General features: G+C 41.8%; 3 protein-coding genes across 3 annotated transcripts; 1 reads left to right on the forward strand and 2 right to left on the reverse strand.

The window, feature by feature from the left end:
• The first annotated feature begins 2,497 nt into the window (after nt 1–2,497).
• zswim2 (zinc finger, SWIM-type containing 2) lies at nt 2,498–8,927 on the forward strand. The gene is made up of 10 exons (XM_061226958.1): nt 2,498–2,509; nt 2,966–3,126; nt 3,662–3,738; nt 3,834–3,874; nt 4,773–4,995; nt 5,103–5,354; nt 6,184–6,268; nt 6,735–6,832; nt 7,630–7,792; nt 8,172–8,927. The coding sequence occupies exons 2-10, from the start codon at nt 2,977–2,979 to the stop codon at nt 8,925–8,927; spliced, it is 1,845 nt and encodes a 614-aa protein (XP_061082942.1). The 5' UTR covers nt 2,498–2,509; nt 2,966–2,976.
• A 2,370-nt stretch (nt 8,928–11,297) lies between these two features.
• fam171b (family with sequence similarity 171 member B) lies at nt 11,298–32,399 on the reverse strand. Its single transcript, XM_061226706.1, has 8 exons — nt 32,052–32,399; nt 18,721–18,954; nt 17,683–17,775; nt 17,323–17,472; nt 16,577–16,747; nt 15,860–15,976; nt 15,568–15,691; nt 11,298–15,230 (listed from the first exon to the last, which is right to left on the reverse strand). The coding sequence occupies exons 1-8, from the start codon at nt 32,344–32,346 to the stop codon at nt 13,982–13,984; spliced, it is 2,433 nt and encodes an 810-aa protein (XP_061082690.1). The 5' UTR covers nt 32,347–32,399; the 3' UTR covers nt 11,298–13,981.
• Nucleotides 32,400–59,540: 27,141 nt separating this feature from the next.
• lrrc3 (leucine rich repeat containing 3) lies at nt 59,541–60,296 on the reverse strand. The gene has a single exon (XM_061226960.1). The coding sequence runs from the start codon at nt 60,294–60,296 to the stop codon at nt 59,541–59,543; it is 756 nt and encodes a 251-aa protein (XP_061082944.1).
• Nucleotides 60,297–71,881: the final 11,585 nt, after the last annotated feature.

Raw genomic sequence — 71,881 nt, forward strand, 5'->3', positions numbered from 1 at the left:
ACACACACATAAGGAGATTATTTGGTGTTATCTTTCCCACCAGAATAAACCCTGAAATGTAGGCATGGTGCATCAAGAATATTTATTTAAATATGCATGGTATTCAATTTAAGACCGGTATTAGACTATTTAAATACGTGATAAGATGCAGGATATTCAATTTAAGACCAGATTATTTACTTTGTTGCTGGACTGTACTACTAGCATTGCCCTCTGGCGTGCTGCTAAAAAAGAAAACATTTTTTGTACCCCTCTTTATTAAATGTTCATAAAAGAGAATATTTTAAATAAAAATGAATCACATGAAAGAAGCTCTGAGGCAAAAGTAGTTTTGCTGCTGTTATGTATCCTCTTCAGTCCAGTTCTGTGATATGGACGGCATTTTGGAATTCTTCAGGAAGATACAGCCTTTTGTTCCAGTCCTTGTGTTAGGGAACAAGATACATGAAGCAGGTCAGATACAGCTTTTGTTCCAGTCCATGTATTAGGGAACAGGATAGCTGAAGCAGGACAGATATAGCATTTTGTTCTGGTACTTTTGTTAGGGAACAGAATATCTGAAGCAGGACAGATACAGCATTTTGTTCCAATCCTTGTGTGAGGGAACAGGATAGCTGAAGCAGGACAGATACAGTCATTGAATTAGGATAGGAAGTATAAATTGTGACGCCTGGGGTCTGTAGCCTGTGATCTGTAGAATGGATACACATGGTGAAAAAGTGATTATGAAACACATTTCAAGTTTCACATTTTATTTTTCATTTTTTTCATGGCTGGCTCATATCCTGTGTGACTGCTAAATAAAAAAAATTAAAAAAAAGAAGTCCCAGGTGCAGACTTGGGCCAGGTCCACATTTGTTGGCTCTCCATCCTGGTTGTGGAGTTGGTGTAGCAGTACTACCTTCCCTGTGTCCTGTGCATTGTCCCTGGGGGAGAAAGCCTGACCTCGCTGTGTACACCTCAATCTCACCATGTTCATGACCTCCAGCAGCACCAGCTCAACAGGAAACAGAAGAGAACTCAGTCTTCACCGGCGCATGTGAATTTAATTTCCCAAATCTGCACCTCATTCATTACTACATATCCAGGGTTGAAAGTAAGCCCAGTGCAGTCTCTTTCAGGGAAAAAAGATTGCGTCACCTGTTGAATGACTGAACTGCCTTTCTGTAATATCACGTAAACACCATTGCGGAACATCTTGATATTCAAAGTTCACTGGAGACTAAATGCTAAATTATTCTGCCACGTTCTAAGAGTCTGAAGCATCAATGTAACTTAGCCTACTTCACCACCTCATGCAAGACCTCCAAGCCATCAAGAATCAATAATAACAAACAACAATAATAATAATGATAATAATAATAATAGATACAGGAAAACTTTTCCTTTAATCATCATCATTTCAGGAAGAAACGCTGTATAAGTTCAATATTTATTAGCACCTACTACCCTTCCCATTAATGACATCTGGTCATTTATGGACGCTGCTCATAAAAGCCAAAAGGATATTCTGGGTCAGTAGGCTTCCTACGCGAGATATGTTCAGTGGTTGGAATAGTAATGACGTGTTACCAGGTCCAAACTTGACAACCAATATACATTGAATGCATGACACAAACCGCACTTATCACTTGTTTTTTTTCGGTCCAGTCAGTCACTATCCACATCTCGTATTTTTAAACAAGTGCGAAAACGCTACAGCTAGCTGCCACACACGCACTTTGTAACCTGCATGGATAAAACAGGTCCCCTTGAGAGTAAGTTTTTATGCTGTAGTAGCCAATGTTGCGCAAACGTAGCATGTAAAGGCGTGAGATGTAATATAGAGGCACCGCAATGAGTAGGCTACTGCCGGAGCGATGTGTGAGGTTTTTGACCACATTGACGGAGAGCAGTTCAATAATAATCAATAATTTTTCACATCCGTAATAACCGTGAAGTAAGGCAAATTGAATGTAAAATGAATTATTCCAATCGATTAATAAATTCTGCTGGCTTTGCATTGGAGCTAGGACATCTCATACATGATTCATCGCATTAAATACACTTGGTCGCTTAAAAGGTGCAATTGAAGTGTCACTTTCGTAACAACAGCGTCCTCTTGTGGTGGTCTCCTTTGGTTTAAACTAGTCTCTTGTAAATATGTTACCAGTCCAATTGAATCCTTTCAGAAATGTGTTTGCAGCAACACCTAACGCTCTATGTTCGGCGAAATGAAATTGCCTTAGCTATTGCAGAATAAACTGGTAAATTTAGCGCTGAGCTACACGTTCAAATTATTCCAAATGTCTTTTAAAGAGCTTATATTATTATATGTTTATTTTCAATAACATGGAGTTTTAAAAAGTGAGCAATAACTGCAACAAAAGCTATCATACTGTTGACCCTAACGTTAGCTAAGTAGAGTTGAGCTAGTTGGAACGACAGGCTATCCGATCAAAAAGTACGACTTCAGAACCGTTACTATGGATACCGTAAACAAACAGTGTACGGCAGCAAGGCTGCACTTGTAAGTAGACTACACCACAAACCTCCCATCATAATGTTTTATTGTTAAAAATGATAACGTGATTTTATAGCTCGGTTTAAATGTGATGTTTAATGTTTTGTAAACGTGTGTGCGTTATTACATATTGTTTTGAGTTAGAAGTCAGAACGTTAATGCTGTGTAGTATTTGAGACCTTGCAATGAAATATACGATCATGAAATGAAATATGCGGCAGTAGGGTCAGTAACCTAGCTACCTAGCTAGCTAATGGTCAGCAGGCTCTTTCCGTAAACCAAGCACCCCAAGTGATCCGATAGTTTTTCTTTTGAAACTGGAAAACCCTCTTTTTTAACAGACTTGAATATCAAAAACAGTAACTAACGTCACATACAACTCTTTGTAGTGTATAAATATTTATTTTGTGTCACACTAGACTTGCTCACAGGTAAGCCTGCTGTGTCTCATCCCTATCATAGATGCCTTGGTCATGTTCCGGAAAACACTGTGGAGGCACACCGTGAGCGATGTAGTTCACCTGCATCAAGACCGGGCTCTGAACACGACCATATTCATCTTGAAGGAGTATGGGCCAACTGGGTTTCTCTTAAAGGAGGAGGGAGAATCCAAGAAGTTCAAAGTAAAACCGTTTTATTCCTCTTTCTGGCATCACTTTCATGAAGCAGTGTTTCCTAAGATGTCATGTTTTAAACACTTTTTAAATTGTATTATTATTATTATTATTATTATTATTATTATTATTATTATTATTATTATTACTACTACTACTACTACTACTACTATTACTACTATTATTATTATTATTATTATTATTATTATTATTATTATTATTACTGTTGTTATTAATGCACTGTAATGGATTGGCGGCCTGTCCAGGGCGTATTCCTGCCTCTTGCCCAATGCATGCTGGGATAGACTCCAGCACCCCCTGTGACCCTGTCCAGGAATAAGCGCATATAGATACTTGATGTATGGATGGGTTATTACCCAGTTATCCTTATGTGCAAATCACTAGACTTGTGGGTGCATTTAGGTGATCTGATAGCCACCTAAGGCCTTTGTTTGTCAGGTCCTGTGTGATTTATGTGGTGTGTGATCCTGCTTTCAGATGCAGTAATGTGCAGCTAGGCTCTTAACTATCATTCATTTCTAAGGTATGCCTAGGAAACCCCCATACCTGCACCTGTCTGACATATGTGAAAGAGAGAGACCTCTGCAAGCATATCTGCTGGTCAGTGTACTCACGTCTGTATAGATCTGTGCATCATCACTTATTCATGCTCAACAAACGATCTGAACCCTTTCTCAAGTTCTGTTTCTCTCCAGGGTTTTGATGAGGAAATTCAGACTGCCCAGAGACCATGAGTGTAAGTTACAAATTAATCATGAGTTCACTTCTGTGGCTTACGGTAACTTAAAGGCCCACTTAGTAATTTTGGTTGCTAATAAAATACCAATTGTTTCCAAACACAAATACTAATATATGGCACAATATTATATAAGTATTGTACTAATTATAATAACAGTAAAGATCCCGATACTTCAAAAGGAAAAATAAGTGTCGGACCGACACTATTTCCTTGTTCGTCTTCCACATTTCATTCTTGGAGTTTTGGAGTCCTTGCTCATTTCATCATCAGGGAAACAAACTCGTCACTCACTGCTCAGGTAAGATATCCAAAAGAATAATGAACTACCTCAAATGTACTAGATCAGAGGTGTCAAACTGAATTCCCAAGGGGCCTGCTGGTTTTTGTGGTTTCCTTTTAATCAGCCGTCAATTAAGGCCTCGAGAACAAGGTGTGTCGATTCTTTAGCCTTAAATGACTTAAATGAACCGCAGGTTCTGAGAACAACCTGAAGACCAGCAGACACCGCGGCCCTCCAGAAGTGGAGTTTGACACCTGTGTACTAGATATTGCCCCAATAGCCTTTTGCAAACTGCAACAATGACAAAGGCTCAGTATCATTGAGTTCAGTGGACTAAGTTGTTGCCCAGGTTACTGAGATGCCAGTGCAAGACGTTAAAAACTATGAACATCATGGTCCACCAAGGTACTTCGTTGCCATCCACGTCATTTTCAACGAAAAGCAACCAAAAGTTATGTGGAAATTAGTGAGTGGGCCTTTAATGTGGACATGTCATTTCAAAAGCCAATGAGTTACTTTCTTTTTCACGGTTATTGAATCTGCAGTTGAATGGGTTCATTTTCTTTTCTGGAACATTCTGTGTAAATTCATGACCTCCCCTCTCCACCATGGCAGACTGTCTCCAGCTGGGCCTGGTGGACAGGCAGATTAGCGAAATGGTGCAGGACTTGCACTCAGCCCAGACCCCCTGCACCGAGGACCCCCTCACCCCCATCCTCACCCCCATCCTCACGGAGGAGGACGGCTATGTGAAGCAGAAGGAGGTGGAGGCTGAAGACGTGTGTCCTATCTGCCAGGAGGACCTGATGGGGAAGAGGCTCCCTGTGTCCTACTGCAGGTGGAGATACACCTTATTACCCTTCTGCAGCTGGAGATACACCTTATTATCCTACTGCAAATTCCTGAATATGAAAGTAAGAAGGGAATACTCCTCTTTCGCCCCAGGTATGGGTGCGGTAACAACGTCCACATCTCCTGTATGAAAGTGTGGGCGGACCACCAGGCGCGAACGGACCCGGACATCATGGTGAAGTGTCCGCTCTGCCGGGAGGCCTTCCAGCCCATGAGGACCCTGCTGGACCAGCTGAAGAACTCCGCCAACCTTCTCACCACCGCCGAGAGAGAGCGCCAGGACAGGCACCTGGGCATCATCTGCAACGGCTGCAAGGCCAACCCCGTCACCGGCAAGTGCTTCAAGTAGGTCCCACCCCCGCCGCTCTCTCTTACCTACTCTCTCACCTGCGCTCTCTCACACGCGCTCTCTCTCACCCACTCTCTCACCTGGGCTCTCTCACCTGTGCTCTCTCTCTTACCTACTCTCTCACCTGCGCTCTCTCACACGCGCTCTCTCTCTTACCTACTCTCTCACCTGTGCTCTCTCACACGCGCTCTCTCTTACCTACTCTCTCACCTGCGCTCTCTCACACGCGCTCTCTCTCTTACCTACTCTCTCACCTACTCTCTCACCTGTGCTCTCTCTCTTACCTACTCTCTCACCTGCGCTCTCTCACACGTGCTCTCTCTCTCACCCACTCTCTCACCTGCGCTCTCTCACACGCGCTCTCTCTCTTACCTACTCTCTCACCTGTGCTCTCTCTCTTACCTACTCTCTCACCTGCGCTCTCTCACCTGCGCTCTCTCTCACACTCGCTCTCACACCTTTGGTTTCTGTTAGATTTTTACGAATAATCAAGGATTAACAGAATGAAACATGAACTGGAGCTTGGAAAAGAAAATGAGGGCCTGTTTAAAATCGTTCCACAAAATTACTGAATACTGAATATACTGTTGGTTGTTTACCCATCCAGGTATTTCTGATATTTCAGTGCCTTGTAAAAATGAGTGACTGAAGTGTATGGGTGACTAATACTAATGCTGGAAACTCCACTGACAATTGTTTTAATACAGCATTTACTTGTTGAAATAAGATGTTCTGGTATGTAGGCCAGTGTTGCATGCATTGATCGTAGTTTTTAGGTAGGTTGTAGGTTTTATGATTTATTCCCTCTTTCCTTTGCCTGGTCAGATGTGTTGTCTGCAGTTACTATCATCTGTGTGAGACCTGTTTCACCGGCCACTGCCATCCCCAGCATCCTTTCGCCTTCCGTGCGGTGAGTGACCTCACTGCCACCTCTAGAGCACCCTGACTGAGACTGAGCAAGTCTTTATTAATAATTTAATTTATATAAACAATTGCCTTTATATAGCGCTTTTCTCACCAGCCGACAACTGAAAGCGCTGTACAGTCATGAGGGGGAAACTTGCCTCACCTAGTAACCCTAGTAGTAAATAATCACTCCATATTGAATCTGTGCACGCTGACATTGAATAATCACTCCGTACTGTAGCTGATTGAACCTGTGCACACTGACATTGAATAATCACTCCGTACTGAAGCTGATTGAAGCTGTGCACACTGACATTGAATAATCACTCCGTACTGAAGCTGATTGAAGCTGTGCACACTGACATTGAATAATCACTCCGTACTGAAGCTGATTGAAGCTGTGCACACTGACATTGTATAATCACTCCATATTGAAGCTGATTAAAGCTCTGCATGCTGACATTGTACAGAAAAGATCCCAGCGCTGGGTTTCCCTGAGATATTCTGCCAGACAGAAATCAGACGAAGCGCAGGACTGGAACCCCGAAACTACAGAAGACCAAGACAGGCAAGCTCAGCTCACTTCCAACCTGAGTTATTTCTTTATTCATCTAAGAGAGACTATGCACACTAATCACCATATCAGCAGTGGCAGCAGTGGCGGTCAGCAAATCAGAGTGACCTTGGAGTGACCATTCATCAGTACGGAGCGTTTTGTGACACCACAATGGGCAGTTACATATAGTGTTGTCAAATCATACAGGATTAGGAGCACTTTAAGCATTTTTCAGAAAAGTCTAATTTGGGGAAGATCTAGCCTAATGAGTGTAGCTTATACAACCTCATGGGAACCTGTTTGACATGAGGAGATACAGAATCTCATGACTGTAGCTGAAGCGGGCCGTGACAAATACCTGTTTGAAATGGAGCCACATTTAAGCATTTTCACTTGGCTAACTTGTTTATCATGAGGAGATGCAAACATTCAAACATCTAGCTCAAAAGGGTAGCATTTTCAGTTCAAATCTAAACGGTGGAAAATAGCTTATAGAGACAAATGTTAAACGGTTTCAATGTCAATCAATTGCTATAGCGCCCCTGGCCAATCAGAGTAAAATTCATGTCATGGCCTTTTGGTAGTACCCTCTACCATTAAGTTTCATAAAAAGCGACCAGGTGCAGGTGCTGCCATAGGCTCCCATTGTGGAATAAAATAATAATAATAATAATAAAACAATAACATTCTGTGCTTGGCTCAATAATAATAATAATAATAACAGTAATAATATGCCTTCAATCGCTTCTTCTATCCAAGCTTCTGTAAGTTTAAAAGTGGTGTGCTTGTTTTTAAATTCCCCCTGGCAGCGTGGTCCAGAGCGAAACAGTACCAGAGCACATTGTGAGGAGCCTGCTGCCGGTGGAGGTGAGGCAGGGCTCCAAGCTGCTGAAGCCAGGCCAGCAGTGCAGGCTCTGCCTGAGGAGCTTCCTCCTGGGCCAGCACGTCAAGCACCTGCCCTGCCAACACAAGGTAAAGCCTTCTACTGCCCCTAGCTCTTACCCCTGCCCTGCCAATTCAAGGTAAAGCTTCTACTGCCCCTAGCTCTTACACCTGCCCTGCCAACACAAGCTAAAGTCTTCTACTGCCCCTAGCTCTTACCCCTGCCCTGCCAACACAAGGTAAAGCTTCTACTGCCCCTAGCTCTTACACCTGCCCTGCCAACACAAGCTAAAGTCTTCTACTGCCCCTAGCTCTTACCCCTGCCCTGCCAACACAAGGTAAAGCCTTCTACTGCCCCTAGCTCTAATGCCCCTCCCATACATGCACTGCCACCATATTGCTAAACGTTTGTATTGCCCCTAGCTCAGAACATGCAGTCCCTGCCCCTGGCCTAACCACTGTGCTGTAGTTCCATGCAGGCTGCGTGGATGCATGGCTCCTGGAGTCGAACTCCTGCCCACTGGACAGATACGTCGTCTACAACCCCCTGACCTGGCAACGATCGGGAAAACCACCCGCATCCAAACCCGGCCCAAACCCGACGCGCGGTCCGCAGAAAGCCACGGACCAGCTGTTCATCCCAGGAACGGGGCTGCATCCAGGCCCCTGCGGGAACACCGCCTCCCCCGCCGCTCTCCAGAAGGACCCGGCTGCGAACGGGACGCACGCTGAAACCGAAGGCGGGGATGGCTCCGACTGCACCCCCCATCCGCAGGAGCTGGCCGTTAACGCGACCCCGAAAGACGCCAACCTGGCCCCGCAGAGAGAGCCCAGGCAGGCCCTGCAGAGGGAGCCCAGGCAGGCCCCGCAGAAAGAGCGGCGGGCGAGCGAGCCCTGGAGCAGGGAGCCGTGGAAGGAGATGGCCGGCGCGGGAGCAGGGTGCTTCGCCCGGACCCAGAGAGTGAGGAAGGGCGTGAAGAGCGCGGTGAGGCCCAGCGTGTGTGCGGACCGGACGGACCGGACCGAACTGGGCCTGTCTGTCAGGCTGAACGGGCTGGAGATGCAGGTGCACTCCAGAGACACCAGCCTGGGGAGGACCCAGCCCCAGAAGAGACCCCTGGCCCCCCGGCCAGCCCCAGGACCCCCCGGGGAGACAGACCTCGTCATCCAGCCAGCAGGGGTCCTGTCAGGTACTCCTCCACACGAGGAGGTGGTCCAGGAATAGACTGCCCTTTCAAACTTCCATATCCTTGCTAGCATTATTGCTACCATATCTTTGCTGTGGCCTTACGAATATATACTCCTCTTTACTGGCTGTCTGATTCAGAATGAATGTGAATGAATCAGAAAAATGATTGTCCATGCATGTTTAAATGTATATGTTCTTGTGACGCCCTCGGTACTGGTTGGCTGTCATGTTTTTAAAAAGGTTCATGGATTATGTTCAACATAACCCACAAAAAAACAGCCTCAGTCCAGTGTGACCTATGAAAATATATAGGTCATGTGCTTTCATGGAATTAAAAATAAAGTGTATCCTTGCAACAGTACTTTAGGTTGAGTGTTTTATTGGTAATCGTCTGCCAAGATAAAAATAAAATACAGGTTGGCAAGCTTGATGCATGTTGGCAATGAGGTAATTCAGTATTGCACTACATTTGGTACAACACAGAAAATACAGTCAATACTTTAAAAGTTAAAAGACTGGTCAAGCAAACAGATATAGCAAGTAGCAATAAGCAATTGCAACTTATGTAAATCAAACATATTATCACACTTGGTGATAATATGGTGGTGTATCAAAGTTTCCCACTGGTCACTACTGACCAACACTTCATCAATTCACACTAACACCATCCTTTGCTTTTAACAGCTTTTAATATTGTTACCTATGCTAAATTATGTTTTAATAACTATTATACCAGTGTTAGTTTTGTGTGTGCTCAATTAGCCCATAAGCCCTCGTTAAGGTCAAACATTCATTCATTCATTCATTATCCTAACCCGCTTATCCTGAACGGGAGAACATGCCAACTCCGCACAGAGAGATCCCGGCTGACGGGGATTCAAATCCAGGACCTCCTTGCTGGGAGGCGGCAGTGCTACCCACTGCACCATCCGTGCTGCCCGTAAGGTCACACAGTGAGGTTTTATTTTTCCAAGCAGTAAGCTTGTAGTAGCCGTAGGTTTGTAATGTGCATTAATCACCCATCATCATATATAATATGGATGGTCCAGTCACTATTGAAGGATTCACTGGCTCTAAAATGGCCACTTGGTTTCAGTGAATGCTCACTGTGGCTTGGCATAATATAGCCAAACAATCAAACAACCAAAGCTGTAGCACCAGCAAAAGGGTTTTTAAGTACCGATAAGGAAGGGATGGGCTGTTCTATTCCTGGAGTACTGGGTGTACGCATATTTCCATCAAATACTCTAGCTCAGTTAGCCAATTACCTGTATACATCGGTACGTGTTCATGTTTAAATTAGGTCACAGAAAAACATCTAGTGTAGGAACACAGGAATAGTCTTCAGCTCTCATACATTAACTAGTATAGGTATTGTTGTATTCTAGCTGCCAACTGGTGGTATGCTAATTTTAAAGTTGATTGTACTCTTCAAGGGTTCTGAATTTCTGTATGTTTACACTAGGACTCGGAACAGTACTGTCCTCTCAGGTCCACTTTTGCACTTGTTCTTGTGTTTGATTTGCACTTCGTTGTACGTCGCTCTGGATAAGAGCATCTGCTAAATGCCACGTAATGTAGTAAAGGCATTTTGTTAAACTCAGAAATGGATATAAGATTGGTATAAAATGAACCATCAGCTGGATATGGTTAGCCTCACCTTTCCCAGTGAATTACATGGCCACAGGACATGCCCCATGAATTTTTATTAATTTGTTTTGTGAATTACACAACTTTTCAAATATAGTAGTCCAGGGATATTTTAATTCACTGACGTGTAGTGTATTCCTTTTAACAGTAAACAATCAGCAACTACTATTAATCAGGTGGGGGTGTAATTATTGTTGCGACTATTGTTCATGAATTTCTCACTGGATATTAAAGAATTAAATAATCACTGATATGATCGTCTGCTTTGTATATTGTTTGTTACCATGTAATTTTAATGTCAGCCATTTAGGTGCAGAATCAACCTTTTGTTTGTCTCAGTTACCATTGGTTTCCCTTTTGTGTGGAAGGTTCATTTCACAGGTGATTTTGTGAAACCATATATCAATGACTATAAATTGGAGCCCATGGAAACCCTTGAGGTTTGAACACTGAAGCTGTGCCCCCAAAAAAACCCACACCCCTGGATACCAAACTGTCAACACCCTTCAGAAAGGGGAACTTCTTCACTAGAGAGCCAGCAACGATATCATGCAGTGCTCTAGTTCTGTTTGTAAAAAAAGGCCAAATTACAAAGGCCAAAGTTCCGTTTGAACTTTCTTGTAGCAGTTAAAACGCTAAAACCCTTTTAACATTAAGCACCAAAGTTTTTGCTCTCACACACTAACACGCTCTGACAAACAAACGCACACACAAAATGGCATTCACGTTCAGTTAAACCGCAGCAAGTCAAGAAACTTTCTGGCAAGAAACTTTATTCATAATAAATTTGAGAACGGTACAGAAAAGGCAGACCATGAACTTTTTGGCATTGGACACATAACAGGAGACTCCCCTCCATATAACGGGAGGTCTGAGAGTCGGTACATATGGCGGACAGACGACAGGCATGCGACCATGCACCCACAGCCTCTACGGCTCGGGAATCTTCACACGAACACGGTTTCTTCACTGAAGGTGTCAGACGCCCCCCTTTTACAATACAAATCAACGGGGTCCTTGCTTATGTTTATAATTGGTACGTAATCAGTATATATACATGGCGTCGGGAGCTCACGTGGTTACGATGGCGTTTCAGTCCGTCACATCGTCGGCTCTGTAAGCTCTCACTCTTGTGCAGTCACTTTAGTATTGCCTCGGCTTTTATTCAGCCGACAGTCGTTGGAAATCGATCAATCTGCATGACATGCATCACTTCACTGTGCTAATCAAGGGTCATTAACCGGATCATGTCAAATGACGACGCATTGAAGGTATATATTGACATTATAGATTTGATTATGTAATAAGGTCATGTTAAACAGGGATATCTGTCTACTCAATTTACAGAAATTAATTCAGGATTAGACCAATTTAATACTGTGCAAGGCAGGAAAGCCGTTGCTTTTTCTTATTTGTCTTAGTCAATTCTATTTACATCATTATGACCATACATTTATCATTTACAAAAATCTAAATGAGGTAACTAACACTAACTAACACATAAAAGACAGGGAAGCACAAAGGTTGGATGGCCTTAATTAAACTAAAATGTCTACAGTGAATATAAATTGAAGTGCTTAAGGGACACATTTTATCGACAATTTAATGTTTGACATTTTATTTGTTTCATCGTTGGCGAATTTTAAAAAAAGTTGCCGCACCGTTTTGCCAACAGTACAGTATTACTCTTATTGTTGTGCAATGCTGCAACTTTTTAAACAGCTGACCTTTTGTATTTACATTTTTTTTTTATACAAAGACGAATAGGAGCATTTAAATAACTGTTGTTGTTTCCTGCCAAAATTGTGTCCTCCCCCGAGAGGGAAATGCGGCAGTTCAGGGATTTTTGTTGTTGTTTGCCGCATGGAGAGAGAGTGCCCTCACCTACACAAAATAACAAAAAGTATTCGCCCTTCCCCCTCATGGGTTCCAGGCAAAAACAACAAACTTACACAATAAATTCAAATAAAAAAGGCAAAATAATGCAAAACCAAGCGATATCTCAGCTGGCCAGCTGCTCTCCAACAGGTCGAACATTGCAACAGGTTTTACAGACTATCTGTGATGGACGGCATGCCCTGAAGTCTCGTAGACTGACTGATATTTCCAGCAATGCAAATTCAACCATCGTACGTGTATTATACGTGCGTTAGTAGAGTATACTGTGCCATACTCCTCATTAAACATCTAAAGGCCCAAAACAAATCCCTGGACCCAGCATACCTACAGCTATAAACCAACACCGATCTTCTGTGACAATTTACAGGACTATTATAGGTCTCAGTACAATTAACAATAAGTGAACATGGAACGACACAAGCTAGACATTCAGCTAAATAAAGCACTGAGAGGATGTAATGCTACATATGGGAACATGTTTGATACAAACACGGGCCACTTTTTTCTTTACAATAATGCAGGAAATAGTGAAGGAACCTGGTCATTTATTTGAGCAAAAAGTGATCTTTGTTACAAACAGATTAACTGCTCACATTATAACCCAGAAAATTATTAAATGGACACTTGCCCCTTTTCTAGGTGTATTGGAGCAGTTTTTACAGGTCAGAAATAGAGATTTGCTCATACCGTTCTGTTCCATATTCAAACTCACACTCCATAGTATCACAAATCCGTTTCACAGAAGCTTAGACTGATAAGAAAAGTGGTGTGCTTTAGGAACATACGATATAATTATTTAAAAATGTTAGCTTTTATACCCCACTACCAGCAGGTGTGACAAACAGCACCAAGATGAATTATGTTTTATGTATCTCTGCATACGCAGTGCTTTTGCACGATGGCTAATCACTCGGTGCTAAAGATGAATGCAAAAAGGCTGTACCCTCAGGCACAAGTGAAAGGACAGGGAGGGTATTAAAACCACACTTTGTGTAACTCGAAACTTTCACCATGTGCTCTTTCAAGCTTATACAAGGATGCAACAGCGACACAGATCACCCAAAGCGCACAAATGAGCATACATATATTAAGCCTCAGTGCGACATACGTCGGTGCTTCTTTTGAAAAATTAATCTCATCACTGAATTGTTTGTCTCCGCTAGGCTGAAGCAAATCCACTACCTGAATATTTCTAAACCAAGAAATATGTCAATCTGCTTAGGATCACTTTCTGCTTGTACTCAGCCAAAACTCGTGATGAACTCCCCTCGCTCAGACTCCTCTCCACCAGGGGGCGCTAATTTTGTGCTAGTATTCTCGTTTTAGGGGGGTGCTGGTGAGGTTAGGGGTCATTAGTGCTCTTTGTAGTTTGGGCTAATCAATTGGAACTAGCTAATCTTCTGTAGGTGGGCTTTTACCCCTTTCCCTTATAGGAAATTTGAGCTTTTCATCGTTCCTCTAAGTGAATTATAGAGGTAACGCACAGGCTTCTGGGACAGGATGGAGAGGCTTCTGGGACAGGAAGGGGGCAGTCCGCAGGCCTAGTTCAGCTTCATCAGAGGCCTGTCCTCACGCAGGTGCCAGGTGGTCTTCTGCTTGTCGCTGCGGCTCTTGTCGCGGACCTTGCGGAGGCGGCGGGGGGGAGGGGTGGAGCGTGACTCGCTGTCCTCCTGGGCGCTGGAGGTGTCGGCCCCGTCCCGCTCCTCTGGGATGGCCCCGCTGCTGCCGCCCAGGGCGCTGCGCAGGGAGGGGTCCTCCGGGGAGCAGGCGGCCGTGGTCCCACTCTCGCTGCTGCTCAGGTCCGGGTCGTCCGCGTACAGCGCCCGGCTGTGGACGGCGCTCCGCACGAAGGTCTTCTCCCGCTCCGACCTCCGGCCCGGCTGCAGCTCGTTCATGTCCACGCCCGAGTCCAGGCTGGTGTCGTTGCTGTCGGGGGGGCGGATCCTCTTCTGGAGGTCGATGATGGAGTGCCGCACCTGGGCCACAGGCTTGCCCTCCAGCGAGACGAACCAGGCCCTGGGGTGCGGTGAGGGCTTGCCCTTGGAGAGCTCCAGCAGGGTCTGCTCTGAGATGCCCTGCAGCTCGCTGCGGAAGGGGCCCATGCCCACGGCCTCGTTCAGCGTCCCCGGGACGGACACCGACTCCAGCAGGCTGCTGTAGCGGCCCCAGGGCCCGGGGTTGGAGGCCATGCCCTGGGGCCCCTGGAGGACCTGCTGGTCCTCGTCGTCCTGCTGCAGCTGGGACAGCAGGGGGTTCTTGGGTAAGGTCTGGGTGAAGCTGTCCTTGCTCCCGGGCTCCGCCAGCGGGTCGTAAGCCTGGGGGCCCTTCCTGGGCAGGGTGGCCGACTTGCTGCCCGACAGCTGCTCGGCTGAGTGGAAGAGCTCGGGCGCCTGGAGGATGGCCACCGGCTGGCTGTAAATGTGGACCAGTCTTTCGGGAAAGAAGACGTTCTCGCCGAGTCCCATCTGCAGCCTCTTCTGCTCGGCCGTGTCCGCAGGGCGGGCGACCTCACTGCTGTTCATGTATAGGGGCGGCTGGGCGGGGCGGCTCTCCGCCCCCAGGACCCCCACGTTCTCATACAGCTTGGTGCTGGGCCGCCCCACGTCCTCCACGTAGATGTTGAAGTTGCTCTTGTGTCTGGAGGCGAGGTCATCTCTCTGAGGTCGAGACCTGTCCTCGTAACGGAACAAGCCTTCGCCGTTGTTGTTGGTGGAGGTGGTCTGGTCCCTCTTGAAGACCTTCATCTTAGTGCTGCTTCTTTTCTTCTTCGCTGGCTTACAGATGCACCCTCTGGAGATGAAGAACACACGTAGTTTAGGCTTCTTCGTGACATGAGCTCAAGGGGACCTCTGATGTTCTGTGAACCATCTGTTCTGCCTACGGTTGAGAACTGAAGACCATTCCAACACATCAAACTTCAACGAAGGAAAACATCTTCACAAACATAATTGAAAGTAAACTGGCAAAAGCTTGACAAAATGCCAAACATTAAGATCTGGAAACATTTTGTCCGAAAAGCAGTTTAAATTTCATTTGTCAAACATCAACATTTATGCTTCTATGAAAAGCAACATACTTTGAGGTCAGAAAACAATATTGATGTTTAGTACAATGAAATATGTCTTACCTACAGTAACATAACAGCACAGCTAAAAATCCAATAACAATGACTAGCGTCGCTCCGAGGATGGCCATGAGAAGGTAAGTATGGTATGAGATGAACTCCACAGCAGAACCATGTCCCATATAACCTAGATTTGCACAAACAGAAATCTGGTTACTGGAATTCACAGCTTTTGCATAAAATGAAAACAAACAAACAGACACAAATCATAGCCAAGTTATGGCATGTCATGAAAGGGACTTTAAGCACCAGCTGAAGTCTGGAGTTTTGGTGGAATAAAGCGGGGAGGACATACCTCTGGGGGAGGGCAGAGGGGCTGCGATCCAGTACCCCAGATGAGGAGCCTCATAGGTCCAGACCAAGCCACCCTCATCCAGTTTGACCAATCCTAACCCTTGCTTCACCCAGGCACCTGGGAGGAGAAATAGAACCACATGGTCTTCCCTCTGGTCAAATTATCCCCAGTGCCTCAGTGCAGTGACGGGGACACTGTGCTGTAGAAGATGCCTTTTGGATGAGATGTTAAACTGAGGTTCTGAGTCACTGTGGCCATTAAAAGATCCCATGACACTCTTCACAAAGTAGGGGGTTCCCCGGTGTCCTGGCTAAATTCATAACCCTGGCTCTTTCAACCTGCCACCTAATCATCCCCTGATTCAATTGGCAAAAAACATTGTTCTCTCCCTCTCCACCTTAGCTGGTGTGTGGTAAGCGTTCTGGTGCAAAATGGCAGCCATCCACCCATCTATCTATCTATCTCCTGCTCAGCTGCATATCCAGTGTCCTCCTCTAACTCATGTCTGTGTGAGCCCAAACTATCTGCTGCAATGTGCCAAGAAGTTCAGGCTGACCTATACAGTTTTACACATGGTTCACAAAGGGTTCATATAACGTTTACATGCTTCTCAGTACTATCCTCAATCAAGACTGGACATTTCAAACTGGAGAGGGAATTAAGCGGTCTCTGCTTCTGTAACACAGAGATATGGCCATTTGCCAGTGCTGTACCCACCAGTGTTCATGTCGAAGGTCCAGGCTGGCACGGCGTTAGAGGGCTGCAGGCGGGTGTGGCCGGGCAGGGGCAGTGTGATCTGGATTGGCCCGGTCACCTGAATCTCCTCCCCCTCTGAGTAGAGCTGAGCACTGACTGCTGCCACCGGCCTCAGCTCCAATGTCCCATAGCCTGAGAACACAGCACAGCGCTAATGTCCCATAGCCTGAGAACACAGCACAGCGCTAATGTCCCATAGCCTGAGAACACAGCACAGCGCTAATGTCCCATAGCCTGAGAACACAGCACAGCGCTAATGTCCCATAGCCTGAGAACACAGCACAGCGCTAATGTCCCACAGCCTGAAAACACAGCACAGCGCTAATGTCCCATAGCCTGAGAGCACAGCACAACCCACACCAATGGTACACACCAATACCTACTCTGGGTTATCCTGGCCATGAGGATATTACACACAATTATCACCTTCAAATGTAACAAATCAAAGAATATAAACGATAGTATTACCCTTTTTTGTGAACACAGTTCTAAAATCCACTTGCACATGTTGGCTTGTTACATCATCAGGGGTTTGGCAATTTAAACACAAAAAATTTATACAAATGTTATAATAATTTACAAAATTGTGAGTCTAAGCTACTCAACAGCCTTCAGTAGCTTAGACTCACTGAAGGCTGGTCTATAGTTGCTTCACTGAAATGTGTGGATTTGCGAGGGTGAGACTGAGTAAGGAAGGCGTTGATAACCTTTGCTCATGGCCACAGTGTACAGGAAGCAGTCCTTCTCCGAGGGCAGCTGTGGCACTGTCAGATAAGCCGTCACAGAGGAGATGTTGCTCTGTTCCGGAAGCTTCAGGAGGTTCTTGGGAAACTGCACACTGGGCTGAGACGAGGCATCTAAAAATATGCAAAAGGCCTTTATAACAAAAGCCTGAATCCCTAATATTAAACATAATAGCAGTTGTTTAATTGGCTCATTTGCATGCATGAGCAAAGATAAGCAGACAAGCGTTGCTTTCTACCATAGGAGGGGGAATCAAAAACAAGCCTCTGTTGACACTTTGACATCTCAAAGTACAGCAGCACATCGCAAAATGACACACGCACCAGATACTTTTCCGGATATCAGTACAGAATCTTCAAAGAGCCAGATGTTGCCTTGGTTTTGAGGGAACAGCGACAGCGTCACAGAGGAAAATACTGCAATTAACAGAAAAAAAACAATTAGGCTCATAAGTTCATGTATCACACAGTCTCCACTGCTGTTGACAGACTGCTGAACTGACACATAATATGGCAGCACTTCCACAGACAAGCCACCAGGTGGCAACCTCAGCCCAGGTTTGAGCTGCTCTCACATGACACCAGGAAGGGAGGTGCCAGTAATGCAGAGCCTATACCAGCTCTCCCCCTACACCCGAGTGGTACAGCTAAACAAAGGAACAATGACCCCCCCCCTCCCCCCCGATTACTGCTCACTGCAGACTCATACTGCACCCCCCACGCCCAACCCCGCCCCCCAACGCTAAAAACACAGAACACACAACCACAAAGCCACACCAATTTCATATTGACAAGATGGAAGATCTGATGAAAGATATTGTCTGAGGATAAACAGACAACATTCTCTGTATGTTTTATCACAAGAAACACATTTGAGAGAGCTAGGATGGCCATCATTTGTTAAACAAACCATCTTAAATTTGGGAAATAACTGCCCACAAAATCTCATGCTCGGCAATTTAAGACCTAGATATGTATATAATAATATAAACTCTCCCTATTATTCATATTCAGTTATGAAAACAATGGAATGGAGTCAATAGTGGACTGAAGGTAAAATCTTATGTCTTTCAGAGAAACTTACTTAAGAGATATGTTTCTAAGAATGGCCACAGATATTCAATAGCCTATTATATAAACAGTATCAAAAATGAAATTCTCCATTTGGCTGTAACCACGGCTACACCTCCACAGTGTGATGTCATGCTGGCAGCAGCTGCTGAGGGTGATGTCAGGATTAGGTTACACATCCCAGCGGAGCACGGCTGCGCAGAGCCCCCTCCATCAGACACCCAGTTTCACAGCCTCAGATCCGCTCGCCCGTCATAGCAGCGTGACGCGGGGGTGTAAACGTGTGCTCACTTGGCATTTTGGCGGTCCTCCAGGGCAGGGGCGCGAGCACGTATCCGTCGCGCCGGGCCAGGATGGTCAGGCTGGAGCCCAGGCTGTAGGGCACCCGGAGCAGGACGGCCCCATCGTCCTCGGTGAGAGCTGCGTTGGTGCGCGTGTGGTTCACGAACACCTCCACCCGCGCCCGGCCCAGGTACTGCCTGCTCCACAGGTCCTTCACCTGCACCTTCAGCGTGAACGTCGACACTGGGGACGCAAATACCGGAAACAGGGTTTCAGAGAGACGAAATACAAAAAACTGGGTTTCAGAGACACAAAATACCGAAAACAGGGTTTCAGAGATGCGAAATACAAAAAACAAGTTATCATTACATTACAGTCATTTACCAGATGCTCTTATGAATGGTAAATGGTTGGCATTTATATAGTGCCTTTATCCAAAGTGCTGTACAACTGATGCTTCTCATTCACCCACTCACACACTCACACACCAATGGCAATTGGCTGCCATGCAAGGTACCAACCAGTTCGTTAGCAGCATTTAGGGGTTGATCAGGAACACTTCGACACACCCAGGGTGGGAATTGAACCGGCCTGCCAGATGATTGCTCTTAGCACCTGAGCTAATGTCACCCCGCTCTTATCCACAGCGATGTACAATGAAGTGCAAATCAAAGCAAGGGACAAGTGTGTTGAGGACCCTTGAGAAAAGTACAGTTCCGAGTCCTAGAATCATTTACAATGAATGATGTGGATTCATCAGTTATCCAGTTTTTTGTATACCACGTAAGAAAAACCTTCTACAAATAAAGTTACTTAGATTTTTTGAGGGAAAGCAGCTATTGACAAAATATTTGTCGGTTTGAAATACAGACTAAACTAGATTGTTGTTTACTCTATATACGTTTACGAGTGTGATGCACAATGTTGAAAATACTCAATCATGCCACTGAAATACTGTTTCAACATCCAACATGAAATATTCATTTAGGAAAGGAATACCAATTTGCATTAATATTTAATGATATTTACAGTACCAAGCCATTCCTACTGTGCGATAATTGACAGATAATCCATGGGCATTCACTAAAGAGCCACACGTGATGCTGATTTGATGTTAAAGGGATAGTTCACTTCCTGAGTTTTTTATTTTTATTTTTTAGATTATTTTATACAGTTTTACTGTATTTGATTGGCCCAGACTGTGTTTGTAGTTTATGAAGGATAGTGTAGATATAGCAAGCTGGATCTTTGGTCTGTTGAAGCAAGGTAATCCAGAAACTGAACAGCAGCGTTTATGTCACTGCACATGCCACGCAGATTCAGCGATGGACAAGCTCTGGGCTTTGAGCAGTTGTCGAGGCTTGGGGTGTTACCCTATTGTTCCAGACAAGACTTGGCCTGAGTCAGTGTGATAGAGTTTGTCTGTTCATTTTTATTTTGTGTGAGGGTGGGCTTTTTGCTGTGAGTGACATAATAATAATACAAAATATCTAAAAAGCAGCTTTCATAGCTACTATGCCTCCATAGGTGGACCTGTGTCTTTCACCGTATTATTCCAAATTATAATATACACAATTATGTATCCTGCAACGTCTGAAATAAATACATACTGGAAGGAAATGCTTGAGATACAAACTATTTTTGTAGCTGTGAACCTGTATGTTTGCAATTGTGAGTACACTACCAAAGTAATTGGTTCATAGGTACAGCCTCCAGAAACATAGCATAAACGCTTTTTTGGAGTTTCTTGAAGCCTATTTAATTCCTTTATTAAATTACTAAATCCACATGCCTCTATGGCAACCATTGTTCAGGTGATCAGAAACTTTTAGCATCTAAAATATCCTTCAAGGCAGAGTAAGAACTGTGGATATGTGAACCAACCCTTTTAATGGCTGGGGGCTTTTTTATGCCCACACTATACACGTGTTTTACATCATACATCAATCCAGGTGTGTTTCCCAAAATGCACCGTGGCTATTGGCCACGAACCCACCTTTTGATTCATTGTTCAAAATCATATGAAATAAAAAAAATAAATAAAAAAATATATAATTGAGTTCGAGGTCACCCCCCTTGAAACAAACGAAACAAGGAAGCAAATCCAGAACGTGCGTGCTCCCTTCTGAACCCCAAATACACCAACCCACGAACGCACGCACGCACACCACTGCGTCCCACAGGGCTTCGGTCCTGTAGTATGGGCAGGGCGTATAATATGCAGCAACATAACAATAACACATATAAACTCTTTCAGACGACTGAGTTTGTGTGAACACGACAGGGATGTAATATCAGCAACCAATTCAGACCAGACAATTCAGAGGTGAGATGAATTACAGTAACTGTGTAACCGTGACCATTTCTTTGCTATATTCTGCCTGTAAAGTTTTTCAGAAATACTTTATCAGGCTTGAACACATTCTGTGTATGACTGATGCTGACAATGCCATCTCTCTCTTCTTTCAGGTGAGCAGTAAAGAGAAGAAAGGAAAGAGATATCAGAGACCTGGATCTCACTAAAAGATTCAGCACAAAGCGGGAAAAACTCCCTCATCGCTCCTACTAGCAATGCAGAACATAAGAGAAGACCCTCTGAAAATATAGTTCACAAGTGAATACATATGAAATCTGTACCGAATCTGGGAGTCTTTTCACTTCGGTTACCTCAAAATGAATTTCTCTGATGATAAAAACCTGTGGTAGTGGCTCTCAGGATCTGATAAGTGCCTATGTATGTTCCCAGAATTCCCTGCTGTAATGTCTCTTTGAAGCTGCAGAAGTGTTCAGAATTCCTTGCTGGAAGGTCTAATTGCAAGAATGCATTGATACGCCATACTGGTTCCTTTGTGCATTGTCCCTGTGTCCACAGAACTCTTATCTGGAGCAGATGCTGAAATATAATTAAATTCGTAACATATTTATTCGTATTTTTTTTAACTCAAGGCCTTGAAAGGTCTTTTGAGGGGCCGTACTTCAGTTTAGGAGAGAGCCTCAGTGAGGTTGGGCAGCTGTGCTTTAGTTTGCTTTTTTTTTTTTGCTAGAACAGTCGTCATCTGTAACTGAGAGACTGACTTACTGATTGACTAACAGTCAGGAATACAGGATATCATGTGTCATGTCAAGAATCATATAAAGATTAAATAGGTGGAAATTTGGTAGTTAAAACTAAAATGCTGTAGCATTTTTCAGCTGTGAAGCTAACATCCTTTTAAAGTCTTACTTCTGTTGTGAGATAGCTATGTGATGCATCTATAGCATGGGCAACACTACTGCAATTACAAACCATAATTGGGTGATATGTGTTTTTCTACCCACAGGTCAGCAAATACATACTGTCTTTCAGTCGTCCAAAAGAATAACATTACAGGCTGAAAACAAGTTAGAGGAAACAGGAAAACTGTTAAACTGTTAAGGCAAGCACACCCAAGGGCAAACTGTACCGAAACCACTCTGAACAGCACACCTTCAAATGATTTTCTTAATAAAAAGCTGAAAGTTTTTTTCAAATACAAAAGATAATATGACTAGATTACATTCCCAGCAGCTGCAGGCTGGCCCCTGACGCTGTTGCATGATGGGTATGCGTGAATCGTTCCGTGTGACCAAATTGCTGACTGGGCGACTCTGGGTTGCATGAAGAGCAGCCATGTTTGCAGATGGCTGGGTACTGGACAGGATGAGTTATTGGCAATGTCACCTTGCAGGGAGGGTATAGCGCATACTATGGGTCGAGTGCCTGTCCAAAGGCACTGTGCTAAAAGGAGATAAACCCAGAATTTATGAGGGAACTCAATGAATGTGCTGCACCATAACGATCCAAATGAAATAGCACACTTTGTACAATTTAGATAAGCTCTTCGATGTTGGCAAATTGCAATGAATATAATCAGTATTTTTTGCAGTACAGGTATGTAACAAAGGCCGTCTGAGACAGGTTAGAATAAATAAATAAAATGAGTTATTATTTCATTATTAATGCACTTGAGACTGTCAAAAGAAAGATTTAAAACCCAAGATGAAATGGATTCTGAGAGACAGACCTGCAGGGTATTTGTAAAGCAGACAAACTGACGGTTAATTTACATAATTAGCTGTTTATGAAAAATGAGAAATTCTGCTGGGAGCCCATGAAGTACTGCACACAACTAAACAGTTCCTGATTTTCTGATGTTGTAAGTGACCAACTCTCCCCCTGGTCCATTTACGAAGGGAAAGGTCAAGGAGAGTGCTTAGCCTGTACTTGTTCTGTATAATAATGTAATGTATTAACTAACACTTATGCACAGTACTGTTTTGCACGTCGCTTTGGATAAAAGTCAGCTAAACAGAATGTCTTGTAATGATCTGTAGTCCGTGTTTTAAGAGAGAAAGAGAGGAGTGTGAAGTCACAAATTACTGAAGAAAAACATTAAATGATACCGCTTCCAATGATATTACAACAGGAGAGTATGTGCAGTGGACACACACACACAAATGCACACACACACAGCTCATTTCAATCCCTTATTTTCTTTTCTTCCTTTCTTGCCCTTAGCTCCACCCATCGGGAGAGCCTAAGAAAAGATGAAAAAAAAAAGAAGTAAAGGGGAAATACATGAATTAGGCAAAAGGAAAGTCCTTGCTCCTTCAAACATCAGTTCGAAGCCACGTCAGTTATAGATGGGGCAGATGGGAAGAGGTGGATCCACAGGTCGATCATTTATGTCACGCTTTAGAAAAAAATACTTCTGCAAAGGATGCACTCCTCACGAGAAAGGAAAGTTTGAGATGAGCCCAAAGACTTTCTATGAGACTGCATCACACTAACCCCAAAGGATGAGATTCATACCCAGGTGGCAGTGACACACTAATCACAGACCCACTATTGAACTGAAGACTCAACTCAAGCTATGAAACAACCGGAGCACACATTATCCGCAATACAATACGGTTAGTCCAATCCTTAATGAGATCCTTTGATGGACAAACCCAGGAACATTACAGCATACAACGGGCCAGATAAGCATATAAGCAGGCATATTTGGGCCAATAATGAGCGATAATGGCAGCAGAAAGGCACTCAGCAGGTTACCCTTCCATGCCAGCACTGGACCCCTGCCACCAGGCGACGGGGCATTAAGCAAAGCCGCGATTAATCTGCTCCTCCTAAATCACCCTGATGAAATGCTAGCCTAATGTCCACCGATCCCATCGCTCTTATACTCAAACAGCTGATGTAACCGCACTTCCATCATCGATCGACCTGCTCCGACCAGCGCTCAGGTCTGAGAGAGAGACGGCCGTCTGGCAGCTGCCAAACACTCAGCTCCACTGTAATATAATGGTGCGAGAAGCTTTGGTGATCTTAGAAATGAAAATATGCCAGGATAGCTCACAAGGTATATGACCATCATATGTCCATAAGAAACTAACAAAATGTTTTGTTGAATATAAAGTTATTTTAAGGGAGCTCCCTGATTTACAAAAATAAGAACTGGACATGAAAAGGACATTCATTGGCTCTTCTGTGAGCGGAATTATACTGGAGATTCTTCTGCATGACATCATCCGCCAGGCCAGCATTTCATTGGCTGATGAGACTCCAGGGTGCCCATTTTGGGAATTATTCTATGGTTTTTGATCTGATGCCATGTAATGCGACACCCTCCAAGCAAGCGCCTACTGGACCAGTATCAGCATACCAGTTTTCTAGCGGCCTACTAATAACAACACCTACAGTAGCCTGCCGACACCTTTTTTAATAATATGTTTGTCACATGGATAATAAAGGGACAACAGAAACATGGAGCAGTTACAGTAAATGTTCTTGACAGGGAATAATGGCAGATTACAATAATCCTCTTGTTAGTCTTCTCAGCCACAGAGAGACCCCTGCCCTGTCGTGACTATACTGCAGAAATTGATCATTAAAATGCGACCGTGGCTAAATCTGCTACGCTGATCATCACTGGCTGCTCATTTGCTGCGTGCGTGGCCTCTGATTTTATGAACCAATCCCTTGCACTGCTGTTGACTTTAACAGTCCTCCATTTTCTCCTCCCTGGCAGCAGTGGTGTTGTGTAAGCAGACTCACACATCATGAAACAGCCCTATGCTGATCGGGCTCTTCATCAGTTCCACAACGTTACTAAAGGAAGATGGGAATAAATTAATTACCGCTGGCTCCCTTCGATTAGTTAGGTACAGCACACTACTGTTAATCTCAGGATACTAATAAAACCCAGTTAGTGCAGCTCAGTACAGTGCTTGAAGGTGACCAGTATACTGCATACTTATCTTTATGAAGACATTCGTGTACTGTACTTGTGCTTTTCGATAAAGCTGATACTATGGGAAACAAAGTTAGGGCGCTCACTAAAAACTATTTACGTGGTTGCAGAACCTCTAATGCCTACATTAAAAATATATATTGACGAATACATGTGAATATACAGCAGCACTCCAAATACATGTGTAATGCATGCCAATATATTATTTTTTATCATCAAATAAACCCTGATACAGGCAAAACAGTGACATAAGAAATGCATCAAAAATGACAGCAACTAGAGCAAGGGAAGAATTTTCAAATGTGGCCCTAAGGCATCAGAAATTCTAGCACTAATGTTTTTTTCTGCCATGAGCTCTCTGTCAAAAAGGTACGATGAGAAAATCAACTGGGTGTGCAAGTTACTGCCTCTCTTAAGCCCAAAAGACAGGGAATTGTCACAACCAGGCTGTTCTCAATGAGCAATTAAGCGGCAGGGCTGCCCCTGGGATTCAGCCCCGACAAAACATATGAAAACGTGTATTTAAACAAAGCAGTGGCATTTTGAACATCCTATTCTAAACCGCAGTACAGTTTGGTACCATGGCATCTGAGAAATACATTCTGCAGGCTTTAAAGCATAGGCCTGCCTCATTATTGATTTGGGCTACATCCCCGACACAATGACCCACCAAACATATCTGAAAGCTGTTGCACACGCTGGGAGAAAACATATCGTCCAACGCGCAAAACGTAGCAAAAACATTGTCCAATTGAACGTGCCCCAGTTCTCACACCTTGAGCTGCAGGTCAAATCCAATTCCATTGAACTCAGTGGAAGATTGCTCTGCTGCAAAAAGAAAATCAAACATCTTCATATTATTCAATACACTATATTACATAACTTTTAATATAGCACATTTCAAGAAACAGCTTCTTATTTCAAAAGTGACTTGTCTCGAGGTGCTAAAATAGCTGAATTAAGGGAATTTATTTTGTATAGCGCTTCTTGTCATAAAAACACTTTAGAGTAACAGAAGAGCAAACACCACACCTGAACTCCAAGGGGGCGGGGTTGGGCGCACCTCAAACAGTGGCAAGAAAACTCCCCAATGGAGAAAATGGGACGAACCTGGAGGGGAATTCCATCCTCTGCAGGCCGACAAAGTAAACTGCAACCTCCTTCCTACGTCACAAGAAAATGGCAGACCAAGAATGCCAACACACTGAACGTCTAAATATGAAAACATTTAATTCTGGGATATTACTACAGTAGTCGAGGCTTACGGTCTTAAGAGAATGTAATGGGGACATTAGGCAGTGCTGTTGAAATGCTGTATTCCCCAAGCAGTACCCTTTGAGCACAGCCCGATCCCCCCTCCCCCTCGATGCCCGCGGCGGTAACGAGCGGCCGCTGGTCCCTTCATCTCCTCAGGCCTCCTAATGGGGTGGGTGTTTACAAATGAGCTGCTGCAAAGGTCCTGTTTGGGTCCACAGGAGAAGGAGGGGGGCGGCACCCAAAAAACACCTGCTGTCTCAGACCAACCCTCACCCAGGGCTGGGCCCTGACAAATGTATGCACTGCACGGTGGAAGCTTCTTTTCTTTTTTTCTTAAACTCAGAGTGAATGACGGAACACAAAGGTAATCTGTTCCAGCCAGAACAAGCGGCCCTAGTGGACCACAGGTAGTCATAGGTAGGCCAGACAGATGGATCTGAGCAGGGTACAAAACCTTAAAAACGAGAGCGCCCCATCATCACGCAGGGATCAAAAACATTAAACAAGAGAGCCCATCATCACACCAGGATCAAAAACGTTAAACGAGAGGCGCTATTATTGGGATCTGGAGGGCTTTCATCGCATGCCCCAGCATGAGAAGGCAGCTCCATCACCACTTACCCCTCCAATGGGTGGAAATCTTAAATGGATAATCTTTCATTATCATTTACTACACAAATGAACATTCCTCTCTTCACAAATGCAGAAGGAATAAGTCAATATTCATTTTGAACACAGGGTCCCCTTTACACTATTGGCATTGCGTTTCCACCACACAAAACGACCTAGAAAACGCCAACATTGAATCCCAAGGGAACACACTGCCTCTGAATGCTAAATAAATCATTACCATCATTGCCACAGCATGTTCAAATTCTTAACTGAATGGCATTCTGGGATGAAACCCTTTCAGTAGAGTACAGTAGCTTCACGATGGTGATTGATGCAGACCATGGGCTTCACGATGGTGATTGGTGCAAACCATGGGCTTCAAAATTGGTGATTGGTGCAAACCATGGGTGGTGGTGCCCATGCTGGAGATTGGTGCAGGTTCACACAGGTTCTTTTTTATTCATCATTATTGCTGTATCCATCTGGTTATTTAATCTCAGAAAGCAAGTCTCTAATGTGCCCTAATGTCAACCTGACCAAAATGTATAAGGCCACAAGGTAAACTGCATGGATCCTGTATGTTATCTATAGTAATCTATACACAGTTCATCCATGGTTTCAACTGGCAATAATGAACAGTTTCATCTAAAGGCCTGTCTCCACAGAAAGACAACAGAAGAAAATAGGGACAATTCATAACAGATAATGCTTCCCCAGTGACACTGTCCTGTTAAGAGATTTACAGCTTGTAAATATTGAGAAATGACGATGCGTTTATTATGTACAATCTGTGGCACCATTGTAATTCTTTCACTTTAGTATCTGCACAGCAGTACGGTGATTCATAACACGGCTAAATAATTTTAAGTATACCACATACAGAGATATAAAACCTACTAAATAAAGAAGATTCACAGTATTTTGGCAAAGACAGAAATTATACCTTAAATAAATGATCACATGCAGTATATTTTTTAGAAATACACCGCTGTGAAGTACATCCATCCATCCATTATCTGAACCCGCTTATCCTGATCAGGGTCGCAGGGGGGCTGGAGCCTATCCCAGCATACATTGGGCGAAAGGCAGGAATACACCCTGGACAGGTCGCCAGTCTATCGCAGGGCACACACACCATTCACTCACACACTCATACCTACGGGCAATTTAGACTCTCCAATCAGCCTAACGTGCATGTCTTTGGACTGTGGGAGGAAACCGGAGTACCCGGAGGAAACCCACGCAGACACGGGGAGAACATGCAAACTCCGCACAGAGAGGCCCCGGCCGACGGGGATTCGAACCCAGGACCTCCTTGCTGTGAGGCGGCAGTGCTACCCACTGCACCATCCGTGCCACCAGCTGTGAAGTACAGAAAATCCTAAATAAAGGAAACACTTTATACACTGTATATTGAAGAAGGGGCTTCCACACAGTCAAGGTTCTTGAGTTTACAATGGGCAGAGAAGTATGTACAGTTCCATACTTGTCTAGATCTAAACTGAACATCTATGGCGAGAAGCAGCAAGAAAGATGGGTGTTTGTGTGCTTCAGAGTGTAGGAGTGCTAATCTCTTGGACTTCTCTTGAGCAACAGTGGCATGGGAGTAGAAAGGACATCTAGGAGCATAAGCAGATGGACAGTACACGCTCCGACTGGTGTCCGTGCACTGGTTAAAGACAAACTAGACCAGCAATTCTGAATGCGCTGATGTCCCACGATCAGGCAGTCTCATCAACAACAATCTGTCAAGAACTTTACCAAGAGGGATAATACGGTTGGCCTTATATTGACTGTAAAGTCAAAAATGTCTACAGCATATTGGTGGATCTTTAATTTCCATAAGGGTACTCCTCTGACACACTATTTCACAAATTAAAATCGCAATCCTAAAAGCTGACTGAAATGTCAGTGTACGTCATATACTTTGCAATGATGCCATACCCACACAGGATAACTTTCTTTTGATGAGCTATTGTAGCTGTTCACAAACTGAAGCTGCAGTTAAGTTACTGTAAAACACATTTTGAAATGTACGCACTGCTCTACATAATTCTAAAAATACTTGGTTCTGTAGTAGACGATTTAGGCTTTCTTTAAGAACCTCTACAATCTCATCCAGCAAATGTTCTGTACCTGTGTCAAATCCGTTTACGACCCTCAGTGACTGCTCCACAAGTTTACCTGCCCATTAATGAACAATGATCAAGCTGTTATTCAGAAAATCCATAATACAATGCTAAAATTAGCCCAATAGGGACCACATGTATACTCTTAGAGTTAAATGTGCTCCATCGGGTGCCCTGGTCATTGAGGTAAAGATGAAAGCTTGCTAGAACACCTTCCTATGCTCATTTCAGAATAAAGAGTCTCCTCCTACACATTTACTGGCTGCTCCGGGAATATAGCAGGAACCTCCTTTCATCCATGAACAGGAACACACAGAGAACACTGCATTTTTGAGAAGCGGAGGAGTTCCCTCCTGTTTATGGGCGAAAACAACAGATGGAGAAAGAGACCGTAGGGGTCTGAGCGCCTGTTCCCACACACGGCACTGCCGTGGAGAGATCAGTCTCTCCCACACACACGGCACTGCTGTGGAGAGATCAGTCTCTCCCACACACACGGCACTGCCGTGGAGAGATCAGTCTCTCCCACACACACGGCACTGCTGTGGAGAGATCAGTCTCTCCCACACACACGGCACTGCTGTGGAGAGATCAGTCTCTCCCACACACACGGCACTGCCGTGGAGAGATCAGTTTCTCATAAGACTTCCTACACACACACACACACACCACTACAATAGAGATATCAGTCACCACACTCCAATTAGGGAATACTGGCTTTCCGACATAAATGTGGTGTTAATTACGAAATGCTGCGGACACAACCAAGGTCCTGTTTACACTCATTCCCACAGTGTAGTTGACCAATACGTCCAATATGCACATTCTTCCATTCTGAATTTGAATCGTGTGGCTCGTCTCATTCTGTGACTGAAACAAGATGTTGTTCGCGTTTCATACATTGTCATGGGCGACTCAACAGCAGGCTGGGGTGTCTTTGATCCCCAGTTCCCCACTCGCTTACTATGGGATGTTTCTGTCTGTAGATTGTTGAGGTGTTTACATTCAGACCTGACACTAGCAAAATCAAACTGACAACCTCCAGATATAAACACAGGAACAATCTTATTAATTTGTCCAGTTATAGCACAGACACCAGGTGTAGTATGTATATATCTGTGCATAAATGGGATATACACTCAGTGACCATTTTATTAGGTAGACCTGTACAACAGCTTGTTAATGCAAATATTTAATCAGCCAATAATGTGGCAGCTGTTTTTCAGATCAAATGTCAGAATAGGGAAGAAATGTGATCTAAGTGACTTTGACCGTGGAATGATTGTTGGTGGGTGGTTTGAGTATCTTAGAAATGGCTGATCTCCTGGAATCATGCACAAAAGTCTCTAGACTTTACATCCAATGAGCAGCAGTTCTGTGGGAAGAAATGCGTGGTTAATGAGAGAGGTCAGAGGAGAAGGGCTGGACTGGTCAAAGCGGACAGGAAGGTGGCAGTAATGCAAATAACCACGTAGACGAGCATCTCTGAACAAAACGCATCATAACTAAGTGGATAGGCAACAGCAGCAGAAGTCTAATAAATACCTGGGTCAGAATGTATATCTCTGTATAAATGGGATATACACGGTATAGGATGTCATATAAAGATGTGAGACAGGGCCGAACACCAGACGGGTTTCAGGAAAAGGTTCCAAGCTTCCCCCGAAAAGACACCTTATCCTACTGCAGAGAGTTCGATTTTTCTATCGGAATACTGCTTTAGCTGAAGAGTTTTCGGAAAGGCAGTCATTTCACACAATGAAACACTTAATGGAGAAAACAAGCCTCTACTTAATCTTGTAAAGGCTGGCTCACTGTGCCGGAACACGTTAGAAAGATGTGGTTTAGAGAGCCACTGAGCTGAAGGGCCTTGCATATTCACTGGGACACAGATAATCCTCTCTCATCCCCCACCTTTAAAGCCTGAAACTTAATCCCATTATCTAATGCCAGCAACGTTATAAAGAGGTGTACAAACCCATAAAGGCTAATTCTCCTTGCTCAAATTTTGATATGCTTTTCGTTTTCAGTGCTTAAAATGCAGGTTTGCCAATGTGTGCAAGTAGGCATTCAGTTTAAGTCAGATCATATCATGGAGATCAGATGGCGGTTTTAGCAAACCCCTCATGAAACAAAACTTCCGGATGGCTTCTGAAACTGAATCTAAAAAGGTGAAGTAATACTTTGGGAATAATGTTTATGTCAAAAGAAAATAAATAAAATGTAAAATACTGCATCCCTGGGGCATCCCTGGTTAGCAACGCTCTAGTGGTGTTATTTTAGTCATTTACCAATCAATCTTTTAACCTTTTTATAGAAACCCAACCAACAAAACATTGTTTATAAATAAATACCAAAAAAATGAAAACATTGAACTTCTACACAAAAACCTATATATGTTCGTCTTTAAAAACCACCACGTTCTTCACTGCAAGATCTCTCTTGGCTAGGACAACGTAGTCCAACAATAGCGTAGGTATCCGTATTTTCTACGTACTCGAGCATGAAGCCATAGAATCCTAACCACTGGATTTCCGCCGTCCAAACACGACTCTCTCAACACCCTGCCGTGGCGTGTGGCTACCTTCTTTATCGTGCACACTCCACATTGTATTATAGCCAAAGACAGTCGCGCTAGATTCATAAGGAAATTGTATCAGTATGTCATGTTGTTGATGTTCTTCAAGTCATTACATCATATACAATCAACTGGGGGAAAAAAGCCTTCTCGACAATTTTTCTTGAAGTGAGCATATTTGACGCATTGCCAAAGTGTTTAATCATGTAGGCTACTGTCCTATGGCGGTACTGATAAGCGTCCATCTACATTGGACATCAATTTGAATACATCATAGTAATTCGGCAGAACATACGACGTTAAGTTAATACCTAAAATCATATTTTAATTCAATTCATATTTCATTCTATTTTCTTTACCGAGGCAACGCAATAATAATAATCATAATAATAACATTAATAACAATAATAATGTCCCTATCCCTGCTAGTATCCGCACCTTTGGCGTAATTGCACAGACCCAACCCAAGAATAGCAGCATACGGGAGGCTACCTGATGTGGAGACCGAGGCCTTGCGAACCTGGCGGTGAAGGTGTTGTAGCCGCTGCGGGCTAGCGAGGGCCTTCTGCAGGATGGAGTTGACATTGTCGTTTGCCAGCACAGCTGGTCCAGCGGCGGTGGGGCCGCCACCCGCTCGCGTCGTCAACACATCCTCAGAGAAAATTAACAGCGCTAACAACAGGTAACCAGGGAGCTCGTACATGGCGAAGGAAAGCCGAGAAACCGAGACATCACTGCGAAAGTAAAATGTAGCTTGGAGCATCGAGTGCCACCTTGTCCTCCTCATGGATACGCCATGGTTACGAGAGGATGGAGCAGTCTGATTCCGGCGGGCACACAGCGAGCTGCGCGGGTGGGGGTGCGGCTATGAATTAAAAACACGGACGTTTCGCAGCGTCGGGAGGTGTACCTCACCAGCAACCTCATGGATGCCACCTGTCGGTAGAATGCGTGGACCTTTTACTATAAAACCACTCTGATACAGTCTGCCTCTGTGTGCTGATTCTGGATCAGTATTGAGCTGTAACAAAATGGTTATGGTTAGGAGGAGGAGTTGCTGAGGTGATCCTGGATCCGTTTATAACTGGAGAACGAACCAGGGGGACTCACGCCATATTTCGTCACGCATTTTAATATTCTTAAACGGAAACAGGTGAAATATTTTTTATCATTGTCACTGTAAATATGTTTTTGTTATCTAAATTATAAAATTAAAAGAGCATTCACATTGACGACATAATTCTGAGACGGGAATCATAAGAATTTAGATATGCTTTATCGCTTCCATAATGTTCATCACCTATCGTCCTTTCGAGTAGGCCTACCATGCTCATTAAGAATGAATAGCCAAACAAAATAAACAATGAAACTAAATTGTATTCATCTACGGTCTTAAAATTGACCAGGCAAGACGATAGAAAAATGAAAACTCCAGAATGATAGGAAATCTCTAAAAGACCATAGCATCTGCCTTTAATGGCCTGAGCAGTAGATAAAATAAATGTAATTAGCACTCCTCATTTGTCGAAGCTCTTTGTGTGCACAGACTGGACAGAGCAGTGTTGCATTATTCATAGTGCATGCAGTGCTTAAAGAAATAATCACTGATGCTCCTCAGCCATGCTCACCAGGCCTCTCTCTCTCACACACACACGCACACGCACATATGATAAAAAGGCAAATGGGTTATGGGATATTAACCATAGAAGTTAAAATCACCTGGAATTCACTCATTCATACATTGTCAGTATACACCCAGTGAACACTTTATTGGGTATTTATTAGACCAATTTTTCTTTTACTTATAGGTCTTCTGCTGCTGCCTATCCACTTAGAGTTATGATGCGTTGTGTATTTAGAGATGCTCTTCTGCATATCTCTGTTGTAATGTGTGGTTATTTGTGTTAATGTCACCTTCCTGTCAGCTTTGACCAGTCTCTCCCTTCTCGGACGTCTCTCATTAACAACGAGTTTCGGCCAACAGAACCACTGATCACTGGATGCTTTTTGTTTTTCGCACCATTCTTGGCAAACTCTAGAGACTGTTGTGCGTGAAAATCACAGAAGACCAGCCGTTTCTGAGATGCTCAACCACCCTGGCTGGCACCAACAATCATTCCACAGTCAAAGTCACATTTTTCCCCCCATTCTGATGGTTGATGTGAACATTAACTGAAGCTCCTGACCCGTATCTACATGATTGTATGCATTGCACTTCTGCCAGACAATTTGCTGATTAGATAATCACATTAATAAGTAGGTGTAATAAAGTAAAAATGTTCATAATAAAGGGCTCTAAGTGGCAATAGCAATAGTGCATCCGCAAAAAAAAAAAAAAAAAACTCAATTTAAAGTTGCAAGGGAAACCAGCAAAAAGCAACAGAGTTACTGGAGGAACATTTGAGAATATATTTTGATTACACAAGAACCAATTATACTTTTATATATGTAAAACAAATGTAGTTCAGAAATATCAGAAAAGTTGGTTTCAGAAATGATCCAAAAAGGTGACAAATTGGTTTTTCCAAGTCATAAATTTTCATTTTAGTCAATCAGTGTTGTCATTCTGGCCTAATTTCATATCTTCATTCTTCAAGTTTGATGATTTCAGGGGGTTTCATCCACCAGCTCCAGAGTATATTTAAACAAAGTATATTTGAAAACAGGATACGGTAACTTTATCAAATTGAAAAGCTTTAAGAAACGACCACTAGATGGAAGCATTGTATCTTTTACCAGTACTAGGGCCACTAAGTACACCATGCAATGCCCAAATCAAGAGTTGGAGACCAAACTCATTTCATTACTCAACCCTAACTTCGTGCATTTAGTATTCAGTCCATAACTCCATTACTATAACTTACCACGGATACTGAAAAGCAAACAAAAACAAATCAGTGGATGTAATTAGCTTGGCCACAGCATTTAAAAAATGTTTTTTTTTTGGTTAATGACATATAAAATATCACTATAATGGCTTCCTCCAGACTTCCAGCCACATCCGGCACTGCCACTATCTGATGTGATCTCCGGCCTTGAAATGACTGCATGTGTGGCTACAAAGCTTATAACTGGGCATTCTACCCAGGAGAAAACCATTGAATTGAAGACACAATTTGACATGCGTTAACTGTGAATCTGTAAGAAAGGAACATGTCGCACACACAGGATATTTTTTGGTTTAGATGGTCAGAATATGGCATTTTATACATGTGGAAAAAGTCTGCCATAGAGCAGGGCTTAAAGCAGAAGTAGAACAGACCAGTGGGCCAGAAGTAAACCTTGTTAAATAGCATTGGGGTAGACTGCTGCCAAATATTCTTAACATCCGGTGTCAATGTAGCTCCACTGATCGTTTATGCAATGTGGATCGGTCAATGCAGCAGTCAGTGTGAAGACTAGCCAATCCACATACTGAGAATCAGTGCCCCTGCAGAGTGTCTGTCAATCAACATCATAATCTACCAATCTCCAATAATCAGCTGAATAAATGAGTAGTAATACAAGTGTGAAAATAGGTATTTAAAATCGATAGTGTCCCAATTTCGAAACATTTTTCATCTTCGAAAAAGGCAGTTCTATTGCTAATCTCACTACTAATCAAACTAAAACCATTCCTATCTAATTATAAATAAAGTAAAGCCAAACCTAACATTAGCAAGATATCAAACAATCACATAAAAGCCACATAAGGTGTGGCATTCTGTGATGGTGCAATTAGCTGCCTCTCATACTGAAATATTATTATCCATCCATCCACCCGCTTATCCTGAACAGGGTCGCAGGGGGGCTGGAGCCTATCCCAGCATACATTGGTCGAAAGGCAGGAATACAGCCTGGACAGGTGCGAGTCCATCGCAGGGCACACACACCATTCACTCACACACTCATACCTACAGGCAATTTAGTCTCTCCAATCAGCCTAACCTGCATGTCTTTGGACTGTGGGAGGAAACCCACGCAAACACGGGGAGAATATGCAAACTCAAGACAGCGAGGCCCCGGGCGATGGAGATTTGAACCCAGGATAAATAATAATCTTATTCTTCATCATCATCATCATCATCATCATCATCTTTGGGAATTCAGGTGAAGTGAAATTAGACGGGTCAATCATTTGAGGCATTTCCTCTTTTTTGCCTGTGCATGTTATACACTGCAAACCTGCAGATATTACATGCACAGATTTTACACACCAAGGACATTAGTGAAGTGCCAGCAAGCAAGCTGCAAACCCAAGTCTTACTTCAAAATAAGATGACAAACTGGGTATTTAGACTAATTTCAGGCAACCAATCTTCAAATTAATAATAATAATAATGTAGGATGGAGGCAAAGAATGTATTTGTCTGCCATTTAGATTCCAAGGCGGCACGGATGGTGCAGTGGTTAGCACTGCCGCCTCACAGCAAGGAGGTCTTGGGTTCGAATCCCTGAGGATGGAGATCCTCTGATTGGATCCATCTGATTGGCTGATTGGAGAGTCTAAATTGCCCATAGGTATGAGTGTGTGAGTGAATGGTGTGTGCGCCCTGCGATGGACTGGCGACCTGTCCAGGGTGTATTCCTGCCTTTCGCCCAATGTATGCTGGGATAGGCTCCAGCCCCCCTGCGACCCTGTTCAGGATAAGCGGGTTAGGATAATGGATGGATGGATGGATGGATGGATGGATGGATTTAGATTCCATTTTGAATCCAGCTTCTTGCCTGATTTGGGTTGTGTTGGCTGACTTTGGAATGAAATTCCACCAACACCTCTAGCTGAAAATTGGTCCGCAGCTTGTTTTATAAAAAGTTTGTCAAGCTCACGCTCCCCATGGAACACAAAATTTGTAAAACCATCTTCCATCGAGCAAGCAGATGTTGAGCTGGATTCCACACTACGCATACCAAGCAACGAAAACAGCAGAAGCTATCCCCTGATCTCAACTGAATAATTAAAAGAAATGACACCAGTCTCAGAATTAGCCAGACTAATGAGCAGCGTTAGCTATGCTAATGTGCTTTTAATTGCCTATGACCGGCGAATTAGCCAGTCTGGTCCATGGAGTAGCCAGCAGTTATTTTTCTGTCTTACCAAGTGCATTTGTGTTTAGGGTATGGAGTAGATTTTACACATACAGAATTCTGGGGCACCCATTACAGACACATTGTCTGGAGTAAACCGTAAGATGTCTGGTGTGTACAGTGCTGCTCTGGGGATTGGGGATGGTCAGCGAGCCCCTTTGCCCCTTTGTTTCCCCACAAAATTATCAGATTTGTCCTTGCAGTTCAGCAGCAGACTGACAGGCAGTATATATGGTACACTTAGGACTTGGTAATGGGGGGATGATGGAGTGAGTCTCCAGGATCAATTCTCCCACAAATTACATACCTCTGCTGGCCCCTTTCTCCACATAAATATCCTGCTCTACTGGGACCACATTGCAGCTTTGGGACCAGTTCCCAAAGCTCAGAGTCACGTGTGTCTATCGATCTTGTCCTAACCCAGAATAGCTTTTCCCTAATGTGCGAGTGCCACATAACAAAAAGGAGATATATATAGCAGGATATATATAGCACTAGAAATTGATTCTCTGCACTGAAAAATATATTAGTCTCCCTATTTTTTTTAATAGAACTGCTCATTTTTCTACATTTGCATCATATAAAACAACAATGACTGAATTTATATAGCGTATATTAGTACATTGTACTACAATCAGTGATATTAAGCTATAATGCTGTATTAATCTCTGGATGCAGATCAGGTTCTGTATAGTTCCAAATTTTAATACTTTGGTGTTGAAAGGAATATCTGTGAACACAGTATGTGAACCGCATTCAGAAAATGAGGCCTACTGCTCTCATGATGCAGAGTGCATGGCTTGCCCTTAATGAAAATGTCAAAGGAGATCTCTGGTCCTGACAAACAGTTTAACCAGCAGCCTGTCTAAAGTTATCACCACCCCGCCCCCACCTTGACAGCCTTAAATACGTGATACGACTCGTCCAGGCGGCCTAGACCACCGGCTGTTCCCCTTTCCTGTTTGGGAAGATAGCGGCTGGCCTTGAGCAGGACTCCTGCTTATAGATCCGTCTTCTAGTCCGATCAGTCTTCCACCCTCACCCACAAAGACAAACATCTCCGGCCCAGCTACATAAAATATTTGGCTGTCTCATTCCAAATGGAACCACGGCCAAACAAATGTATTGGATTTGTTAGCACAATTAATGGGCATATGTGAGGGATGGCACTAACTCTTCAGACAAGTGGTCTCCAAAGTAACAATTTATATCAATGCATCAATGTGCAGAGCCTGAGGGGTCAGGACCTTTTTTAAACACCCTGATTTGGTCCAGGAGATGTACATGTGTTGTTTCTATCACACTGAGGCCAGACGAGTATTCAGAGAAACAACGGACCTTTACCGGTTCAAGAACCAGGTGGAACTTGCTCATTTTGATTAACCTACAGTATCTTATTATCTGGTCCGGAGTAGAAGAATTTCTTTCCCTACAGAGTTCCATTCTGTTGACATTAGTGAAACTTTTGAGCCCAATCCTTGGACTGGATGATATAATGTGATCAGCCACTAGGAACAGGTCTGCGAGTAGCTGCTAGGACCACAGATTGTGAACCCAGGTCTGCCTAAAAAGCAGCAGATAATTATGAGTACATCCTTCACTTTAAACATCCATTAAATTAGAGACAAACTTCCCCTGGTGCCCTATAGAACAGGTGTGTCAATTCTTACATACCACAGCCAGTGTGGGTGCAGTTTTTTTATTTATTTTAGCCCACCACCAAGACACCTGATTCTTGACTGAAGACACAGCAGGTAGCTCTTATCTGGATCGAGTCCTACCTCTGGTCGCTCCTTCCATGTCGCCTGGGTTGGTACAGTATCAACACCGCAACCCTTGCCACAGGAGTTCCCCAGGGCTCAGTCCATCAGAAAGGTCCAAGTCCTTATATTAGCACTTGAAACTGTACTTCCCTCAAGGGTCTTTCAGCAAACTTGTTCCTGGTGATGGGAATGCACTTTGCTCTTTGTTACACGTCGCCCTGGATAAGAGCGTCTGCCAAATGGAGAAAATGTAATGTAATCAGGTGTCGTACTGCTGCCCTAAAACAAAAACGTGTATCCACACCGGCCTTTTTCAGATAATATCTGCTAATTCTGCTACCTGATTTTATAGCATTTTGTGTTGACTTAAGTGGCATTTCAGTGAACATGTACAAGTGCCTTACTGCTGGTGATTACAGTGTGCATTCTACCCCTGTGGATACTTAATGTGGCAGTAGAATTGCTACACGACGCAACATAAGACCTTAAAAAGAGGTCTGGGGGAGTGTAAATGTCCTGTTGAGACCACTAAAGGTCTGTCTGACGCCAAGCTTTACTTCAGCAACAACTGCAAAATATATGCAACAACCCCAGGCCAATTTTTAACTACATCTGACAGGGGTAACAAGCCGAGGGCCCTCTTTGGGGTCTCATAGCATCTGCAAATAATTGTGGGTGTTTGGTGTAAAATTCTGTGATAGATAGTGTGAGAGTATGTTTAACTGAGTACATTTGGTCCCTCTTTGACTGATACAGTGCTAGAGTTGAGTTCAAGTTTATTTCATACAGAGACATTGTACAGCGTAATTACAGGGCATGTTGTTAGACAGGAAAGGGCAAGAACAGGCTAGAACAATTCCATTCCTATCACATGACATCCAAAATAAAGCTAGAAATCAATACCTTATTAGAACAAACTGTTCTAAGTGTACACTTTAAGAGGAAGATAGTTTCTCATTTTATTAACATTGTAAACTGTCCAGCATTTTAACAGACTCCAGAGATGCAGAGTATTATAATATTGTTATCCCAGACATCCCTCATATTTCATCCACCCCAATTAGAAATTCCAAATTATATACTTTTAAATCCAACTGCCATGAGAGCATAGGCTGAGCTACACCGTCACTGTGATGGAGAAGTAGACAGTGTGTTTGATTACACAAAATGAGGTGAGCGAACCACCATTGTGTGTGTGTGTGACTGAACCAGTGTGTTTGTGTGACTGAACCACCGAATTGAGTGTGCATGTGTGTGTGTGTGCGTGTGAGACTGAACCATCCCACCCTGAAATTCCACCTGTAATGGCCGTAGCACAGAAAAAGAGCAGAGGTTACATAACACACTGATCTAAAAAACTCTAACAATCAGTGGCATTACCATATATACACTATTTTGTTAAGCATGCAATTTCTCTCCAGGTTCTCTTTTGTTTTTGTTATAGTGTAGCAATGATTTGTATTTTTCTTTTTGTAACTTTGCATTCCAAAGCAGAATAGCACATCTGTTCTGTATGTAATGTACCACAATATATGCAGCATGAACAAGTCATTAAAATGCTCTATAAAAGGATTTATTGACAATCAGCTGGTACATCCCGGCATCTGGCATCTATTCTGTATTCAAGGGAACTACAATTTTTGGCTTAGCACTTGAATCTGAGCCTATATGTTATATTTTGAACATATTTTAAATAGTGTGTGCAAACATTTGTTAATTGGCCAGTGGAAATGTACATTTTTGGTTATTGAGCCTTTGAACTGTTGATTATTGAAGATTGTGTATTGTGTGTAGTGCATCCGAAATCTGGCCAAAGGTTGGGTTGCGCGGTAGGAGTCCTTTGATGAAGGACTCCTACTGTGATGATGTTTGACATAGTGAATTAAAAGGGTGTAGTAGGTTGCCTCTGAATGACATCTTGAAGTGAAGTCGTTGGTCGACAGATTTGTTTATGAAGGAATGGAGTGAGATACAGCTGTATGTCTCTTGGATTGTGGGAAGTTGTTGTATGTGGTGTTTTATGTTAGTGTAAAGCCGTTATATGAACTAGATCTACCTGTATGTGTGCGTTTCAAGGACTGTGGAAGGCATTGCATAGTTCTACTTAACCTGCTGAGACCTGTCGCAGTGTAAATATTACATTTTAACTGAATGTCCCTTATGTTAAGAGAAATAATGTATGCTTCATCAGGAAAGGCGAGTTTGATGTCCTCGTTTGAAGATGCAAGGTGTCAAGGGGATAATGTGTAGTGGGCTTAATTGACTACAATTTTAGAAGCAAAGGTGTGCAGAGTTAAGTGTAGGAGTTCAAAAGGATAAGTGCTGGCATCGGTCAGCAGAAATTTACAGACAAGGAGTGAGGATTGCATTCTTTGAAGTTGTGGGGTCGTCAGCACTGAGCACTTTATTAGGAACATTTTTACTTTACTACACCTACTTATTCATGTGATTCTCTCATCAGCCAATTATGTGGCAGCAGTGCAATGCATACAATCATGTAGAAACTGCTGATCTCCTGGGATTTTCACACACACTAGTCTCTAGAGTTTGAAAAGAATAGTGCAAAAAACAAAAAAGAAAATCCAGTGAGCAGCAGTTCTGCAGACAGAAACGCCTTCTTAATGAGGCGTCAGAGGAGAATGGCCAGACTGGTCGAAGCTGACAGGAAGGTAACAGTAACACAAATAACCACACATTACAACAGTGGCCTGCAGAAGAGCATCTCTGAACACACAACACATCATAACTATAAGTGGATAGGCTACAGCAGTAGAAGCCTAAACAATATCTAATAAATGCTCACTGAGTGTATATAAATATGACTTAACAGTAAAGCATGTAGCAGATTGTATGTATGTTTGTGTGCATGTGCTTAAAAGTTTGTAGGGTAATTGTTATGGTAAACGTGTTGTCTTGAAGAATATTAGTGTATGAGGATGTTGTGGTTGGTTGTATCAGGAAATATGTTATGCATATTGACATTACATGTTTGAAGGTATATCATTGCAAAAGTATAAAATTAAGAAGGTAGTGCAGAAATGTCACAGACCAGTTTGTCTGAAAGGTGCATTGTGGGTGTGTAGTCATTATTTTTTAGTTGGTGTTTACATGTGAGGTGCCAAGCTGTGCAGGAGTAGTACATGTAGATTAGGCTTTGTGTTTAGAAGAAATTGAAATTTAGTCATCTTTACTGCATACTGATTGATAGTTTGTAATGGTGTGAAATGGAAACTGTACTCTGAGCATGCTTAGACAGAATAGTGGCGGAAAGTGGTGTCACTAAGGCAGCATTAGTATTTGTACTGTCATTATAGTGTTTTATACTAATGAATAATAATTTTGTTATTTACCTGATGCTTTTATCCAAAGCAGCTTACAGGTGATTAACCAGGGATCTAATCCCCCCTGGAGCAGTGTGAGATAACCACCTTGCTCAGGAGCCCGACCAAATTGTAGTGAAATATGCACTCCCAAGTGTAGTGGAATATTCTTCTATAGGGCCACCACAAGGCCAATTGGCACCATGGTCTAATAGATCTCAGTTAAACATAACATATGGATTAAGTTTGCGCAAGTGCTGGTATTTAATAAGCCTGCAGATGTTTATGGCTAAGAAATGGGGTGACTGTAGGAGCCCTGATGTGGGGAGTAGTTATGCTCAGTATTGTACCATGTGTTTTAGGGAGGGTTTATGTGCTAAATACATGCTCATGCCCATTTGCAACTGAACTGAAGTACAAGGCGCATGCCAAGAGAAGTTGTTGGAAGTTTGCATTAGTAGAAAGGAAAGCACTGAATGTCTGATGTCCTACGCTGATTGCAAGAGCCAGTAGCAGAAATGTTCAGTCAACTATTTTTTACAAAACAAATTTTACACCAGTGAGCATAGCACCGTGAAGCTTAGCATGAACATGACAATCAAGATTAATCACAGTATGTGCTGAAGCAAGATTTGTGCTGATACCTTTACTCAGCCAATACCAGTCAATGTACAAGCACCCAAGTGGTTCAGAACACAAAATGGCAGAGAGTATCGATTCACAAGAGAACATGCAGGCCCAGCACGTGACAAAGCTTCACACAAACTAATCTAGTACACAGAGATGAGGGCACATCTCCGACGTTAGTCACCAAGCACACAGAGATGAGGAGGCATTAAACTGTTTCAGGCTCGATTAAATAAAGGAGCATATTTCTCGCCAAAAGGGAGAAGGCTTACAGCAAGACTATAACATATGCAAATTAGACCCCTTTTGCTCCGTAGACCACAAAAAAACCAAAACCCTGGCTTTCAGTCTCACTGGAATATAATGTCCTGTATATGGTTTTAAATTGCAAGAGCGTGTGCATCACTGAACAGAGGTGTATATTTATACAGATTTGTGACCACTCCTTGTCATCTATACTTTGCATATTTTTAAAGCGACTTAATTTCAAATGTCCAAATTTCAGAAAGCCCAACATTATCTATTATGATGAATGCCATGGCAGGCAAATGAAAGGTTATATGACAGATATAGGGCTTTTAGAAAGCGTTTGGAAGCAAAAGTGGCACAATTACTGCCTGAGAAGGATTCTGGACACGATTTCTGAAGAAAGAGAAAAACAGGGAATTAAAACACAAATATGCAGAGAAGGAGAACACAGGTAGAAGGGACACAGATTCTACCAGCATTATATCCTCTGATTAACCTTCTGATTAATTTCTGTCCCCAAGTCTCTGGCCTTACTCTCAAGGAACATATCCTCACTGAGCACTTTATTATGAACACCCGGACACATACTTATTCATGCGATTATCGAATGGCAGCAGTACAATGCATAAAATCACGCAGATACGGGGTCAGGAGCTTCACTTAATGTTCACATCACATTTTTTCCCCCCAAATCCGATGGTTGATCTCAGTGATTTTGACTGGATTCCTGACGCGGGGAACACAAATGACTTGAGCCTGCAATTTAGGTTTCACGCCACACTGTAGATGTAACCGGTTTGCGTCCTGTAATTTATTGATGCGCTCGGAAACTAAAACCACAAGCCGTGCAATCTCCTGATGACATGTGTGCACATGAATATATCAGAGATCTCACATATTGACATTCCCCGCTGACATTTCAAACAAGACAAAAACATCTGAAGACACAGGCAAGAAGGAGTCCATTTCTCCAGCACATATTGACAGGTGCTTATTGACTAAATTGATCTTTGCATTTCAATTGCTTTATACCGTAGATGTGAACCCAAGGAATCAGTTTTGATCTCCCTGATGGGAGTGGAAGCAGGAACTCTGAAAATAGGAAGCTCGTACTTAGCAGTGTAAACGGAAAGCTCCTGAGACTGGGGCAATTTTACGGAGGCAATCAAATGATAAATATGGGCTCAATCAATACAACTGTCAAAGCAACACTTAAGAATAATCACCACAATCTTCGCGATTTCAACATTCCTTCCAACCTCGCAATTCTTACTTCCTGCTTCTCTTGGTAGTTAAATGTTGTAAAGCACTATTCTTACTAACTACTACTAATCTAGATATTTTACAGTACTAATCCGATTAATACACTTACTGTCTGTCCAACTAACTAACTAACTCACTTTTATTGGGTAGTTAGAAATATTCACGTAACTAATTCACTAACGCAATCTCTTAGTGTTTCTGCACTGTTCTATAACTCCGCCTCCCTGTGCTATCCCTGATTACTTGCTTAGTTTCAGCGAAGTGTTCGCACCTGTCTCTGACTATCACTACGTCTTCAATCTATGCAAATGTCTACTCCCTAATCCGGAGTTGTATATTTTACATGTTTGTTAACGTGCATCCAGTCCGCGATTTCATCTCCCTCCTGTTATGATGTTGTTACCCTATTATGTTTCCCCACCTGTTGTCTATTTGTTTAGCCCACCTTCTCCCCAGCCCCGCCTAGATTGTCACCTTCCCTCATGTATTTAAACCTCAGTCTCCATTTCACCCATTGTCAGAACATTGATCATTTATAGAGCCGAATTCCTTGTACGTCTATATTTTGAGATTCCTGAAGACACCCCTTTGTCTTTGATTTTCGAGCTTGCCTTGCCCTCTTTTGCCTTCACCCTTTTGTACTTTCACCCTTTGATTTATTGGATTTTTGACCTTAAGATGGAGTAAAATTAAACATTAATATCACATTGAAAAATAATATCAAGGAAATGTAGCGCACTGCAGTACCTAACATCCTTGGCCAGACTTCATATGCAGTGACTATACAGATTTGAGAAATAAAAATAAAAAAAATAAATAAATTTTATAGAACGATTTAAATTTAATCATTTTTAAACTTCTGATGGTCCCCTGGTTGGCTTTGAGCCTGGGTAGGTATACTTCGAGGAGACAACTTGACATTCTTTTGTTTATTAGTCATTCGGTTAAACAGGTTAACGCCATGGCACCATAGTGAAAAACAGGAAAATAAGAAGGAACTTTTGGTCACTACAATCTCAATAAAATATTGTGAGGCAGGCACTCACAGGACAACTATAGGAGTGCAGTGTAAATGGAGGCAGAGTGGACGCTGTGTTCTTAGCCCTGATGTTATGTACGCCAGGGCTGGGTCCTGGTCCCGGATGGATTCCTTATCGAGCACTTTAGGGTGCATCTAATCTTTGCATTTCCTCATCAGAGGCCTGGTGCTTCTTCCGCTCAGGAAAGCAGAGAGGTGAGCAGACACAGGGAGGAAACCCAGGGAGAGAGAATTGAAATATGCCCCAATGTGCTTTAAGTACATTTCCCAAAATAAGCCGAAAACAAATAACTCACGAACGGAACTACTAGCCAGCACCAGAGAACGGGTGACTGCTACAATGTATACAGTAAAATGCCTCGATAATGTGAAATATAATATAATGCGATTGCTTTCCTCCAGTTTCCTCATATTTGTAAAGTTAAGGAATTTGTGCGGATCTCACAGCTGTCATTTCGATTTTGCTTGATTCACAGACATCAGGCAGTGAATGAGTATTGGGGGAGTTGGGGGCATGGGAGTAGGAGACTACCGTATACTTCTCCTGTCCAGTCTCATCTGTGGTCTCCCCACATCTCTGGAATCAGAGCAATTATGTTTGCAACCCAAACCTGGTTAAAAAAAAAGAAATTAATCTTCAAAGTCTCCTTCTGTCACGTTTCAGGTCTGTCTTGCCATGTTTTATGTTTATTCATGTTGTCTTAGTCACGTAGTGTCTTATCATGTATTATGTTAGTCTAGGTTCGTCATGTTGTTTAGTTATGTTTCGTTACGATTTATTTTTCTTGTCATGTCTAGTTATGTTTTGTACGATTATATTACCTTGTTATGTTGATTGGTTATCGTCTTAGTTTCGCTTTGTGTTATGTTTTGATTTATGTTTATTGTTACGTTAACTGGTCGTTGTTTATGCATACACTTTTACGCAAACCTTGCGTTCCGCCTTTTCTCTCTCTCTCTCGGTCATTCACTCCCTAATTGTTTCCATTTGTCTATTTACTAAAACTACTAACGCAAGATCAGGATTGGGTAGAAACTAACAAGCTAATCATGTGTTCATGTTACCTTACGTTTCTCGTGCATGTCATTTACTAATTTACTAATGCTAGGGCAGGATAGGTTTATTACTAACGATTACTAATCACCTTGTTAAACTTGTCATCCATCGCACCTGTTTTCCATTTCCTTGCTACGCTCTAACTAATTGTCTACACCTGTCTACACCCGCATTTATAGCCCAGTCGCGCAACTGTTCTTCGCGAAATTGCCTGCCTCTAGTTTACTACGCAACGCTTGAGCATTATTTACTGGTTGATTACACGTTACGATCCTAGCCTGTTACCGACCATTGTTTATTGATTTCTGTTTTGTTGAGCACTGTTTGTTTTTGACCACGTCCTCGCCTACCGTTTTGTACTTTTGCTTCGCTGATTGTTTCATGGTTTCGACTCCCGCTTTGCCCACGACTACGCCTCTGCCTGCCGTCCGCCTGTTCATCTGCCCCGCTGACACCTCTCCTGCTACCGGACCTCCCTGCACGTCTACCGACTACGAGTTAGCCTCTTCCCTCGGCACCGTGCTTTTTGTTTGTTTACTATTTGTTTGGCTGGATCTACGTGTATGGACTTTGCTTGTTTTGACTACGCTCCTGGGATTCGTCCCGAATAAAGCCCTGAGGGGTCTTTATATAACTATTGTTTCTGAGTCGTGCATTTTAGGTCCAACCCCCACGCACCCGTCTCACCTTCACTGCAAAAAAAACCCCATTACGTTAACAGGTGGCCTAATATCACTGCCTTGGCCACCAATGGTTTTAAAATAAATAAATAACCTGAGTGAGATTTGATTTTCCCGCTGTTTGGCGCTGAACACGAGCATATGGAGATGAGCGGGGGCAGAAGACACCACAGAACTAATGACACCTGTGGACCAACAGTCTCCAAGCCTGAGCTCACGGTGGTCTGTACGGTCCTTATGAGGAGAGGGAATACCAGCATTAGGAATTATGAATATCCATGCCTACGTCCACTGAGGTGTCCCAATGACTATCATAACGAAGTGGCATGTATTTCACAAAACATCAATTTTAGTGAACTCTGAATTACCCTGGTTCAAGCCTGTACTTAAGCACGAGATCATCAGGATACACTAGCAGTCTGCAGCTGTAGCTGGTACTCATACACATCAAAATTATTGAATTGACTCAATCATATCTTAAGATCAGAAGTTGGCACAAAATCTTGAAACGGATCAGTCCTTGTGCATCCCTTGACTAGGGGTTGTCAGAGCTGAGGAACAGACTGCACTCTTACCTATACGTTAATCTTCCTAACACTTCGGTTTTTAAAGCAGTATGTGACTTAATTCCAGACAACATCTACAGACATTATATAGTGTTTGAAATACAATCTGCACACACCATGGCTTTGTTGAATCCGAATCCCTCATTTATTTGCGTTGTGCTTTTGTATTGTATTAAATTTGTATTGTATTAAATTTCATGTTGTAGTCTCCGCTTGCGCCTCTCTTGGCCAAGGCTCCCTTGTAAAATAGAACCATCTCAATGGGACTCACCTGGTTAAATAAAAGGAGACACTCAGAGGAGAAACTCAAAATTAACGCTAATCAATAGTAACATTAGGGAGGAGGTAAATTGGCAATCCGACAAACATGATGATTCTCCCTTGACAACTGCGGCTCAGCTAATTGGGAACAGCCTTAGGATTCCTAATGGTGATGAAAGACACCTTGGCCAGTGTTCCAGTTTTTTGTTTACCCCATTGAAGCCATGCAGTTCTCCATGGTTACCTCATGAATGGGCAGGTAGCTCAGAGATAATGAAATCATCAGCCCATTTTGCCAATGTGCCTGCGCAGAAACCTCAAAGATTGGACAAAGCAAGTGCTTCCCCCACAGGTGTTCTGGAAAAAAGATTCACAGAGAAACAACAATAGGCTGTTTAAATATCCTTGTACACACAGGCGAGTGGAAATACCATGTTGAACGGATGGATTTTTCCAACATTCACACTGAACATTACTGAATACTGAGCATGTGTCTTTGTTGTACAGGTCTCCATACATCACGTCTTGTTCCAAGGGTTTCTTTTATAATTTTTTGGCTACAAACGACTTCCTTGACTTTCATTGGCACAACTCTGGTCCTCATGTTGGCAAATGCCAATAACAAAGGCGATCAAAAGCCTAGAATCAAGATAAGATACTGAAAGCTTTCTTATACCTGCACTAAGGAAGCAATTGAGCACCAGACTAATCAGAAATAGCAGAGAAGCCAACTGTCCAATTACCTTTGGTCCCCTAAAATTGGGGAAATGCTTACAGACTGCACTGTGGCTCTTATTCAAAAATGTAATACTGGAAATAAGTTGTTTAGCCACTTAAGTAAACCCAATTAATGGTAACTAGTTTTTCCAATAATGGTGATAGTACCACATAGATAAGTCCAATAATGTGTAATTGATACAATAAAAAGATCAAATGTTCCAAAATCATTAACATGCCACATGTATCATCCCATATCCAGGTCACACAAACAAAATTAAAGTTGGGGTCACTGGGTGTTTGAGTGGATGTCTGGTCCAAGGGACGCCCCAGGACCCCCTCCCTGTCCTCATATCACCAGGACAACGGCGACAGGAAGCCATATGGATGGCTTCAGCAGCCACCACTGGACTCACAGCAGACCCAGCTCCCGGGTGGCCATTTTATAAATCGCATTACCCAGCCATCTGTGCACATCCAAAATGACATCACTGCTTTTGTGACCAGTGATTCCAGTTCTCTGAGCTACCATAGACTCATTTTTTTATATTTTGTTGAAGCCAGCTTATTTATTTCCTCTCCCCCAAGAATCCCTGCAGAATAGTAGTATTTGTGTTGTGTCAATAGCCAGATATCCATTTCTGTCAGCAGAATTACAACTGAGAGCTACTGTGCTAAACAGCCATGCTGACTTGTACTATGATGCTGCTAGAAGTGGTGTATAACTACAAGTAATAAACTTTATTATTTCAGGCACAGTGCACAGGCCTTCTCCATCTGATGGATATCCTGATCTCAACAGTCTCTGGCTCCTGAATAGCTTCAAATTATTATATTACATACATTTATGGTAATCCATGTATACTACTTACTACAAGAATGTATTCTTGAATAAGTAGAAAAATGGTGAGCGCTGGTATTTCAAAAATTGTTAGTAATTGGTTTCTGCCTTTTGCCTTGATTATCCCCGTCACTCTGCTTGGCATCGATTCCAGCAGCTTCTTCCATACTTCTTCCATTGCATTCCAGCACTCAACACTTAGATGAGCTGTGGTCTTTCTCTGGCTTTTTCACTCAACTGCTCATACAGATGTTTGATTGGGTTCCAGTTTGGTGACTGTGGTGGGAAGGCCATCATAATAAGCTCCCCTTGTTGTCACTAATGCATTCTTGAAGAAGTAGTGTAATAGCATTGAGTAGCATAACTGAATTATTCTTTGGTAATGAAAATGCTGCCAGTAAAATAAGAAACTCAAGTGCAGAAATCTGCTTCATCTTATGAGAATGCATTCTTCATTCGGCTGAGAAATAGTAATACAATTATAAAAAGACTATGATAAGGTTAAATATAAAACAGTCTTACCAAGGGATATGACCAATATTACATGTTATTCCTTTAATTTACTTAAATACTCTGTTCCAATACTTTTGGTCACCTTTGGGTGGTCTGATACCAAAGGTGCTATGTTCTAAGTAGTTGAACACATCTAGATGTAAATACCAGGAAATAAAAGCTGAAATTCTGAACTCTTGGTCTCGGTGTATTCAGTGTATTGGAAAAACAAAGGAATTGGCCTCGCTGTTCCAATACTTTGAGGGGACTGCAGGTGTTTTCTTTTTGTGAAGAACATTTATTTTCCATTATAGTTGGGAAAACAGGTATACAGTCAGTACAAAACAAATACAAAAAAAAAAAAAAGACAAAATATAAAAAACACAAAAATGTATAACAGCAGCATACAAATCAGTTACAATCTCTAACCTGAGTTTTGTGGCATGATGAATTTCTTAATATCAGTTAAGGTTCCTGCCCATACTTGCAGTGACTGTTTTTTTAACTGGCACTTTGAGTATAGCTGAAGTTTGCTCAAGAGCAACAATATCATGAATAGAATTTCTTTCCTGTCTAAATTTAGAAGAATAAATGACAAAAATACAGTACTGTGCAAAAGGCTTAGGCACCCTAGATTCAAATATGAATTTGGACAGATGTTTTGTTTTTGGCATTAGTGTCAGTGGAAAAATACAAACTGGAAATTCAAACATTTTCCCAAAAAATGAAATGCTATTTTATTTAAAACACTAGCTTTCAGATAAAATTACAATGATGGCTTACAATTATGAATGTGGATTTTTTCCAAACAAATAAAACGTAATTAAGCATAATTAGTGAGAGTCTGATAAAAGGGGAATTCCACACTAAATTGAGCTTTCATTTATAGAAGTCCTCATTCTTAAAATAAGATATAGCCCCAAGTAAATGCACATGCTCCAGGTACCTGCTTTACTAAAGATGACAATGGGCAAGTCCATGGGCGGTCCTCAAACAATGCCAGTCACAGGTTGCCACAGGTTGTACAGCTTACTGTAACTTTTATACTATCACTGTGGTCCTATTCAGTTAATTCCATAGTCCATGTATATTCATGCATACATCACTTCTCATGCTCTTAACTCGTAACTAATTACATTGTTTCATTGAAATACATTAAACCCTGGATTGTATGAATGTGTGTTGTGTGAGGCAATAAATTACAAAATGGAAGCTTGGACTTCGGACATTCTGCGTATTATGACCACAAAGATTCCTAATCAGTGCAAAGGCGACTTGACACAGGGAACCTCAACCAGGTCCCCGCCCCCCCGCCTACTTTTCGTGGTCCTTCAAACTGGATCAGTGCCATCCAGCTTCAGCTCCTCCCCCCAATCACCACCCACAGCCCGGCTCATGGAGGGCTGTGAAGTACTCTATGCAACACACACACACACACACACACACACACACACACACACACACACACACACACACACAAAAGCAAGGAGCAGGAGGGACAGGCCAAGATGACTTCCCCTCAGATCAACAGGACCGGGCCAAAACCAGTCCTCAGTCCGCAGATTGGAAAATGACAGTGGTACTTCTTTCACAGGCCAGGTGATAAGACCTGCACAGCCTTTTTGGCATCTCCCAGAAATGGTACATACAACTCCTGATGACTGTGGATGGAAGGGTATGAGAGAATGAACAGGGCCATTAAAACTGCACCGAAAGGCTGGGTGGCATTCACTTGCCTGGCATCTTAATGGCTATTATTAATAATTCATAATTATTATAGGAACTAACAGCAAAAGCTGTTCAGTGTGCATTAGTGTTCTGCAGTGGGTTGGTTGCATTTTGCTAGTTTCTGGATGTGATCCTCTGACTTATGGTAGAACCTATGCACTTGTAAATCGCTTTGGATTAAAAGCGTCTGCCAAATGACTAAAATGTAATGTAAAATGTAAAAGCTAAATGCAGAAAAATGCCACTACTGCACTCCACCATGGGTACGGTACCCCAGCCGATCCAGGATCGGGTGGAAACAATACCTTTCTGAAATGTGCAGAGACACTTACGGGACAAATTCCTCTGCTTCTCATAGTATGGTCATACTGTAGCTCACCAAATCAACAGACGGGATGAGGTTGGGCTGGCACCCCTCTTCCCCCATGGCAATGTTACTTCACAGGGAGGAACCAATCTTTCCCCCACACTTTCCTTGATGTTCAGAACATATTACATGACACAAATACGCCAAGTCCAATCACAGTGCTGTATTCAAAGTATGAAATAAACTTAAATAAACTTAAATTACAAATCACTGTGCCCTCTCCTCTGAACAGAAACGGTACCATGCACAAAATATTTATGGTTTCCCTCACAAATGAATGCTTTCATTTCTCTTTAGATCAGGGACTCAGATCCTGTTATAATATAATAGATTTTCTATTTTGATGTTGTGCATATGCCAGAATACCCATTTACTGTAGACAGACGTCCAGATAATACAAGCACAAGCAGTCTCCAAGACAAATAAATGTCATTATACGCATGTCTTTATACGTATTGTCTTTAAGGAACTAGGAAACATTTATACAGAGGAAATTGTACTATGTGTACTAATACTAATACAAGCATTCAAACAGAATGTTTAATGTGCATTTGGCACCATATCTTTGGTTCTCACATTTCCTGTTTGATTGCCCTAAAATGTTGAAATTTTCAAAAGTTACTCTAGTACCTCTGCTATGCAGTCTTCTAAACATACTATCTGCTTATTTTAGCACACACTGTGCTCCCAAATGCACACAGAGTACACATGATGAGAAAATTAAGTCCACAAAAGTAAATGTAGCAGATGTACATATTTTCGGGGTGTGTGGAGTGCATTTCAGAAAGTAAACTAAATCAGTGTGCAGTACTGGAATTGTGTGCTGTGTTTGGTCAATATAGTCATGTACTTCTATATCTCTGACAAAAAAAGAAAGAAAAAAAACCCCAGAAAAGAAATTTGAAGCGTTTTACATTGAACCAGTTACACACTGCTGTGCTCAAACAGAATCAAATCGTATGAACCATGTGTGTGGTTCCTATTTATTGTATAGTTTTGAATGAAGCTTTTCTTTTTGATCTGAGGTGCTCTGCTATTCGAGTTATTTCAATATTCACACTACCAATCCAATTCATGTGGTGACATTCTTGACTTAGATTCTTTGGAATGTTATTTCAGTTTCAGGGTGCAAATGGTAGGTGCTCTTGTGCATTTCAAGAGACTGAATTATATTTCAACTGTTTTTGACTTTCTGTTGAACAGTAAATAAAACAAAGTGTGCAGATAGGAAGGGGTTTTCCAGAACTTATATAAAGTAAACAAATAAAGCATCCAGCACTAGGCAATCATTGATGCAAGCAGTATTAAGCTGCAATGATCAGCCAAGGCTAACTCTGCTAATCACCCAAGGGCTGATGACCCACAGCATCAGTGTGTTTTAAACTGAACACCATGAAATTAGCTTCCTAAAAGGGATTCCTAATTCTTTTACCACCTATCCTCCATTTGTCTGACAACAAAAGCAAAGAAACCACCCTAAAAGACAGCATTCACAGCTTAAAATACCATTGCTGGTAATGCAGTGCACAGCCAGGGAAGATAGGATCACAAATCAAACCTATTAGGCAATTTCCTGCCTCTTTTAATGCCAACAGGAAGGGTGACATCACACCCTCATTGGACAAGAGCAAATGCACCACAGCTGCTCTCAATGACCAATTAACTGCCAGTCTCCAAGACACTGATCAACAGCAGATCCACATAGCCTTGTAATCAAGAGCTGAGTCAAAGGAATCTCAAATTGAGTGAGTTACCAGATCACAAAATGGAACTAAGTAACGAAAGCACTCACTTGCAAGGAACAAATACCACAAATAAATAAATTACTAATAAATAAAAACAGTCTTTCTCCCTGTCATAAATGAGGAAAAGAGGAAACAATAAATGAGTGGCCCCAACTACTTTTATGATAGAAAGTAAAAATGTGCAGTTTTTTCTGTGAAACACTGAACATCATTCATAATGTTATGTACAATAACCATACCATAATATCACAGGATTTATACAGTTTATTGGCTTCATAAAATGTTTTTTCACTGGCATCATTTGTTGTTTTTAAGGGATATATTTTACAGTGCAGGACTTATTTCGTGACACCCTTGATTTAAGTTTGTTGGTGCTGCTCAAATGAACACGGAAGGCTTGTTGTACGGGTAGCAATTGAAATTGTACTTCCCTCTAGGGTCTTTCAGCGCACTTAGCCCTGGTTATGGGTATGCACTTTGTTGTACGTCGCTCTGGATAAGAGCGTCTGCCAAATGCCAATAATGTAATGTAATATACTGTAATCATGTCAAAATGGTGGCCCAGTATTAATAAGTATGACGCAGACACAAGAATAGACCACTATAATTAACACATGTAATGGAAAATTATGTGCACACCACTTCGTGTATTTTATTAAAGTGTATTGGAGTTAAAATTAAAATTTTCCTGCGGCCCATGACTGAATTCATTGCGATTCTGTGACTGGTTAAAGAATGCATTTTTTTCCCTGAATGGCATATGAAAATGAGAGCCTTTGATTTGCATGTTTCTACGTCACGGTCGTTCAAATAAAGAAGTCATCAACACAAAACCTTTAAATAGAAATCACGACTTTGCCTCCATGCCCTGTATGCTAATGATTAAGCCAGACCAAAGTACCCAGTGTGGATCTGTCCTCCCAGAACGCACATCTATGAGTCATTGTGAGGTCAACTTTTAAAACATTACAATGAAATCTCATCAAAGCAGCCAGTGTGAGAGTTATGATTCGTTTTTTCCTTTGGATGCAGTTGTTCCAATCTTTTTAAACCAGACACAACTTACTATCCTTCAGTTTATGAAGTATTGTATAGCTTTGAAAACACTGATGAAAATAATAATAAAGGGCTAAATTCTAGAGATGTGACTGAATAATTTAATCAATTATTCATTCATGCTGACAAGAATCGATTTTATACTTTGTTGCATCAACTTGTTTTTTTTGGGGGCAGGGGGGAAATCAGTGAAATAAACACATTAAATAAATAAATAAAGAGAGCAGAACCAATGTTGAAAAGCAGATCAATTGTAACAACAATATGGAGAATATCAAAATGTAGGCAAAGGACTAAGGAATCCGTCATCACACAGTTTAGGAGATCAGAAATGTTTTCACTTGCATGAAAGGGTTAAAGCACACTTAAAAATCGATAAGGGCCATGCATGTAACAGAAATTTACAAACTTAGAAACACTTGAGAGGAAAAAATCTGGAAAAATTGGTCAAAGGGAAAAAAAATCTTTTTATTTTTCAAAGCTGGCATGACAAAAACTAAAAGAAATTTCACACAAAATTGCTAAAATTTTACAAGAAGTACATAGGCATACAGAGGACTACATCAATGGAGTGTAGCCCTTTAAATAGAAGAGTACAAATGCACAGTTCCAGTCTCTGTTCCTAACAAGTTGTTATAAAATATTTGTACACTGCTAGAGATACATTCAAAATACAATTTGACCAGTGGCCGTTCTCAGCATACAAAGAGTCTCTGATAAGGCCCAACTTGTGATTTGATCATAAAGGTACACATCAACAATAAGGAACAAGGAAGGAACCCACACTGCTAACAACAAACAGAACACGGCACAATGTAGGGCGTGATCCCAGCTGAACTAGCTGTGGAACTGAGGTGTGTGTATAGCTACAATGGGGTGGGGGTGGCAGCAGGGGGTGATACAGGGGAAGGGAGTCCAGCCCAGATGTGTGCACAGGGCCCAGGGGCTGAAACTGTAGGCACTTCGAAATACAGAACTCATCAGCCCATCCAGACTCCACATTCAGGATGTAGGTCAATCTATTGGCTCTGAACTTTGCCTTTAGTTTGAGAAATACGTTTCAGTTTTGTTCTTATACATACAATCACACAAATTTCAGATTAAAAAATATTTTTATAAGTACTATAAAAGTATAAGTACTAGATGTCAGATGAAGTTTGTAGCGAAGCACATTAGCCGACTAACCAAAATATTATAATGCAAAAGAATTTCAGATTGTGATCTGAATATTGGTGAAAATGAAATGTTTATTTTAAAACTCCACAGATTTTGCAGCTGTTTAACATTGTAAAGTATATCAAATAATTGTTTTACCCTGATATGCAAATAACCGCATCCTAGTAAGTGCAGCAGGAATTAATATGTGAAAAACCTCCTTTAAGTATCAGCACTTTTCTTGACACAAGCTTAAAAAGGACATACCCAAAATAATAATAAAATAAATAAATATTCTTGAATCCTTTTGACAACAGGCATAATCCTGGAGATCCTTGGAGACTCCCTTTATCCCGAAAAAACGTGTTTGACGTTCCCCCCGCCTGTCACCCTCCCCTACCTCTCTGTTCCAAACTCCCTCTACTTGCAGCTATCCTCAGACAGCAACAAGTCGAGAAGATCTTAAACAATAAGTACAATAATCGCAATAACAACATCTTGAATACTTATATATTCATTGAGGTCCATTGGTTGAATTTATTATCAAATACCCAACCTCATCAACAAGTCAAACACATGAATGTATTTAGATGCTCATCGATGTAAAATAGGGTAACATCACTGAAAATGCCCTCTACTCTGTTGTCAATGGCATTCCACTGTCTTCCTCAGAAATATTGGAACTCCTCCAAAGGAAGATGTAGGCATTGCAAAATACTTTTTTTGTTGTAAAACCTCAACCGTTTTTGGCAATGCACAACATTGGAAACATAATGTCATTACGTAAAATGCTTTTCAGTCCTCACTTATATAATATTCCCATTGTTGGTTCTTTGATGAGCTGAAGCTTCTTACACATGGATGGGGGTAACTCATTTTCTCTGCAACTACGTTACAAATATTGGTCAGAGACAGTTGTATTCGGACTCATCGTGTTCGAGAGAGCCTATACAAAATGTAGATAATAGCATTTCTATGTACAAGTAGTTTTGTAGAAGTATACAACAGTGAAACAGAATTTCTCTGGAGCATTAACATTGTCTAAGTAAATAATGGACATTTGTTTGCACATTTTTAGAATGAGAAACTATTATGCGTTTGGTCCGCTGGACACTTATCGTGAAGAGGACACAGACATTACTTATTTATTTTAGAATCTGAATTTCCAAAATGCAGAGAAAGTGATATTCCCCCACACTTGTTTTACCTGCCACATGTTACAAAATAAGGAACTGTTATCGCTAAAGCAATGGCATCTTAAAATAGTTTATACAGATAGAACCGTGAGTTTTAACAGTTTCAAATGGTAATGCTGTCACCATAGTGATTGAAAATTGCACCCTGAAAATGAAAAAAAAAAAAAACTTATCGCCCCAGCCCTGGGCCAGTAAGACTTAAAGGTACAATAGGTAATTTCGGACTTCTAACAGTCAAGAGAGGAATAGCAGCATCCCTCCCCCTTTTATCCCTCCCCCCTCTCTGTAAATGCGCTGATGTTGAAACACCATTGGCTGTGGCAATTGGAATCAATTTTCAACCAATGAGCTTGAATTATTGTACAGTTATACAATGCTTTGGTACAGAATGTCGGGTCGTCAGCTGTATATTTTGAAACCTGAATTTAAGGACTATAAACACAGGCAGAGGGTGAGTCAACATGTCATTGAACCTTTTTCAATGATAGGAAGGGATTTACAATGGTCTTGTAATATTTTAACACAGAAATCTTACCTATTGTACCTTTAAGGGGTTAAGGACAAAGTGCATAGCAGTAAAAACTGGTACATGCTGCTTATTGGATGGACTGCTGCTCGACTGAATTAACAATTTTGAGATGTTATCTGATGATGAAAACCATACAAACCAACTATTTGGAAGCTAGACACATGGAAATAACCTCACAAACAGAAACAACATGAAACATTAATTCCCATTTGCCCACAATACACAAAGGCACAACGACCTACATACCTCTCTTATCTAGTCTACTGTAGCTAGCTAGCTTAGATACTTCAACATTCGGTAGACAACAATTCAGTCTATTGTAGCTAGCTAGCTTACCTACTTGAGTGTTCAAGAGACAACAATGCAGTCTACTCTAGCAAGTTGTTCAACTACTTCAGATTTCATGAGATAACTATTCAGTCTACTGTAGCTAGCTAGCTTAGCTACTCCAGCGTTCAAAAGAGGACTATTCGGTCTAGCTAGCTACACCTGTAAGGTCATTCTAGTTGATGTGCCATGCCCGAACAAACATTTTTCTTTTGCATTTAAATAACTTTTATATTAGGCTGTGGGCACAGATGTCCTACGGTTTAAACCTTGTGAATAAAACTAAGCAGATTTAATTCTAAGCTTCCCTTCGTAACATGTCCAGTGGCCTAGTCGGAGAAAGGTCCGGAAGCAGATTCAGAGTTCCCAAAAGGCTCGCCCCTCCAGGAGCATGTCATGGGCCATTTGGCCTCAGTGACAAAAGTGTTGATTTCTAACCAACACTCACCCAAAATAAGCTTGCTGCCCAGCTTATAAGATTCCAATGTTCCTGTCTATAAGATGTAAATACCTTACCACCATTTATTTGTCCAATTACTTTTGTTCCCCACAACGAGGGCGGCCTGTAGTGTAGTGGTTAAGGTAAAAACAAGGTCGGTGGTTCTAATCCCGGTGTTGCCACAATAAGATCTGCACAGCCATTGGGCCCTCGAGCAAGGCCCTTAACCCTGTATTGCTCCAGGGGAGGATTGTCTCCTGCTTAATCTAATCAACTGTCACTCTGGATAAGAGCGTCTGCCAAATGTCAATAATGTAATGTAACAACTGGGGGGAATATGACTGAAAAAGGAAAAGGACTGAAATCCCTACATAACGTGTGACCGTTAAGTGATTTTCCAAGTAGATTTTCCAATGCTACTTTTTTGCCAGACTGTGCTACATATCCATGAGTTTTGATTGGAGGAAAGTATGTGGGGATTTTCAGGGACAGTTCACGGTCACAAATGCCAGTGATCTTCCAAAATAACCAAGTCATCAATATTTGATGCTTCGGTATTTTGCTTCGGTCCTTAATATCAGTTGAAATACGATCTAGTGATCGTAGATCTCTAGTCAGTTTATGCTTTTCTGCATAAACCTATGTCCTGACTCCTCATGTCAAAAGGGCATGTTCTACATTCTCTGCATCTAAAGCACTTGTATACTGTAAATACAGTACATTACAAAACTAGTCTAATATTGATTCAGATGTCTATGACCATTATTATCTGTGCATTACATGTATGTAACCAAACCAAATCGTGCACACCTGTTCACCAGGATCTAATTATTTCACTCTGCTGCATAGCAGGTTCCAAATTAATTATGTATTGGAACAAAATGAACAGCAAAGCTACAATGGCTTATAACTGGGCCAATTCACTGTTTGTTCATGTAATGTGAATCAACCTCGTCTAACAGCAACAATAAGAGGTAGGTATAAAAGCTCTGAGAACACCCCTCCCACAATTTTTTCTTCTGTAATTTTACATGTATGTTCCTATACGCCAGAAAGGCTAATCACAGTGATAAAATATGATATACAATCACGTGGTTTGTGGGTAATTTTCATGATGGCTGACTCCTAAAGTCAAATACGGATCCTGATTAATCAGTGGTGTTCTGGCTCTCAGAATACACATTCCTTACACAATTGTAATGTATTGCAATATATATTAAATATGAGGACTCGCTTTTGAAAATAACAAATATATTTCACTGAAGGTTAATACTGTATATCACAATATCTTAAAGCAGCAATATTTTGTATGCTTTGCCATATATTGTGAAGTGCTGCAATATCTTGAATATATCTCAATACAATATATTTCCAATATATTACATTTCTGTGAGGGGTTGTTTCTGGTTGTGTGCCATCCAAGTTGCATCAGATTCTCAACCATTTGCTAACAGAAAATGACCATACACCAACAAACACACTCACACGCACACAGTGCTAGAGTACGGTGCTGATGGTGTCAAAGTCCTTGCTGATCTGAGAGGTGCTGGGCAGGCTCTTGAGGTACTCCAGGTGCCTCCTGGCATCCTCCTGGTTGTGCCGTACGTAGTAGACCACGTAGGCGATGACCATGGAGAACCAGCCCAACATGGTGAGCAGCATGGGCAGGTCGGTGGTGCGCTGGGGGAAGGAGCAGAAGTTGGCCCCCGAGTCCAGCAGCTGCACTAGGGGCTGGCCGGCATACTGCTCCTGGGTGGCGGACAGGCAGCGGAGCTCCCCGGCCGTCTCGGGGTCCAGACTCAGCTCGCGCAGGGCCTCCTGGAGCCCGCACTCGCAGTGCCACGGGTTGTGGGACAGCCGGAGCCGGGCCTGGAGCTGTGAGAAGGCCTGCTTGGGCAGGCTGCGGAGAAGGTTGTGGGAGAGGTCGAGAGAGCGCAGGCCCTCAGACAGGCCCTGGAAGGCGCCCGGCTCCAGCTCCACGATGGCGTTGTGGGAGAGGTCCAGCTCCTGCAGTCGCGGAAGGCCCCGGAAGGCCCGGGCGGGGACGTGGGTGATGCGGTTGGAGCCCAGCAGCAGGGCCACCGTGTCTCGCGGTAAATCCACCGGGATGGTCTCCAAGTTTCGGGAGGCGCACTGTACCACCAGGCCGCCCCTCTCCGTGCAGCGGCAGCTCTTGGGGCAGGCAGTGCACACAGGACACAGCAGCACCGCCAGCACCACACAGCCCCTGAGCAGGAGAAAGACCTCCTCCATCGCTGGCCCCATTACACTTCCTGTACCCACAACACCTCTCAATTAGCCCTGTGATTGGACCGCTGTCATTGTGCAGTCACGGTTAATGAGATGCCATTTTGGAAGAAGAATCTCCGTGCCTGACAGAGGCACTTACCGCAGGAGGACCTTTGGTCCTCAGGGGATTTTCCACAAAATGCCGCTTTCACTCGTCCATTGGTTCCAGCTAAGCCACTGTGAAGGTTTTAATACTGTGCACAAAAACACTGTGAACGTGAGTTTTAATAGTGCACTGTGTGCACAAATAACAACAGGACACTGAAGGTCTGTTTTAATAGTGTGCTGTGTGCACAGAATTACAGAATTAAAACTGTAGTGAAGATTCTAGAACCTGCAGCACAGAAGAATCATAGGATGAAAAGAATGAAATCTTTGTCTTCTCTTCTGGAAGCTGCTACTAAGCAGCCTCCTGCCCAGCTAGAAGCTGAAAGAAAATGAAATGGAACAAGCTGAAACCATAAAGTCATGGATGTGTAACATGCAGAGATGAGCTTCTTTCATTTGGTGTTTGTTTTTTGAGCAAATTAATTTGTATCACAACAGCTTTACACAGTACCAAGTAATTGCACTGAATTCTTACATAGAAATTGCATTTTTTTCCCCATCTGAAACACTGACCAATTCTGTTCAAATGTCCTATTACTGTCATCCAAATTGGTCATTAAAAACGTTCAATTTAAACTATTTCAAAATGAGAAATTAATTATTTTGTAATTACTTTGACAAATACAGATTTATTATTTTAATACAATGTCAGATTTGATTTGCATACTGCTCTCTCCCTCTCGGGAAGTTTAGTGCCCATCCATAATAATTATACACAATAATACCGCAACAAGATAACACTAATGTGGAAGTCACGCAGAATGGCAGGATTCCTCAGAGCAGGAAAGAAGGAAAATGTTTGTCTATCCATTGCTCCCCAGAAGAGACCGTAGCGCCCAAGGTGCCTTCCTTCCCTCAGTGGTGACTGGAAGCCAGCTGCTGCCGCCAAGACTGCAAACAGCAGGTCCGCCCGCGGGTTGTGGAGCTGATCAAATGATGTGTAGGCGGCATACATCTTGGCAGGCAGTTTTTATTTTATATTGTTATCAGATCTATCTATTAGCAAACTATGCTCGCTCACTTGCTCTAAAAGCCTTCCAGTCGTCACTGTGGGAAGGAAGGTACCTTGAGCATTGAGTCGGCAATACCAAATTCGGTAGTGCTGAAATCCTGCCCCCTCTTGTGGGCCACACCTGACACTGCCGCAAACCCACAATTCATTCTTCTTCTCGCTCCCGCACATCCGGTCTCGTTTGACAGTTGGTCTGAATTACACGCTCATAAATAAAACGTCATGCAAAGAACGATATTATTCAAACAAATGTAAAAGAAACCCATAAGTACACCGCTGAAATAACACTTAACACGTTTCCTTACACACCAAAATGTTCATTTAAATTAATTGAATCATACAACTGTCGACCTTTTATATTTGCTAGCATAGTACAGCCCAGTCTTCATTGAATGAGAAAATAGCCTACCTTACATCTTCTCTCCTACACATAGGCAATTGCAAAGGAATATACTCAGCTGTTCAAGTACTGTCTTGATAAATACCAGCAACATATATCATGTGTAGGCCTATACACGAATGCCAGTCTTCTGATTCCAAATAAATGCAAATTCAGACACTGAAGCACATTTGTATTAATACTTGGAAGTATGGCACATCGTTATATTACACTATTATTTTAATGCAGATCATCTTAAACAGACCATTTGAGCAGCTTGTAATTGTAGGCTAATTACTTGACCGCAATCATCCGAGTAGCACATGCTGGCCACATAATTTGTAATTTACGGTATTTTTATACCATTATCCCCGCAACATGGTCTTTTTAAAACTCTCGTGTGATACGTCCTTTAAGAGCACCGGGCCGTCTATGGGTGCGGTAGATGGTTATTCGTCTACGGATCATGCGAATTGCCTTTATTCGCCTTAGTTTTTTAAGTCCTTCCCCGTTGCATATTGCCATGGCATTTCCATTATTACTACCTGAACAAGATTGTCCTATCGTCATGCAACAGGGTTACACAAAACGAAGAGAATACTGAAGAAAATGTTTAATATTGTCCAAATTAATTCGACGTAAATAGCTTCCGACACTTATTTGATCCGACTGCGTGTTTATGGCATACAAACTCAAGCATAGCCTATTGCAAATAAAAGTAAAGCAAACATAATGTTTTCGTTTAACTTGATGGCGCTGTGTTCCTGACAGAGGCTTTAGCTCCACAAGCATAAAATAAGGACCATAAACTCGACTATAAAAAGTGTGCCACCTTCTGTACGGTTTATCATGGGCATCAACGACAACGCTTCCTGATACACGCGAAACACCATCCTACACCCTGTTACTATAATACTCGTGCCTGAAATAATAGCGACTGGGAGCACGTGTCCATGCGCTGCGCTCGTAGTCATTGAACCATTTAGCACAGTTATGCTGCAGAAAGAAAATAAACTGTGCGTAAAAATGACCTCTGCATTTTCTCCACTTTATAGCGTAAGTTAATGTATGTTTGGTTTTTAGTGCGCGGCAAAAATGTCGAAAAGCTGACTACTTAGCCAACAAATACTACTACTACTACTACTACTACTACTACGAATAATAATAATAATAATAATAATAATAATAATAATAATAATAATAATAATAATAAAAATAATATTAGCTCTGTAAGTAGGTGTAGGAGAGACTGCTACCTGGGTGGTCGGGTGACGTTTCCTCACTTGTTGCTTCGCTGATCCGCTCCGTGTTCATGTTCATCCAACTCTGATGCCGCTCCTGACCGACTTCGGCAGCAGATGTTTGTCTTCCAGCGGTCCAGCGCGCTGATTGGGCGGCAGAACTGGCCAGCGACTAATGCGAATCAATTCAGAGAGTCTCCCCCCCGCTGCGCGACAGGATCGGTGCCCTACATTTGGAACCGAGTCTCCTGGGCTGGGCAGGGCTGAGACACCATGATCGCGACCGTTAAAAGTGGGAATTCAAAGTAATGATTAAGCCTACACAATTACCTTGAAAACAAAATGTAATTTGGCTTGTCTTCGTCGAGGTACTTTTTTTTCTTCTAGATATTTAGGGAACCATCTATCAAAGGTGTGAACTGCGAAAGCCTCCAGACAAATAACTATTTTGCCTGAAAGACCAAGGTTCTTCCATGGAATCACAAGGTTGCTTTTAGAAACATTTAACACTCTTGCAGCTACACTCTTTTCTTCTTAAAGGCTGGCTATAACTTTTCTAAGCAGGTTTGGAGACAGGTTACCTTACATCAACATGTTTCTCCTAGAGGCAATGATTCATTTACTGAATCCTTCAGTGAATATGCGAGGTTAACTCAAATGTGGGTGTATTTCATCAGTTAAAGTGGCCTACGTTTCACCATATGTCAAACTCAGGAGAAATGATAGCCTAACTTAGACAACATCAACTGTTGAAACATGTAGGATAGTAATTTATTTTGTGGCATATATATATAAATTTGAATGCAGGCTATTAATTATGCCATAAAAAAAGGCATGCTTGTATTTATTGCACCACAGTGCTGGCTACTCGGTGACAAAGAGAGCAATGCAGAGGGCGAGGTACTTGAAGCTATAAACTGCACAGCAACCTAGGAAAACTGCTGTATGATACCCAGTTATTGTACACAATAGATTTTTTACCAAAATGAATGAATGAAAATGAATGACAGCAACAATAATAATGTTAAAAATAAATAAATAACAACATTCAAGTATTGTTTTATGTAGTGCTCCTTTCTTTCTTTATTTTTTAATGATTGATATTTTGAGGTGGATGAAACTGAGCCGAGGCTACCATGTGAGGAATAGCACACACACTGATGCGACTCAGATGGAGATTGGTACCACTTCCTGGTAATCCCCAGGGATGAGAAAATCAAGGTATTAAACAGGAGAAGCAGTCCACCAATGTGGATTGAGAATGCTTCCTGGATATACTTGCGAGTGCCCTATGAGCATCCAAGGATAATGCAATAGGGATATACAGTATGTAGATGGCTGGGATGTCAGCTTAAAGGTGGACCTCCACCAACTGCAGAGTATACTGTGAATAACCAACAGAACACATGACCAAGATGACCACTGCATACTTTCTGGTTGTACTTCAAATTTATTAATGGATAACCCCTAGAGATGAGCCATCTCGTTTTCGAGGGGGTCCAACCATACTTCCAGGATGACAGAGGAAATTACCAGCAAGTAGCGAGAAGGTCTTCACCAAAACCACACAAATACTTTTGTGTTCCTTTGTGTTTTCTGACAGTATGGTTAGCTAAAACAACAAAATGTTCAATATTACACACTTGAAGGGATGAATTGTATACCTTTTTATGAAATTTTATCAAATCTTTTGCATAATAACAGAGCCAGTCACAGAACACAATCAGTTTATTTGAGTGTATTTTTTCAAAGTAATTTTACCATTTTATCTGTAATCCAATAAAGTGTTTGTCATTATCTTAAATTGGCCTTCAGAAAATGTTTGGTTTCTTGAGACATTATATTTGATTTTGTCCAAGTGCGAGTACAGGTCACCGATGGGCTGTGCTGAATGCAGAACTACTGTACGTGCCTCCATCTTATTTAGAGATCAGATTTAACACTGATGAGAATTGATCATCTGCAATTTATCCATCTGGACTGGAGGAAGAGGTGGGGAAGTGGATTCACAGCTCTGTGCAGTGCTGTCTGAGAAAGGCATTAAGCATGTTCGGAGAGCATCTATATCAAAGCATGAAGCATGTACGCAGAGCATCTATTTCAAAGCATAAAGCATGTTCGGAGAGCACCTATATCAAAGCATTAAGCATGTTTGGAGAGTGTCGATATCAAAGCATTAAGCATGTTAAGAGAACTTCTATATCAAAGCATGAAGCATGTTTTGAGAGTATCTATATCAAAGCATTAAGCATGTTTAGAGAACTTCTATATTGAAGCATTAAGCATGTTTGGAGAACTTCCATATCGAAGCAATGCATGAAGCATGTTTGGACAGCTCTGGGTTGTGCTCCAGTTGAGTGTTTCCCTGTGTACTTGAGTAAGGTGTTGAATAAAAATTGTCTCCTGTGTCTGATTGACGTGAGCTTATTATGAATGCTCCAATCCACTGTTTATTCATATGTCACATCAGAACCTATTGTTTTAAAGAATAAACCACACTTTGTGAAAAAAGCACATTAATAAATTTATAGGAAGATGGCTATCAAACTGAAAATATTTATCTCTCGGTAAAATAAGGAACATTATGATTCAGACACTACTCCACCGTGGTAAGATACCGGGTATGTATTATTTTAATTAATCAAAAGTTTTGTTTATGGCTAGAATAATGAAGATTTTAGATGAACTTGTACAATAGAAATAGGAGTTGTAGTCAAGATGTTATGTTAAGTGGCTGAATGTAGGGACCTCTTTTGTTTAATATGCTTTTATCTAAGGTCTTGATTTCTTTAAAAGATAAATCATAATTATCGCTTGTGTTTTCTGTAAAAGTTCCATTGTGACAACAAGAAAACAACCAAAGGTAAGTGTGAAACAGTGCTGTGAGATTCAGGCAAATATAATGGTTTTATGTTTTTATTTTAATAAGCCTTGCATATTCATTGTATTTACTTTTGAAATGCAGCAGGCACATACAGCAGGCACATACCCGGTATCTTGCACTTCATTGTACGTCGCTCTGGATAAGAGCGTCTGCTAAATGCCATGTAATGTAATGTAATGTAATGTAACATACTGAAATCACACATTTGCAGGGCAAACGATATGAGGTAGTAAGGTATATGCTTAAAAACAATAAAAATGTCTCTCAAAAGTTTAGCTTACTGCCAATAGTGTGTGATAAATGGCCCTTTGATCTGTTGATGGCAGAATTGGCTTTTTACCAATGCTAAACAAATTTACTGATTTTCATTGGACCTGGCAGTTTGGATCCAATATCCAGGTTTTTAATGTTCAGTGAATCTCCGATAGCATATTTTGGAGTTACAACAAATGTTACTTGTTGCTAAATGTTCTTGAAAATAAATAATCTGTACAAGCTTATAAAATAGTGTGTGCACGGCAGGCTAATCATCCTGTATAATGAAACGACACACTGTTGCTTCTGCTTAATCTTTTTTATTATTTATTTATTTGTTTACCAGGGACAGTGCATATTAAATCAACATTTTTCAGAGAGTTAACTAATGACTGCATTTTATTTTTAGGTTACTCCCTAACCTGCATGGACTGTGGGAGGAAACCCACACAGATACGGGGAGAACATGCAAACTCCACACAGAAAGGCCCGGGCGGGGCTCAAACCCAGGACCTACTTGCTGTGAGGCAATAGTGCTGCCCACTGCGCCAGCGTGCCACCCGCAATCTGCAAACGTTAGGAGTGAGGGGGACAGCCCATTGAGCTGCCGGTGCAGCTGAAGCAGGGTTCAGATGTATGCATGTGAATAAAGCACTGGCACCAGCCATGTTTCCCAATAATACATTCCCACGCCTATAATGTGGAATAACCTGGGAAAGGAGGCACATTTACATTCTAAACATGCTTCGAAGACTGTTGCACAACAAATGTATGCAAAGCAGAGGCTCCTAATACACATTACTTATCCATTAACTGAGGATAATATCCCAGCATGCACCTGGTTTTATACAGAAAAGCTGGACAGGCCTGCGTGCAGTAATTATGGCTAACATGGCTGAAAGAGGAGACCTCAGTGGTGTTAAAGAGGGGTTATAGTTGGGGCGTGTTTGACAGGTGACTAAAGCAGCTGAAATTGCTGGTGTTTTATGAGTCTTAAGTGATGTCAGCATGGAGCTCTCAGAGAAGACTTCCTCAGGGCCCAGTCTGTACCTTAGTCGCAACAGTATGTGTGCGTGCGTGTGTGTGTGTGAGTGCGTACTTATCTATGTGTGTGCTTGTGAGCATCTGTGCATGTATGTATGCATGTGTGTGTCTGTGCGTCTGTGAATGCGCGAGTGTGTGTGCATGCATGCATATATGTGTTTGTGTCCAAATGCTGAAAACTAAAAACTGTTAAAAAGAACAGTCTATAGAATATGTTACATTACATTAATTTAGCCATTGCTTTTATCCAGGGTGAGAGTAAATATGAATACAACAAATGGCAAAATAAAAATGTATTGGCCATTAACCCCTTAAGTCTCAGAGCTGGGCTGGAGTAGGTTTTTTGTGTGCATTCATTCCATTTTTAACAGTGCAATTTCCAATCAATATGGTAACATGATATACTGTTTGAAAGCATGAAAACCCATGGTTCTATCTGTGTAACCTATTTTAAGATGCCATTGTTTTAACATTAATTTAGTCACTATTTCTAGAGTCACCTTCGATACTAAAATATGCATGTGGATAAAGTAGCCTAGGATAATTAAGTGCAATATTGCTTTTGCTACCGCTCTCAAACAGTTCTAATAACCGGCCAAAGCCGTGACACCCATCAGTAACACTGTAGCTAATGTCCAAAAGGAAAGTGAGAAAATAAACCATCTTTAAAATGACTTTTTCCAGACAAAAACAAAAAAAACACAGCACTTTGCTCCACCACCCTCAAATTCTGCGCATGAATGTCAGGTGACGTAGCCAATCGTAGGATGGAATCTCTGCTCTTATTATAGAAAGCTTGGATCTTATTGCACCGTGTGACAGCAGTGAAAGACAGGACATAGTCGGGGCTGCACCGCACAGTGTGACATGCAACAATAGTAAAAGATGGCCAATATTGCACAGAGTACAGCCAGCGTAACTTGTTTTTCATTTGCTTTTTAAGTACCAAAACCCCCATATTCATCATTCCTTTTATGGGGGAATGAAATGCATTAATTTGAAAAGGGGAATATTTCAGTTTCCTTTATCATTGAAGAGGAATTTGTTCATTTGTATTACTGGAGGCACTGCTTAATTATACTTCAAGTCCTTCCTGTATCCCTGTATTTCATGTTTGGGAATTGGGGCTTCTTCCTGATCAGCTGAAGTACCACCATAACCCATACAAAGTGAGTTCCTTTGGAAAGAGCTTCTTGACCTTTACTCCTACTGGCTTCAGTGCTGTGTGTCTTTGAGAAGAGTACTAATCACACAAAGGGATTGGCCCCGTTTTCAAGATGGTTAAATAACCTGACATAATAAGGGCCATATTATAAAAGACACCAGATGTAGGGCAATCACTATGTGGCCACTACAGCCTTTAATGTTGTGTGATGTACAGTCACAAAATGGTGGTTCTCTCCTGTTACTATGGTAAACTTTAGCGCAAATGGCTGCTAAAATATAAAGTGGCTTAAAAGACTTCATACTGAAATAAAAAAGGTATAAATCATAAAATCCTCAGTCATATGTATCACTGTTCATATGTCACTGTCTTTTTATGTATGTAATACATAAATGTAGTTTCTACAAAACCTCTCCTACATTTGCTGGATTCATGAATGAAATAAAAACAGTTTGAAATTAATTGCATCTAAACAAGGCCTTATTTGCCATGGTAGGATTTACAATTTGATACGAGATTCTTTTCTCCTAAACATTTTTTTTTTCTCCGAATAAAATTTGTATTTTATTTTTATATATGTGTGTTTCTGTTTCTCACAATTTTCTGATACCGATTGTGAAAATGGTCACATCTTTCCTTATTCTCTTTTTTTTCCTTACTCTGCAGGAAGAAATCTACTGAAAAACAAATCATAAAGATCTGACAAAGATGATATTTGTGAGTATAAATCACGAATAAATACCATATTCCGACAAAAGCCAGCTAAGATGAAATGACACAATACAGCCTGTAGCGTAGTGGTTAAGGTACATGACTGGGACCCTCAAAGTTGGTGGTGCGATGTAGCCTCAATAAGATAAGATCCGCACAGCCATTGGGGCCTTGAGCAAGGCCCTTAACCCTGCAATGCTCAATGTCTACTGCTTAGTCTAAATCAACTGTAAGACACGTCAGCCAAATGACATGTAATGTAATGTCGGTACGATTTTTGTATTAAACTATTATTACAAGACCATTGTAAATCCCTTCCTGTTGTTGAAAAAGGCTCACTGACATGTTGACTCACCCTCTGCCTGTGTATAGCTGTACAATAATTCAAGCTCTTTGGTTGAACATTGGTTCTAAAATATAAATGGCTGCTAAAATATAAAGTGGCTTAAAAGACTTCATACTGAAATAAAAAAGGTATAAATCATAAAATCCTCAGTCATATGTATCACTGTTCATATGTCACTGTCTTTTTATGTATGTAATACATAAATGTAGTTTCTACAAAACCTCTCCTACATTTGCTGGATTCATGAATGAAATAAAAACAGTTTGAAATTAATTGCATCTAAACAAGGCCTTATTTGCCATGGTAGGATTTACAATTTGATACGAGATTCTTTTCTCCTAAACATTTTTTTTTTCTCCGAATAAAATTTGTATTTTATTTTTATATATGTGTGTTTCTGTTTCTCACAATTTTCTGATACCGATTGTGAAAATGGTCACATCTTTCCTTATTCTCTTTTTTTTCCTTACTCTGCAGGAAGAAATCTACTGAAAAACAAATCATAAAGATCTGACAAAGATGATATTTGTGAGTATAAATCACGAATAAATACCATATTCCGACAAAAGCCAGCTAAGATGAAATGACACAATACAGCCTGTAGCGTAGTGGTTAAGGTACATGACTGGGACCCTCAAAGTTGGTGGTGCGATGTAGCCTCAATAAGATAAGATCCGCACAGCCATTGGGGCCTTGAGCAAGGCCCTTAACCCTGCAATGCTCAATGTCTACTGCTTAGTCTAAATCAACTGTAAGACACGTCAGCCAAATGACATGTAATGTAATGTCGGTACGATTTTTGTATTAAACTATTATTACAAGACCATTGTAAATCCCTTCCTGTTGTTGAAAAAGGCTCACTGACATGTTGACTCACCCTCTGCCTGTGTATAGCTGTACAATAATTCAAGCTCTTTGGTTGAACATTGGTTCTAAAATATAAATGGCTGCTAAAATATAAAGTGGCTTAAAAGACTTCATACTGAAATAAAAAAGGTATAAATCATAAAATCCTCAGTCATATGTATCACTGTTCATATGTCACTGTCTTTTTATGTATGTAATACATAAATGTAGTTTCTACAAAACCTCTCCTACATTTGCTGGATTCATGAATGAAATAAAAACAGTTTGAAATTAATTGCATCTAAACAAGGCCTTATTTGCCATGGTAGGATTTACAATTTGATACGAGATTCTTTTCTCCTAAACATTTTTTTTTTCTCCGAATAAAATTTGTATTTTATTTTTATATATGTGTGTTTCTGTTTCTCACAATTTTCTGATACCGATTGTGAAAATGGTCACATCTTTCCTTATTCTCTTTTTTTTCCTTACTCTGCAGGAAGAAATCTACTGAAAAACAAATCATAAAGATCTGACAAAGATGATATTTGTGAGTATAAATCACGAATAAATACCATATTCCGACAAAAGCCAGCTAAGATGAAATGACACAATACAGCCTGTAGCGTAGTGGTTAAGGTACATGACTGGGACCCTCAAAGTTGGTGGTGCGATGTAGCCTCAATAAGATAAGATCCGCACAGCCATTGGGGCCTTGAGCAAGGCCCTTAACCCTGCAATGCTCAATGTCTACTGCTTAGTCTAAATCAACTGTAAGACACGTCAGCCAAATGACATGTAATGTAATGTCGGTACGATTTTTGTATTAAACTATTATTACAAGACCATTGTAAATCCCTTCCTGTTGTTGAAAAAGGCTCACTGACATGTTGACTCACCCTCTGCCTGTGTATAGCTGTACAATAATTCAAGCTCTTTGGTTGAACATTGGTTCCAAGTGCCTTAGCCAATGGCGTTTTAAAGTCAGCGCGTTCACTGAACTGGGAGGGATAAACAGTGTTGTGGTTTGAGGGTGTTTGTTACTGCAATTCCTCTCTTGACCATTAGAAGTCCAAAATTACCTATTGTACCTTTAAAACAGACTAAATTAAAAATGTTGCACTGTAAGCCCTATGTGAATCTGCAGTGAGGAGGTTTGTTGATTAAATTCCAGTGTTTGTCAGTTACAATTTCTCTTCTGGTTAATTCAGAGAGTTTTGTGAGAGCAATACTTACTGATAAAATCAAACCTTGCCAAGAGCCTAATAATTACTGTAATGGATGATTTTTTTTTGAGCACCATGGTTGTCCAAGCTTCACATTCTGGCCAATTACAGTCCTCCGTTGTCGGTATGATTCATATTTGAATCTTGCAGCACATGAACTCTTCAGCTGAGATAAACAGCAATGCAATTCTTAATGGTTGCCAAGTAACATAATTTGTCAGACAAAAGTGATTAAATTACATGTTGTCAAAAGAATTAAAAGAACAAAATTGCCAAATGGCTTCTTATGACAGAGTTGTCATTAAGGAAACCCAACGATGTTATGTCAGGGA

This window comes from Conger conger, chromosome 17, assembly GCF_963514075.1.
Source record: "Conger conger chromosome 17, fConCon1.1, whole genome shotgun sequence".
NCBI classification, from domain to species: Eukaryota; Metazoa; Chordata; class Actinopteri; order Anguilliformes; family Congridae; genus Conger; species Conger conger.

What these genes read in the sequence shown, in the direction of transcription:
- zswim2 (XM_061226958.1), top strand. Translation starts at nt 2,977, where the DNA reads ATGTTCCGGAAAACACTGTGGAGGCACACCGTGAGCGATGTAGTTCAC. An exon ending in GAGAATCCAAGAAGTTCAAA is followed by an intron (nt 3,127 to 3,661) that starts GTAAAACCGTTT and finishes TTCATTTCTAAG; the next exon opens with GTATGCCTAGGAAACCCCCA. An exon ending in ACCTGCCCTGCCAACACAAG is followed by an intron (nt 7,793 to 8,171) that starts GTAAAGCCTTCT and finishes ACTGTGCTGTAG; the next exon opens with TTCCATGCAGGCTGCGTGGA.
- fam171b (XM_061226706.1), bottom strand. Translation starts at nt 32,346, where the DNA reads ATGAGGAGGACAAGGTGGCACTCGATGCTCCAAGCTACATTTTACTTT. An exon ending in GGCCTCGGTCTCCACATCAG is followed by an intron (nt 18,955 to 32,051) that starts GTAGCCTCCCGT and finishes TTGCGTCCCCAG; the next exon opens with TGTCGACGTTCACGCTGAAG. An exon ending in CCCTCTGCCCTCCCCCAGAG is followed by an intron (nt 15,692 to 15,859) that starts GTATGTCCTCCC and finishes GTGCAAATCTAG; the next exon opens with GTTATATGGGACATGGTTCT.
- lrrc3 (XM_061226960.1), bottom strand. Translation starts at nt 60,296, where the DNA reads ATGGAGGAGGTCTTTCTCCTGCTCAGGGGCTGTGTGGTGCTGGCGGTG.